The sequence below is a fragment of the Diadema antillarum genome, unplaced genomic scaffold (assembly GCF_040938485.1).
Source record: "Diadema antillarum isolate AM-2024a unplaced genomic scaffold, OU_Dant_1.0 seq00000079_RagTag, whole genome shotgun sequence".
NCBI lineage: Eukaryota > Metazoa > Echinodermata > Echinoidea > Diadematoida > Diadematidae > Diadema > Diadema antillarum.
Window position 1 is genome coordinate 3359076 of NW_027271172.1, and position 72089 is coordinate 3431164.

The 72089-nt window shown below is 36.8% G+C and overlaps 5 protein-coding genes across 5 annotated transcripts in view; 3 read left to right on the plus strand and 2 right to left on the minus strand.

Moving 5' to 3' along the window:
• Positions 1 to 7920: 7920 nt before the first annotated feature.
• LOC139726151 (peptidoglycan-recognition protein SB1-like) lies at positions 7921 to 10674 on the minus strand. The gene is made up of 3 exons (XM_071637231.1): positions 10588 to 10674; positions 9532 to 9640; positions 7921 to 8947 (listed from the first exon to the last, which is right to left on the minus strand). Exons 1-3 carry the CDS (start codon positions 10665 to 10667, stop codon positions 8813 to 8815), a joined length of 324 nt encoding a protein of 107 aa, XP_071493332.1. The 5' UTR covers positions 10668 to 10674; the 3' UTR covers positions 7921 to 8812.
• Positions 10675 to 11479: 805 nt separating this feature from the next.
• On the minus strand, positions 11480 to 17038 carry LOC139726099 (peptidoglycan-recognition protein LB-like). Its single transcript, XM_071637179.1, has 4 exons — positions 16781 to 17038; positions 12766 to 12796; positions 12101 to 12267; positions 11480 to 11638 (listed from the first exon to the last, which is right to left on the minus strand). The coding sequence occupies exons 1-4, from the start codon at positions 16895 to 16897 to the stop codon at positions 11480 to 11482; spliced, it is 474 nt and encodes a 157-aa protein (XP_071493280.1). The 5' UTR covers positions 16898 to 17038.
• Positions 17039 to 24927: 7889 nt separating this feature from the next.
• LOC139726100 (peptidoglycan-recognition protein SC2-like) lies at positions 24928 to 35559 on the plus strand. Its single transcript, XM_071637180.1, has 7 exons — positions 24928 to 25085; positions 29476 to 29506; positions 30478 to 30644; positions 32170 to 32305; positions 33380 to 33470; positions 34469 to 34577; positions 35476 to 35559. Exons 1-7 carry the CDS (start codon positions 24969 to 24971, stop codon positions 35557 to 35559), a joined length of 735 nt encoding a protein of 244 aa, XP_071493281.1. The 5' UTR covers positions 24928 to 24968.
• A 19625-nt stretch (positions 35560 to 55184) lies between these two features.
• LOC139726101 (peptidoglycan-recognition protein LB-like) lies at positions 55185 to 62249 on the plus strand. Its single transcript, XM_071637181.1, has 5 exons — positions 55185 to 55211; positions 56495 to 56664; positions 58455 to 58590; positions 60579 to 60647; positions 62239 to 62249. Exons 1-5 carry the CDS (start codon positions 55190 to 55192, stop codon positions 62247 to 62249), a joined length of 408 nt encoding a protein of 135 aa, XP_071493282.1. The 5' UTR covers positions 55185 to 55189.
• An 8065-nt stretch (positions 62250 to 70314) lies between these two features.
• Positions 70315 to 72089, plus strand: part of LOC139726173 (band 3 anion transport protein-like) — a 140643-nt gene continuing 138868 nt past the window's right edge. The window contains exon 1 of the mRNA XM_071637251.1: positions 70315 to 70511. Coding sequence (XP_071493352.1) covers positions 70446 to 70511 — 66 coding nt within the window. The 5' untranslated portion in view covers positions 70315 to 70445. The remainder of the gene's footprint in view (positions 70512 to 72089) is intronic.

Genomic DNA, 72089 nt, shown 5'->3' on the forward strand with positions numbered 1-72089 from the left:
CGCGAAGACTTCGCAACCTTAAACATCTCAATCTTTTGACAGTCTGACTACTCCTAGTGTGTGTCTGCTGTAACATGCCTTTATGTCTTCGTGAGATGATGCTCAGTTGATCGATGAAGAGTTGGAAAAGGAGAGCCACAGCATTTGCAGTGAAGTAGAGTGTTTGAAATCCGTTGTCAAATAATGAAGATTTGTCCTCTGATATCCGTGGTGTCTCATTTATGCTGTGAAGGATGATGGTAGATGTTTGAAGCATCGAGGGCCCAGTTCGTGAAGATGCTTGCCCTTTTTGTAAGTCACGAGTATTGCATTTACTCTGGCAACAACTAAAGCAGGTGTCGTGCCACCAAACTTCCAGAAAGGCTACATTTTGGCGGCCTGATCGTCTAACTAAAACTCAAAATTCATTGTAATGTTTCCTTTTATTTTAGGCCACCACATTTCCTTTTCGAGCCACAAAAATTTCAGATTTATAGATTTCAGTTGCCGGAACGTGCCACCAGGGAGAAAAAAGCAAGTTTAGTGTTGAGCCCTGACTAAGGATAAACTCCTAAACTGACTGACTGTATCTGGACTGCTGCTGTAGTGATTTGCAAATGTAAGTACACTATACTCACAGAGTGCAATCCCCTACCAAGGCTGTAAGGCCACTAATGCCAAAGAACTCTGGCACAAAGGTGGATCTGGATCAGGATCTGAATCCCCTCAAAAAACCTCACTTTTCCTTTTAGTACGACTAAAACAGACCTATCCTGAAAATGTCATCAAAATGTGTTTTTAAGTTTCTCAAAATAACATTGCTAGCAAGACAAACTAAAAAACCAATAATGACAAAAAAAATACAAAAACAAAAAACAAAAAACAAAATCAGCTCTTTCATGGAGGTAGTTATTATAACTTAACAATAATTGCAAACCTCCATGTGAAATGGGCCTTTGATGTTTAGAATGTGAAGATTCTGTCACATACATTATGTATACATATACTTTATTCTTATGTAAGAGAGTACAGTAGATTATTTTGGATTGGTTGAATTTTTATCTTTATCAATGAATGTCAAACTCGCACAAAGTGACAAGGAAGTTGGATCTTTTCATACCTCCGCGTAACAATTGCAAGAGGTATTCAAGCTTGTGTATCATTGGTTGGTCCACTGACCAGTCCATATCTCTCGACCTGTTTTAGGCTTTGCTTTTGTTGCTTTCGTCCAAAAAGCTCAGGAGGTTCTTTCATCATTATATTGGGACTGGCTCAAGGAATGGGGATATTGATCAAGAGGTAGATGCATGATGTTTGAGTGTGGAATAAATTCTACAATAGCCAGGATCAGAGGCTTATAGTCAAAATGTACACAGCCACTTTCTGTCAGTAGTTTGTGGGGGATGTTATTTCATATGCCTATATACATATGTTTCATATCTCTTTGTGGATGGGATGAGATTTGTAAGTTGAACAACAAGTCTGCCAAATATTTCAATTTCTTTGCTGTGTATTGCATAGTCTGTGCATGCAGTTTGTCTGTAATGGAGCATACCATTTCTATGGGCCTTTGATAAAATTAAGTCTCGAGGAATTGTATGTCTTATAAGTGTGTGCTGTCTTATGTATACTCGATTTTAAGAAGATTATGTTCCTGTGTTTGCCAGTGGCTTATATGATTAATTTTGATTAATTCACCCAGTCTATTCAAGCAATAAGTTGAATTCCATTTTTTTTTTTAGCCTTCCAGTCCTCTAGGAACCAAAAGACAAAATTGCTGAGCATATGAACTTTTCAAGTTTGAACCAAATTCTGATTTTTGCCTTATGTTTTGAATTGTTTTGTTTGTTTTTATTGTGCATCTGCATTTTTTATTTTTATTAGTATTGTTTTTTTATTTTTTTTTTCTCTGTTTTTTTTTTTTTGGGGGGGGGGTTTATGCAGAGGTTGGCAATCCTTATTTCATTTCATTTCATTTCATTTCATTTCATTTTATTTATTTCCACTTTCATAATTGGTTTACAAAATTTGCTTTAAAAAAACAAACATACAAACAAACAAACAGACAAACAAACAAATTAAAATGCATGGTGTCAAATATGATAGATGTATGGGTCTTGTTCAATACCCATAATTGGTTGATGGCTATCCAGAATTTTTAGCATGATTTGTAGAAATGCAGAAAACAAGGTAAAGTCTTCATTCATTCAACAGATTTATACAGGTGAATCTAAACCTTTTTTTTTTTTTTTGGTCTATGTATCACTGGACTGGTTTAAAAGCCTACACAGCCTTGCAGTAATTGGGCAAAAAAAAAAAGAAGTTAAAATGTGCCTCTTCATTTTACTTTGCTTTTTAGGTCATTGCTGTGTGATTTTTGTATTTTCTTTACATTTTGATATTATGTATTTTTGTAATTCCATAGGCAGGTGCCCATGACAAAAAGAGAGAGAGAAAAAAAAAATAATAATGTGGTATATTTACAAGGACACAACAATGAAATATTGCAGATTTCATGTTCTTCGTATGTACTTCCTACGTGTTTTCCTGCCTTCACATTATTTTCGCTGAAAGGGCTATAGCTGCTCAGATTAGATGGTAGTTCTGGTCTAGTGTAGTTTGAGAAAAGATGAAGTTTTCATCCAGACCAGATCTATGGTCTACACTAAAAGGTTCTTTGTGATTCAAGGTCCTCTGGCACACAAGCGAAAGCCCTTACATTTCAGCTGTATAATTTCTCATGCGTACGCCTCAAGAGAGTGCAGGAGGCATTATGTGTGGGTGCACGTCACGAGACCGACACCCACGAGTCATACCATCTACAAGTTATACAGCCCACCAGTCATACAGCCCATGAGTTCGACACTAAGCAAACAAGGCCCACAAGACCAACACATTAAACCCCGTGTTGTATCTGTCGAACTCGTGGGCTGTTTTTACCTATTGTCGGTCTCATGGGCTTTATTTGCCTAGCGTCGAACTCGTGGGCTGTATGACTCATAGGTGTCGGTCATGTGGGATTACCCCTTATGTGTTACTGTGTTTTTCTAAAATTCTAATTAACAATTAATATCCAATTTTAAAACTTCTCTTCCACGTAGGCCCCCAAAACAAACATGATGCAGTCAGCTGCTGCTGACCACGAAAGATTTATTCAAATCCATGAGATTTTTCGAATCATCTTATTTTGGGAAAAGAGAGTGGAATCTATGAGTTGTCTATTGATGATAAAATAGCCTGGCAACCATAATAAAGCATGCATTACAGAGAATCTACAAGAAATGTAGGATACATTGCACATTTTGTTATCGTGTGGGTAGTGAGGTTGTGTTCTCAGGGGAGTGTTCTTTTTCGGTTGTTGTCTTTTATCACAACAACCTTTGTAGCTGTTGCCAACTCTATATACAGAGTTTTAATATTAGCTTTTAATGCATGTCCTTAGATTTTATTTACTTTAACCCTAAATAGACTGGGCTATTTTGGTAGCTCGAAAGACTGGGGGGGGGCCTAAAGGGCCCCCCCTTAAGATCTCGGCCGTGGATCGCGCGATCACCGCGGAAATTTGTACAATGGTAGTGTGCGATGTAATCTACAAGATCGTATATTTAAATTTTCCAAAATAGTATTCTTTTATTTTATTTTGATTAATTATGCTAATTTATGCGAGAAATCAGACTCTTTGACCTAAATCAGTAAATAAAGCTCCAAAAGTGCTAATTTTTGGTCTAATTATTCTTTATGGCATTCTTAGCAAATGTACTTGAAAAAAAATTTGGTATCAAAATTAATTTCTTATTTATTTTATTGTTTTATGAATTTCTTATGTATTTCTTTGTTTTTTCGACCTTTTGTTTTTGTTGTTTTTTTTACAAAATTTGTGGCAGACACTTTTTGAAGCATAATACTCCTAAAATAAATTAATTTTAGCCATTGAGAGTAAAAATAAGCATATTTATATGAACCATGTGAAAAAATCAATTTGCATTGACTTTGTACACAAAATCACATTTTTTGAGCCATTTTTCGGCCTCACGCGCATGTACAAAAAGTTATGTAACTTCAGAAACCGTACCTCCGGGCGTCACAAATTTGGTGTCAAAATGTGCGGGAAACTCGAAAGAAAAAAGTCATAGAGCATCGCGGCAAGAGCATTGCGTGTTGCAGAGTAATCGCACGAAATGTCGGGGGGGGGGGGGCCTTTTTAGGCCCCCCCCCAGTCTTTTTAGGGTTAAACCAGTAAGGGGTGCATGTATCTTCACAAGTTTGAGTCATGCGTGTCTTCAGACTTTTTAGAACTATTTTAAATCCTAAGCTGGGAATTCTTTTGACCTCAGAGGGAACTTGACGAGACGGGGTTAACTATCAGTTTCTCCACCGTGTCGTACAGCTATAGGTTCATTTTGACCTGTTGAGGACGAGTCCCGAGTATACTCGGGCAGGAGTCTATATTGGAAATGCATGTTGTAGCAAAATCAGCCCATCCTCAACGTGTTAGTAATTGTATAAAGACATACAAGTGAGGTCATGTTTTTTGTAAGTAATTTCCTTAAGTGAGTAGTCGTGTATGCTGTCAAAGTCAAGTTGTACTCATTTCTTTTTTTTTAATGTTTTGATTTGTTACTTTTTTGTGAGGCTTTCTTGTATTAAAAGTCTCCTGCTGGTACTGTTTTAGTCATCAGCACTGGTGCCGGGACTCCACTCCTTTGCCAGTGTGACCAGTGCTTTGTAATTTGTACACTTCAATTTCCAAAAACACACCAAAGAAATGAGTAGGAACTGGGCAATATAATACACACAATCTGAAATGCTTTTGCAACTTGCTCAACCCCCTACCCTATCCCCCTATTCCAAATGTTGAATCATTGTGAAGTTTGGAATATTGGACAAATGGTAGTTCAGGTATCAATTTTTTAACCCATACAAGATTTTCTTGGGGGTGGGGGCAAATCATCTTTCTTATTTGTTTGTATTTTTTCCTCGTTTTTCGTTTTTGGTTCAGTGTATATGACTTTGTTATGGCCTAGATTGTGTCAGTTCACTCTTAAGAATTAGATTACATCAAGACAGTAACATCCCCTTTTCCCCCTATATGTACACACTGAAAAATACTGTCCCTTCGCCGTTCATGTTTGTTTAATAACACCGTTCAACTTAGCATGCACGACCATTTAGCTCAGATTTTTCATATTGAAGACATGAGTGAATGCATTTTTCTGCTGGTTTCCGTTGATTCATTCATTAAACATATCAAAATTTTAGCATAAGCGTATGAATTTAAAGAAAGAGTAATGTTCTTTGTAATGTTATAGAGATTATGTCTGGGGAATCTATATCCAAACATGCATGATGGGGTTGCAATTATTCTTGGAACTGTACTTTTACTTGTTTGTCAAGAAATTTATCTATACCTGCAAATGTGTGTAAGTGTACAAAGTGTTATTGTAAGGAAGCATCTTGACACACAGAAGAGAGATAATTGTAATATATGTATATGTTTGCGACTACTTCCCTTCTTATGCAAAGTCTGTATATGTCCCAGAAGAAATGTACAGTAACCATGGATACTAGTAAAGTTTAGTGCAAACATGTACATGCTAATCCCCCACTTTGTATTTAATTGACTAAAGCTATAACATCTTAATAAATTGATTATTTACTCTTTTACAAAGAGCTGTGCCGAATCCACTTCTTGTTCTGTGTGAGTTGATGGAACATACATTTTCACAAAATACCTTGCACAACACAATTATCAAATTCTTTCTCTCTTTTTTTCATATGAGATCAGTGAAAGTTTTGAGGAAAATCGGGAAGCAATCGATGCAAAAGTTATGAATTTTTACAGTTTTGGTGTTGGAACCGTAAATGAGGAGACTACTTGAGTTTATGACATATGTGTGGACACCAACTATTAAGAAAATATAAAGAAACTTCAACATGTTTTCACATTTCTAGCAAAATGAAAGAGCACTTGACTTACCGCTTTCAGAGAGCATGGGGAATAATTACTACCCTTACATATATCAGTATTAAATTGATGGAATGAGTCATTTCATGAAAAATGAATTTTTGTGGAATTCCCTTTATATTTTTTTTTATATTGTTGTCCACTCATGACATCATAACCTCTAGTAGTCTCCTCATCCAGCAGTTCCAACACCAAAACTTTAAAAATTCATAATTTTTGCATCGATTGTCTGATATTCCTCAAACTTTCACTGATGTGTTCCACTAATATTGCTGCTTTCACTCAATCCACATTTATCTTGGGTTTTGGTTTCCTTTAATTAGTTGCTTAGCTGGCCTATAACTGGACATAATTTTATTTTATTTTTTTTTTTTTGACGATACAAATGTATTGTTGGATTTGTATATGGCTGACATATATGTTTTCCAAACACATTCCTGGCAATAAGTTCAACACATATATACACATTAATACAGATGTATTCTTGGCTTTATTCAGATATATGCATACATACATACATACATACATACATAATACACACATATTTGTGTCTATACATGATTATATGTATTATATGTATACATACATAATATACATATATTGATGTCTATACATATACATTGTACATGTATTATATGTGTACATACATAATATACATATATTTATGTCTATACATATACATTGTACATATATTGTGTGTATACATACATAATTACGTGTGTATGCATGTTTTCGAAATATGCCAACACTATTAATACCTAGTTTGCTTTGAGCACTATTAGAATTTGAAAAACATGTTGATAGCTATTGCTGACGGCCAGCGGAGAGAAAAAAAAAGGGAAACACATTATACATAAATATGATTGCTCAATCTTGGTTTTTGCATTGATAAGCATGTTTATTTTTTATCTAATTGAACTACCTATCTATAACGACAGTACATGTATCCTAAACCAGTATAAAAAAAGTAGTACACTAATTTGCAAATAATTTATACAAAAATAACACCACTAGTATATCTAGTAGTAATCATGTGATTATGTTGTATAGCACTGGAAAGTGATTGGATGTGTAAAAGTGTACGTGTGTCTTCAAAAATGGCAGTTTTAATGCCTCTTGTCTTATTATTGTTTGAACTCCCTTGCTCACTGAACCTCCCGCGGCCATGATTCCTCTCGCAAATCTCAGGACCACCTGCTGACGCTCTTTACGCATGCGCGCGCAGGTGTACAATACATGTATTTCAGCCTAGTATGCAATGTCATCTCCACTACGTCAACAAATAGTCTAACCATGGACCACATGGAAATTTATTAGAGCCTCTTTACAAAAGGGGTCGGTTTTAAACAAAACCATCTTAACCAATGTGATAGGTCGTTGCATGTCCTTTAAGTCTTTGTTTCTTTGTTTTGTTTTTTGTTTTTGTTTACCCTGATTCAGTGATAAACCTGATATAACGAGGTGTGTAACTGACATGATCTAAAAGTCCTCGTTGAAAGACGTTTTCCTGTATTTCGTGCTTGCTTCAGAAAGTAGAGCCAGACGTTGCACGAAACCTGCGGAAGCCAAATGGTTAAATGTAGGTTTCCGAATCGGGGCACGTCCTTCGTCATTGTGTTGCAACCGATCTAACATGTTCGATTTTTTTTTTTTGATTTTTTTTTTTTGGGGGGGGGGTGGGGGGGGGGGTAAAGCGCTAAGGTTCGTCTGTTCTGTTGTTTGGTTGGTTGGTTTTGCAAATTAATCAAACAGCTCATAAAATCTTCTTTATCCATAAAGAAAGTCATCAAGTCTTGTCCATTGACAGCCCGTCTAATTCTGCGGTTATAGGCGATAAAGTTGATCAGTTGCCATTCTGTCCTGTTCGAAGCGAGGCTCGAAGGCGATTTTGGTAGTACAAATTGTACTAAGAGTCATCTGTTCTGCTTGTGTGTTTTTTTTAGTTGTTGTTCTGCATATTAGTTCAACAAGTTCAAGAACCCATAAAATCTTCTTTGACCGTAAAGAAGGTAATCAAGTCTGCTCCATTAAGAGCCCTTTTCTGGTTTTCAAGATATAAACGAAAAGGATGATCAGTTCCCGTTCTATCGTGTTCGAAGGTGTTTTTAGTAAAGTACTGAGATTCTTCTGTTCTGTTTGTTTATTTTGAAAATCAATTCAATAGCCAACAAAATCCTCTTTGAGATATTGTCTTAAGAAAGTCATAAAATATATTTCCATTAACTGCCCTCCTTTAATGTTGACGAAAGAGGCATTTAAAAAAAGGTTTATCATTTCGATTTTGTCAGACATTCGCAATAAACAAGATCAGGCATTCCGTAGGGCGCGTTGAATAGGATGGTTCATTTTGTTGAATGATAGTACAATTTATTAGCTGTCAACGTTTGGCTACATATTTACTGTTATTTATCATCATTGTCATCATTTCATTAACAGAATTATTCCTCTTGAACAAAAGAGAAGACTTGCTGCATATCCCGATCGAAGCTAATATTGCAGTCGACTCTATACTCAAGCTGGTCCTCTAAACTACTCAGAATGCAAAACAGAGAAGAATATAAAATCTATACATTCATTACAAGTTACACAGAAAACATTTTTATCGAGCCCGCCTGCCCGCAGGAAAAGATATGAATAGCAAAAACAAAACGAAATAAGAAATGAACTATATAATATAAATGATTATAATAGCTATAAAAAAAACGCAAGAGCTTTGGGCTTCTTTGGTTATCAAGTATTTGATTCACTCAATGTTATAGTGAATTCTCATTAGGTGCATGCTTATAGAACAGCTAACTAGTGTCAACTAAACATGCTGCTGGAAGCAGTACTTCTAGCTCATGTAGAGACCATAAAGTCGAGTAGAGTTTAAAAGGTTCTCATCTTGATAGGAATTTCATTCTCAGGAATTTCATTCTCTACAGATTGTTTGTTTTTCTCAGGGGCATGGACATCTTCAAGTTCGTTCCCTGTCTTCTTTGGCGGGAAGTGATCACCAGCTTGCTGTAAGAGTCAACAATGAGAAGAAAAAGGATGTCTGGTTACAGACCGTGAAAAATTGCATGGAGCACTCGTGTCGCACCTAGCCTTTTGCCAAGGCCCTATCGCTGTTTGGTTGTGAGCGAACGGGGGCGAACGAAGCAAGAACAGCCGAGTGCGAAATCATCGCGCTCGGCTGGGCTCGCTTCGCTCGTCCTTTATATAGCCATCAAACTGCGAGAGGGCCTTGTCAAAAAGACTGTAAGTCGCACCATAATGCCGTGCCATGCATTTGATATTTGCTATAGACAATCAACAGTCAACATATTATTGATGGTGGGGTGGTGTGGTATACCTAAGATTTCAGTTCGCTTCTCTTTTTGAGATTGCATAATGTGGTGGCTTTGGCAAGACTTTCGTGGAATATCTAAGGTTCGCTAAAAAGCTTTTTGATTTCATATCGGAGTACCGAAGTCTTATGAATTGTCACTGGTCCTTTGGTTCTTATTTTACTAAATTCAGAGTCAGTTGGGGTTTGCAGCTGGCGTTACCCTTTTAATCCTACATACCCAATGGCAATGTGGTTACCCTATATCAATCCTACATACCCAATGTGGCCAAGACCACATTTCCTCGAAGAGCGCCTCGCCCGGGCACGTCCGAAGAGGTGTTGCTTGACGGTGACCGTAGAGGGTGTAGTTTGCATCCAGTTTATTGCTGCGTTAGCAGAGAATAAGAAGAGCATGTCTTAGATTGTTTATGATGATGTCGATGACAACAATGCTAATCATCATCATCATCATGAGATCTATGATGACGATGATAATGATGATGATTATTGTGATCATTATAATGATAATGATAATAATATGATAATAATAATGATAATAATAATAATAACAATGATAAAAATAATAGCATGCTAATGATAGTAATGATTTTGATAATAATGATAATGTAACAAACAGAAAAACTGACCAGAAATGAAAATTATTTATTAGTGAAAAATTGAGCACAGAAAATGGGATTCCGAATCCCATTTCTTTGCTCAATTTTCCACTAATAATGATAACAATAAGAATGTTGATAACACGAATTATTATTTATCGGTGGATAATACAAAACTGATATTTGTTGTTTTGTTATCTAAGAGTACATTTATATAGCCACAATGTCATGATATCACAGGCGTCTCATTTGCATGCAAATCCGGGATTGAATAAACTATTCACAAACGGAAAATACCTGTATTACTCTACGCATCAGATAATTAAGAGTTCTGAAAATGGGAATGGGCGATTTTCAAATAGGATTTATAGTTACTCCATTATTTCAAAAGAATTCACACTGATTGGTGATGGAAATCAACGGAAGATCTTGATGCGTGACGTCATAGCCTCATCTCATTTGCATAATCATGTAAATGTGACCCATTGGACTGTTTTGTTATTACAATGTCATGTGGAATCTGAAAATTCAACGAACCTGTTCTTCTTTTGCAGGTTTTGATAAAGCTTTCTCTGTTGTTTGTCTGCACACCCTTTATTAAAGTCAATGAAGTAAAAAATTTCCTCAATTTACTGAAATTGATAATTGTCAACGAGAAAAAAATTAAACAAAGACAACAGAAAATACCCCCACCCCCCACCCCACTGCGTACTCACTTCTCGATTGCACATGATACGATAGACTGGAACGCACTGATCGCCTGTTTGTTGGGAAGTTTGGCCGTGTAGTTACCCATGATGGATATTCCTGTCACGTCAAAGTGAAATTTACAAGAGAAGATTTATTAGACAAAAAGTCATTTGTCATGCCTGCAAAATGTTATTTTGCGATAACTTTCGGATACAGACTCGATTAACGGTCCTCCCGACATGATCATGGTAGGTAATGAATAATGAACGGAAAAGAAAACATAATTCGCCATTCCTGCAGGGATCCGGTGTCGATATCAATGTGGAGTATAAAGTTTCCGCACAGTGATTTATAGAGATACATCAGGAAACAATCAGGACAGAAAAGTAATTACCATAGCAACGGCAGAATAGAACACAAAGTCACCGCATCTGTGTACATTGGCAAATTGGTGGAATTTTTTATTGGGAAATTATTCAATTCATCCAACCATATTCTACGGCTTTCCTGCTTGTGTTTTCCAACATAGTAAAGATCATATACTTGAACACACTATATACGGCACATGCAATAAGAGCCATCGATTAAGATACTTAACAATTTTGAGCCATTCATTTTTATCCCAACATGCAGATACATCGATACTTTGTACCTGAAGTCGATTCTTTAGTCATTTGGTTAAAAGATGAACTCAGTTGTTGTTGTTGTTGTTATTGTTGTTGTTTTAACCAAAGATATAATAACATTGAAACGTCAAATTCTAAAGGTCACGCAGCACCAAAAGGTAATAAAAATAGATAGCTATGCAGGAAATAAGTAATCAAATAGTGAAGAAAGTAAATGAATCATCTGTTCATTTGTATTCACTGCATCACTAGACATTCGATGTTATGCATAACCTTTATATTTTATAGTAATTTATTCATTTGTATGATACTTGCCTATTGATCTGAAGTTGTACCACGGAGCGTGACTGCCCACCGTGTCCCAACCTCGTCCCTCGTACACTCGGCCATCTTCGCCAACCAGAAAGGAGTAGGCGATGTCATCCCAGCCACGGTCATCCATGTGCAAATCCTTCAGCAGCAGAAAGCGAATGAGATAGGTAAATCAATATCTCGTCATCATCATCATCATCATCACCATCACCATCACCAGCATTATATCATCTTTGTCATCACGAAGTTCGCGTTTCTCATTGCAAAAGCGGAATATTCATTCATTCGTACGGCAAACATTTCTGGCTTCTTGGCAGAAAAAAAAAACAGAAAAAAAGAAAGAACATACGTTTTTATTCACTTCAGCCTTAGCGAATGAATTAATATCTGGAATACTCTCCGATCTCAAGCAGAAGCGCAATATGACTGCATATTCCAAAATTGTGTGGTAAATATTTTTGGCTTCTCGGCGGAAAAAAAAAGAGAGCATAATGTTCTTATTCACTTCAGGCATTGCGAATTAATTTAAGATTGGAATACATAGGCCTACACTCTCCGAACTTTTGTGTATGTGTGTATTTTCCTGTGGATTTCTTTATACCTGTATTTCTCTCATCATCTTACAGCAGTCATCCAGGTTGAAACACTCGTCCATGTAGGTGTGATGTAAGACGACGAATGGCACTGGAGTTTCCATGTCTAGGCGGGACTTTGGCGGTCTGGCTCCCCACACCCTACGGGGAACTATGATCGGACACGCCGTCCTCTCTGTCGATAGGTACAAGATAGTGGGGTTAGCGTGGAAGCGCGTGAGAGTGGGGATGGGGGGGGGGGTGAGATTCCATATAGATTTATCTTAATCCAATCACTTTATTTCCATCGAACAAAATGCAACATATGATACAACGTATCATACACGTAAAGAAGTAAAGAAATATAAGTTGTAAAGTATACAGAATTAATATAATGTAGGCCTATAGTACACGCTTGTTTAAGAGAAGTAATGCATACTTTGCAAAAATGCCATTTAAAAGTAAATAAAGCTATGGGAAAGACTAGACTGATCCGCTAAAAAACATAGCTCATTAAACACTCCTTCTCTCTCCCTTTATGCCTATGTCTATAACTGATCGGAAATCTATGTTATGATATAGAAAACGTGAATGAGTCTGAGTGCAACAGATACCCGCCTTTTCCACAAGAATTCGCTAGATGATAGATATAATCAATTTTATAGACAAATATTGAGGTAGGGTCGACACTCACCATCGGCACTTGAGGCATCCATCCTCATAAACTGTGTAAAACATAAGCGAACAAAGAGAGAAAAAAACAACACGTTGGCGTTCTGTTTTAAACACATGAGCCTGAATCCATTATCTTATTATAGGTTGATCGAAATAGATGCAGTAACGGAAGCTCAAGCAAACGATATTTTGATAAGCCGAAAACTAAATAACAAAACAAAATAAAAAAAACGGCGATGTCTTTAATATAACTTTACTCTCTAAAAAAAAATCGAGTGAAAATATTCACTCTTAAAGGAGTGAATACAAAAAAGAGTGAATTTAGAGTGAACTTGGAGTGCATACTCATTTTGGAGTGACCTCAAGGATCACTCGAAGATTTTGGAGTGATCCCTGACGTCACTCTAAAACGAGTGAAAATGAACATTTTCACTCAAAATTCTCTCCAATTTCACTCTGAATTCACTCTTTTTTTGTATTCACTCCTTTAAGAGTGAATATTTTTTAGAGAGTACCATGTCTTGAGGCGGCAGGTTAACCACGCGCGATATTAGACCCAATTCACGTGGAAAACAACGTCAACGTCAACAAAAACAACACGGCATTTGATGGGGGAAAAAGTTATCATAGCGTGTGAGTCACCTGACGTATTCCATTGGCCGCCTTGAACCACGTGGCTGTGACGCCGCTTATGCTCAAGTCATTGAAAATTAATTCAACTTCGTCTTCATTTTAACCACAGTAAAGTTAAAAACAAAACAAACAAAAAACATACGTGAAAGTTTCATCAAAACCGGACATGAAAAAAAAAGTTACGCAAGTCAAAAGAGTCACACATTGCTATCTTCCTGCATGACTTTACAGTACTTTTCATGAATAAGATTCAAGGAGATGCATGCTTTATCCTTCGCAAACAATTTTCAAATGGACTACAATAAATAAAGTGAAATCAAACAAGCAGGGTATACAATATTTCCATGAAGTCGGACAAAGAACATAAAAGCTGTGAAAAAGTTAATGTTTAATTATTGTTTTGCATGAATACTGATATAAGTTGCAATCATGTTCTATATGATATTTTCTAATTATGTTTGCAATATTCCATAATATGCACCATGTTCTACATGTTTGCAATAGTTATTCTACTGTTCCTCCTATCTTATAGTTGGATATCATGTACCATTTTATTTTGTGATATTCCATGTATTTTTTTTCATTGAGAAATATTACAATAGAATTTAAATGACATGAAGTCAAGAAGGCAAATTAATTGGGACACTGATTTAAACGCCATCTCTTTCTTCTCTTTACTTTCTCCTCCTACTACTCCTATTTCTCAAAATTTTCAATCTACAATACGTTTGATAACTTTCCCTGTTCCTCCAACCGTCTCCCCTCTCCCCCATCTCTCTCTCTCTCTCTCTCTCTCTCTCTCTCTCTCTCTCTCTCTCTTCTCTTTCTCTTTCTCTCACTCTTTCGTGTGACTTCCAGATTTTATGTCACATTTGATATTTATTTCCTCTAAAAGGTCTACTGTGTTGTTCGCTGCCATATTGTATTTAACACATGCACACTACGAGCGAACGAACGACAAAAATCTGACAATGATCCATTGCTATACGACGGTCAACTGCTCACTCGACCACGACGATTAAACAAAGCAAAAACAATCTTGACGCCATTTGCCACCTGCAATGACGTAATGGATACGCTCAAACAGGGAATTTCCCAGTTCGTGGTTTTTACTGTTGACGTTATATAATCCGTTTCCCCAAGGACGCTATTATAATACCCTTGCTTGCTTGGAGCCGCTGCGATTGTGCAAAGTAGCCTAGTCTTTATATTCAGCCAGTTTGCAATTGAAACTTTCCCTAAAGTTTTCACGCTCATTTTACAGGTTTACCGCATAGTCCACACAATCGTTTTAAAACCGTGAAGTTCCGCTTTTTAACATAGTTGGTGACAGGGCAATTTTGGGACTATAATAAAAAAAGGACGTGGCGAGTCACAAGATCCAACCAAAGTGTGTTTACAATCACAATATGCACTGACGGGGCATTTATTGTCACACTGCTTAATCACGATTACTAGTACACCGCTCCAAAAAGTCCCGTGGATTACAACGATCCATTTTTGGGAGAAAACAAAACTTAACCTTTGTACAATCCGGCACAAAAGAATACAAAACATCGTACTATTATGTTCACAAAATACTGCTGAAATCTCGCAATTGTTTGCAGCAAAGAGGAACTACACTCCTCTTATAACTGGATCCCTTACAGCTAGATATTAATTTTATCAAAATAATGAAGAGCAGAAGTTTAATATTAATTTTCTAGTTTCATGTTTCACAGAGGAAGGGAAACTGGGAAACACGGAAGTTACGAAATTCGAAATTCTTAATGAGATACTTATTCTTAGATAAATCCTTACTGAAATTCTTCAATACGGTCATTGAGGTAAAACACACGTACGCGCGCGCGCACACACACACATACACAAACTTCATATATCAGAGGTGTTCAAGTTTTTTTGTTTTTGTTTTTCACGTTAGCTTGGACTCATAATGTGAGCAACAAAATCTATACCAAATAAACGAGGTCTTCTCGATAGGACGTCAAACCAAAAAATACACATCAAGGCAGTTGCAAGTTCGCATGATACTGCACATAATAATAATACCAAAAGTTTGGTAAAACAGTTTTATTGCCAATTCTCAACACAAAAATCTGGGATGAGAAACCAATCGCACACCACAGCGTGTATACCTGATCAAAAAGAGGCATGTGAAAAGCAAGACTTTCACATTTATAAACATCAATGCGCTCCCCTCCATTTTTCAATTTTTTCCCCTAAACAATTAGTTATTGTGCTGAGTTGGGGAGCGCCGCTTATTATGTAACAATGTTTGTGTGACAGGAACTATCAGTGTGTGAGTATAGTATCATTATGATTGAACCTATTTTTCTTATTCAAATTCAAATTCTTATTCAAATTCTTCCATCGAGATTTTTTTTTTTTTTTTTGGTATTGCAACTGATTGACAAATTTGCCCTACATCGACGTAAATAATGCTTTATTTACGTCGATGTATATATAATAGGACAATTTGTTAATCACTTGCTATAATTTCTTCTTCTATATACGATATTGTTATAGTGTACTGCTATTACTACTCATTCTTCTCCTCCACCTCCTTCCTATCCTTCTCCAGCAGTCCTTCTTTTCTAATTCCCCTTCTCCTTTTTTCCTCTTCTTGATCGTATTCTTGGTTTTTCTCAATGCATATATTTTGAAGTAACTTCCGTAAAATGATTTATCATGATATTAAAACTGTGAGCAAAGGGGGGAAACGCCATTGTATAGCGTGTCTCAGCTCATATCTATATCTATATAACAAATTCAGGAAGAATTCATTCACTACGATAACAACTTTGTGGTTTTTGGTTTATTAAGAATAATTATAGTGATATCTCCTTATATTTTAGGCTTTATTGCAAAATGTTTGTATGGTAGGATGTTTTGTGATAAAACTGACCTACACACATGCATCAAAATTAATGTGATAACTCGAACATCTTTTAGATCACTGCTTCAAATGGCAAACAATGGTAATGCTTTTTAAATGCTATGTTATCATCGGTTACCAAATAGCCAAGCTTTTTGTTTATTGTTGGCAGCAGTTATATATGCAAATTCATAACACGTGTAATCATGTCACAGATGTGCATGTGTAATGAAAATTGTTGAAATTATAGGAATGCCCATGGTGTGTAGCACCTTGTTCTGTAACTTTTGATAATATCGCTGAAAATAAGGATGGTATTGTAAGGCAATGTCATTCAGATAATATAGATAATAAATCAAATCAGATCAAATCAAATCAAATCAATTTAAATCAAATCAAATCAAATCAAATCAAATCAAATCAAATCAACAACTAGAATCGATCAAATACAACGACTATTATAATAATCCAAACCGTTTGTTTAACAATAGGCACGGGTAAGAAGTAGACCCCTGTCCTATTATACCTTTCGCACCAGGTCGACGGCTTGCAGTTCTCCGCTGGGCCTGGCCTCGACCGAACCCCTCCACAAGGCGACAGCAAAAACTCCCCACAGCAGGGCTTGCCCTCTTTCGAAGAACATAGTGCTTGAAGCGAGACTCGAACTCGATAAGAAGTACCGAACAAATCGACAACTATTAATGCAGCTGCTTTTAACAGGTAGACTCACCTGTAGCAATCATGTGCTCAAACACCGTGCACATGTAGATTGAGTATACTTAACAGCACGTTCCGCTCTGCGATGAATGAGCAATGTATGATTATGGAGCGACTAAACATAATAGCTCCATGGTTAAAGTCCAGCTTACTCACCGTGACGAAAGTATAATTATAAGGAACCCCCCCCCCCCCCCCCCCACACACACACACACAACAGAAACTAGTGTGGCCATGTAAACACGTCCTAGTCTAGTTTCAGACCATTCAGATATTGGGTCACTATTTCCTACTTCCGCTATAGAAAATTAATGCACATGTGTTGTTTGTTTACATGATAATAATCATTATCTAGCAGATGAAACATGCACGTATTAAACAGTATGGTGTATTCTTTAATGTTCCGACACAATTATTGAGGTCATCTTTTAAATGGAATGAACAGTGACCAGAGAGACGGGGACATTTTTGTTGAAGTGTATTCTCGGGTATAGTGACGCACATTGATGCATTCTTGCTCAGAGGACGAGGAGACAGAACAAAATAAAACAAACTAGAAAATAATAAACAATATTAGATTTGAACGGAAGATATAATCATGAGGAACGGGAATCAGATTGATAAGGGTATGATAGTTTGAATATTTGTTATGTTTGATTGTATTTTGTTGGTCCCGTGTCAACAGTCCGGGTTTGATATCAGTGTTGAGAGAGAGAAACTACATTAGATGAAAGATAAACAGATAGAAATATGTAGAGATAAATAGAGGGATAGAGAAACGGGTGGAGTACAGTGGATAGATATAGATATAGATAGTAGAAAAATAAATGGATAGATAATAAGATATAGATATAGGGCCTAGATAGATAGATAGATAGATAGATAGATAGATATATAGATAGACAGACAGATAGATAAAATAGGAGATGTTGAAAGAGAAACATAATTGTAATTAGAAAGTACATGAAAGTTGATAGCCGTGAATCTATGAGCTGAAACAATAAGTCATCTCTTTCTTTCCGAGTGCCGAGTGGTAGTTTTTACGACCTTCATGGTCCCTAATTATAGATAATTGATGTGATTTAACACCTATGGTTCATCTTAACATAGTATCACTCTCATTTCCCCTTTATTGCCACTTCGGGCGCGAAAGTAAGCCAAGTGTGTATGATACATCAGCACGTACATTATGCTTTCTTGTAAAAATCTCTACGCGTGTCACACTGTCACCATAGAGCTATATACTATACACAGTGCATACAGGTAGTTCCATGCTGTCACTGAACAGTATATATACGCACAGGTATGGAATCGAATATAATGGCAAAGCACAAAACCAGTAAAGTGGTTCGGCCCATACCAAGGAGATCGGTCCCACAATTTTATGTCCTGGAAATTGCTATATACCATCCCATATTGGGGTCCGCCTGAAGTGGTAGCAAGGAACTATATACAGAAAGAATATGAAAGATTAGGCCTCTCCCGACGCTCATCTTTCCCTTAATCCAATGAAACGGTGTCGACTCGCCACAGCGAGTCATACTTACGAATAGATATTAAATGAATTACTATGAACAAGAAAATGAATGAATGACACACAGATTATCATACTAATAAATAAATGCATAATTATACCGACATGCAAAGGGTAAGTTTTATGTACCTACTACTGCATCTTCCCATTACTACTGCATGGGTGATATGCACATACTAATAATATGATACCAACATAATTGTACAGACATATTGTTCGACTGGCAGGCTTGACATTCGCGGTCGGGGCAACCAGAAATAGGCTTCGAGCCACATCCATTCTTTTAAGAAATGATTATGTTTTGTTGGCCCGATGGGGCCACTAAAGTCCGTGAGTGTGTACATTGTTTTATGTGTTTATATGCATCCAGAAAAATGGAGAATAATTCTCGGCTCAGTGCATTTCATCTTGTTTCTGGGACCAGGGTAGTCTAGCATGCGACGTATTTCAAATCTTATCCTTTGGCTATCATACATGTATTTCATTCGTTGGTTGCCAATCAATAGATGGCGCAATTCTAAGGAATACCTATAAAATTATGAAGGTACTCCAGATATGCTGGTTGGGTAGCAATCGATTATCATGACTTCACACATCTATATTTGCAGTTTTTTCTCTCTTTAGTCTCATAAATTGTTAGCAACCCTTGCGAAACAAACAAACAAACAAACAAACAAACAAACAAAAACAACAGCAAAACAGATAATGTAACGATGATCAATGTGAGATTCAGAAATTCTGGTCTCCGGGTACATGCAGGATTTCATTACTCGATAATATTCCAACTTTACCACACCGCATACAATGTAATAAGTTCAACATGACTAATGCTCCGATGTCTAATATTGAATGCACCAAGAGAAGAACTATACAGGTAAAAGAAATAAGCAGAGAGGTTGTTAATCAAACCATGTAGCAAACATGAAACCATTGAATGAATGCAACCAAGCATATCTTGCACATTAACAGAAAAGCACGCACGCACACAATACACACATGCACGATTCATCCTATAATCGTTAAGTGTAACAGTTTTATATATTCATTTGTTTATCTATTTCAATATTCTTTTAGCAGGGTAGCCCTTTCAGTTGGTTAACTGCTCTACCAAGGGGTCCTGCTCACATTATGTACAGATAAAATGTCATGATCATCAAAACAAATTTAAGTACAAACAATGAAATAGCTTACACTGCAAATCAAATAGAAGAAAGTATAGAAGTACACGTGTATAAGAAAAAAAAGAGGCAGTTGAGATTTAATTTCAATTTCGGTTTTCAATTCAATTCAATTCAATTTCGGTTTTATTAAAAAACACCAAATAAAAGTCCGAAGACTAACCATATTTGGTTTACATCAAACTTTACAGCTTTACAACAGGGAGACATAAAGAAAAGAAATAAAACAAACTGACGTTTTACACAACTGATTCATATGGACACCTCCCGAAAAAAAAAAATGATCTTCTCGTGCTGTATCAGTAATAATATGTTTCTTGTTGCTTCGAGAATGAAGTTATGAGACTCAGTCACTGTAGTTCTGCTAACGTTAGTTATTACGATTGGATGTTTCGTAAATTTGTTTTCAGTGTATATTTAGAAAGCTGACCCTGTATGTTGTAAACTAGTAAAGGTACAGTATATGCAATATAATCACATCATTACATGTGCACTGCATCGTTTAGGCCCTTTTATTGTTCGCTGAGTGTTTTTGTTCGCAGACCTGTGTGTATAGCGTGTGTGTGTGTGTGTGCGTGTGTGTGTGTGTGTGTGTGTGCTGTGTATGTGTGAGTGTACGAACTGTGCGCGTGCGTGTGAGTGTAAAAACTGCGCACTTTTACAGGGCAAACTTGCATCCATACTACGGGTGCAATTTTGCACCCTTGCAGGGTGAAATTAACGCACCTTTAACATCAGTAGAACAGGTGCAAATAAGTCATTAAGAAAGGACTGTATCTCGATTCTTCTCACCGTTATGAAAGATGCAAATATGCACCATTAACCCTAAAAGGGCCGGGGGGGGGGGTGAATCAACCACCCCCCGACATTTTCCGCGACCATTTTGCCACGCAAATTTTTTTGACCGCGCCGCTCGCTGACTTTTTACTTTCAAGTCTCGCACATCTTATGACACCATTTTCGCGAAAATCGGACATACCGTTACGACGCTTTACGACCTTTTATACATGCTTGTCAGACCGAAAATGGCTCAAAAACGTGATTTTGTGTACAAAGTCTATGCAAATAGAGTGTTCTCACCTCACTAAAAAAAAAGATGCGATTATTTTCATATTCAATGGCTGAAATCAGTTAATTTAAGCATGATTATGCTTAAAATAGGTTCTGTAATAAATTGTGTGGAAAAAAAACGAAAAAAAGGTCGAAAAACAAAGAAATACATAAGAAATTCATAAAACAATAGAGTACATAAGAAATTATCTCTGATACCAGATTTTTTTTTCAAGTACATTGTTAGGAATGCTACAAGGAATAATGTTATCAAAAATTAGGATGCCATTAGCTTTATTTTCTGAATTACGCATAATATACAATATAAAAAATGAAAAATTCAATTTTTTCTTTTATAATTTGGTAGATTACGCGACAAGTAATGTATGTGCCAAATTTCATGGCGATTGCGCGATCGACGGCCGAGATCTCGGGGCGGGGGGGGGGGGGATGGGGGGAGGGGAGGGGGTTTGAATGATCACATGTTAGTGTGATTTAGTAAGCGATATCTATCATTAGAAGTACACTCAACTCAACTTGTGAAACTGGAAACTATTAAGTCCTTGAAACGCTTCATTCCGGAAGTAATTGAGGAAAATCAATTTCCTCTTTTGGTATTAAGGGGGTAGATATAGATTCGATAGATTGATTTGATATGAAAAAAAGACGATTTATGAATATACGCACACACACACATGTACACACAAACAGTCATGTTCAAGGCATAATTTACCATTTGCAGATGAAACAAAAACTTAGCATTAGTGCTTCAAAATAGTTCTAAAATGTGGGCTAGGGATAGAAACAACCAAAGTAAAGTTTGAACCAGTACAATCAATGTTAAGTATTGTTAAATATACAAAAGGTGAAAAATAGTTATAACAAAAGTGTTTCTGGACTTAACCGTCTACAGTTATGGTTTATTGAGAAAAATACTGACATCTCCTTATATTATAGGCTTTATTGCGAAAATGTTATAATGGTAAGATGTTTTGTGATACAACAGACTTACACATACACTCAGCAAAAAAAAGAAAGTAAACGCTTTTTCAAGTTTATATTTCTCATAGAATATTTGGCTGAAAGCTAATGTATTATGTACCATATTAAAGGTAATTTAATTGGCTATCAGCCTGGTAGGTCAACAAAAAAAAAAGGAAACTTCACGCATGAGTGCACACTTTTGTTTTTCTCTTCCAGGGCACAAAAGTAAAAATTGCAAGATTGAACAAGTTGTCATTCATGCGTATGTGCTCTCCCATAGAACATTAAGAGCAAACAGCAAATTTCACACAAAACGAAACATGAATTAAGTTGCAAAAATAAACCTTTGATCTCTATGACATCTTTAAAGCCCAAATGATCAATGAAGGCTAAAAATAATGGAGGAAAATAAAGAATCTTATGTCAAATCTAAATTCAAATGAAATAAGAGAAGTGATAATTAACAGAAATGGTAGAAATTTGAGCTTTTTTTCAAATTAGGAAATTGTAAATATTGTTTGGTTCTTGAATTTGTCTCATGAATTCTGAAAACACTAGATTAGAGGAAATAAACAAAAACATTCTGCTCATTTAATCATCTGTGTGCTTATTATTCCCTATGTTATTTGAAGTTTGACTTGACAGGAAATTCTTATTTTCCCCCTTTTAGTTTCCCATTTTGCTTTTCTTAGAGGTTATACAGAGATAAAGACAAAGAAAACTTATTTTTGCTATTTCATTCATGTCTCTCATTGTGTTAAACTGGTCTTTTGTTGTGAATGTTATCGTGAAGGGTATTTGCAAATGAAAGAGAACATGTCAATTTTTAATTTTGTGCCTTGGAGGACAAAAACGAATGTGCTCACTCATGCGTAAAGTTTTCTTTTCAATCAACCTATGAGCTTAATAGCCAATTGAATTACCTTGAATATGGTATATAAAACATTGATTTTCATCAAAATCTTCTATCAAAAATATGATCTCGAAAAAGTGTTTACTTTCTTTTTTTGCTGAGTGTAGATATGCATCAAATGAGATATCTTGACATTTAAAATCACTGCTCCCATAACAGGACCTTTAACACCCGTCCGAAACAACTTCGTTGGCGAAAAGTTAGGCCTGTCTTCACCCTGTCAGAAAGCACACGTGAATTATCGTGCAAATTTAATAACAATAAAACTTTTGAAAATGGAGTAATACCTTAAGGCCCGGTCTCACTGCACTTACGGATGCAAAGAGGATGTAAAACGTTAAAAAAAAAATCTTGCCATCCGTTGGAAAACGCTGTACGCATCCGCTGTGTACTCATCGCATACGTGTTTCATACGCTCTATCCATCGAGCAATCCGTCCACTGTGATTTCATCCGCGCAAAAAGTTTTAAGCTGCTTAAAACGTTTAGAACGGATAAACTTTCCGCCGTGTAGGATGTAAATCCGCGACATACGAGCAACAAACGTTGTATGTCCGTTATCATCCCTTAAACGTCCGCTGTATCCTCTCTGCATCCTCTGGGCATCCTCGCAACTCACATCCGCTGCAGCTCAAAGACGTGGAAAGACGTGGAAAGACGTGGAACGTCTATACATCGTTAATAGCACGGAAATAGAAAGGATGTAGGCGTATGCATCTCGTATATAAAGTATTCAGAACGGACAAAGCGTTTGTTTCCGTTAGGCATACGTGATGCATCCGCTTCATCCGCTCTGCATCCGCTCTTTCCGCTATGCGTCCGTTTTGCAATTATCTCCGGTAACCCCTTCGGAGCTGTCATCCACTTCCATCCGCTTTCATCCGCTAGGCTTCCGATGAAAATCCGTTTAACATCACCGCTACATACTACCCACGTCCGTTCTTTTTCCGTTCTGTTTTCGCAAATTTTCGCCAATTTTGTCAATTTCTGGAGCGGATGAAAGCGGATGGAGCCATTCCCGAAATTTTGCTCGTCCGCTGTGTCCTTTCTGCATATGTTTTGTGACCATCGGCCGATGGGACCGGGCCTTTACTGGCAGCGTAGGGACCCTCTTACATGCAGGAAGGAAATACCAAATAACCATTACATGACCATTGTGTTTTCGAAAGTATGAAATACAAGAAAGGAATAACCTTGCATTTATGAAGATGAAAAAAAAAATCAGATTCAGTAAGTAATCATTGTGAGATGAAGACATCATCACCAGGGGCTCGTTTCATAAAACTTGTCATCATCAGTGACAACTGCCACATTTCTATGACAAATTTGCTCTCAGCCAATCAGATGCAAGGATTTCAGTAGCTTGTCACATCTATGACAACTTGTCACTGATGACAAGTTTTGTGAAACGGGCCCCAGGGATTACTTTTGCCTCCCCTCTCTTTCTCACCCTTTGTTTCATGAGTACATAATTATACCTTTCATTACGGCTTAACGCGTGCTATCGATTCTCCACAGAGAGCTCATTGTAACTACAATGTTGATTGACAACGCTTGTGTTTGATTCTGTTTTGCATTTCATTAAACACACACGCGCACACCCACACACACACACACACACACACACACACACACACACACACACACACAGACACACACACACATGCACACACACACATAAGGAAAAGCCCGGGAGATATACATTTTATGCATGTTGCAAGAAAGTTGCAATTAATTGCAACTCGACTTTCTTCCAACACCTCCTTAGTCGAATGAGACCGAGCATTTATTTACATGCATATTATGATTTATACACATAAATGGGCATACTTTTAGGCAGCGAAGGACATTGAGCTTATAAAGAAGAGGAATAAGGAATGGAAACATAGGAAACAAAGCGAAATTACATCTTACGCAAATTGATTCCATCGTCAATAAAAACATTCCTGTATCTATCCATCTATTAGAATCCAAATTTCATTTAATTCCATTTCATGTCACGACGCCAGTATCAAGCGAGGACATTAGTTGACACAGTGCCATATTAGTGGTTGCGTTTGCTAAACAAAACATAATACAAAATGTCGTGTGAAGTAATGTAATTAAACGTTCTGAATAAATGGTCTGAAAGTAGACTATAGGGAGTGCTTTGATTTTTGTTTTCTTTCCCCCGCTTCAGATCTATTCACCCTGAGTGAGTTGGCGCATTATCCTGGTGTTTTGTTGCAGTTTACCTTCCTTCCTGGCTCTATTTCTTTGGGTTGGTCTCATTCCCGACCGGTGTCCTGGCCAAGTCGGTCCACGACCAACTCTCAAATCACCACTTCGCTTCGCCAAACATGTTTCGTGTGCGACAAGTTTTCCTGCTTTGGGGAATCTTAGCGGCGGCCGCATGGACGAGTTCGACCGCTTCACCTGCGTTCGGCAGAGAACTGCGGCCTGTCGACCTGCGAAAGGTAAGGAATGAACGTTATGACTTTCCTGTCCCAATTGTTGCCAATGTACTATGTTTTTTTGTTTCCCGTAAAATTCAATAAAAGCAACCGGCAGCATTTCATTCTTTTTTGGAGTCAGACTTTGAGTGAGATTCAACCTCGATTACACGACAGATGAACGTCATCAAGGCATTAAAGAAATCAATGTTTTTGACTTCCCTGTCTCAATTATTGCCAATGTTCTTTATCATTCATCGTGTCTCTGTTTCTTGTTTCCTGTAAAATTCAAGAAAAGCAACCGACAGCATGTCATTCTTTTGTTGAAGTCAGACTTTATAGTCAGATTCAACCTCCATTACTGACAGACCAACGTCATCAGGGGATGATGAGTGGAGGAAATAAAAAGTGATACAGAAATATTCATAATGAAGTGATGATTATATTTCGATAGAAACATGTAAAGGTTCCATGTAATACCCTGACCGTTTCCTAACAGATACCTGCGGTTATATTCCTGCAGCATGTGTGGCCTGCACGTTTAAGTCACAAACAATCAGTTTATCGTCTATAATGTACTTTTTAAGACGTAATGATCCAAATATCTAGCTGCACAAAGAATATCTCCAAACTGAGATCAGCTCCCTACTAAAAATTATAAGCTGTTCTCTATATCTCTGATATTTCAAAACGTAGGTAATGAAAAGACAAGTGGAAATCAGTCGGTTTTAGATTGGAAGGCTGCAAGACATTGGATGAAATGGGCTAAAACAGCATGCATGAGTATACAAGGAGGAAAAAAAGGAGATGAAGAAGCAGAAGAAAAAGAAGAAGAAGAAGAAGAAGAAGAAGAAGAAGAAGAAGAAGAAGAAGAAGGATGTAGAATACACTAACAATTACCCACTCATCAAACTTAACCACCATACTTTGATGATGCAGTGGTGCTTCGCCACTGTCTATTCGCTTGTGTCGTATATGTTATAATAGTTTCAATGACAAGTACATCTTTAAGATAAATGATCTTCAAGTACTGGATCAAATGAATTACTGGAGAATTTAATCTAATCTAATTCAATAGTTGTAGTCGAATAATCACAACATACTGCTTGAGTTATCGCAAAGGATGCATAATTACAGCTTTTTCAATACACATGCAATATTCTTGTTCTTGGGTTTTGTAAGTTTGGGAAAAATCATATATAGGTATAGAAGCAGATGAAGAGGAGGAGGAAATCGTTAAAATAAAAATAGGAAAGAAGAAAGAGAAGAAATGGAGGGGGAGGAGAAGAATGTAGTAGTAGACGAAGACAGACTAACCCAAAAGATGTATTTAATCAAGACTACGATCTCGTGACATACTGATTTCTTAACACAAAAGATTTGATAAAATTAAGCGGCCCCACCTTCACCGAAGCGTGAAAAAGGAAGTGTAATTGTAAAAACGTGCAAACATTTCTTTTTTCTTCTTATTCTTCTTCAAACATGCCTCTTATTGTCCGAGAGGGATATGGTTGTGATTACTTTGTGCAACATTTTGGAGCGAGAAGTTCCAATTAAGCAGCTTTACCACCCTTTCCTTATGTATCTCAAACTGAATGAGTTGGCTGGCTGACTACTCAGACAATCTGAAGACAATTTCCGTAATCCTGTCATACGCAAATAACATACGTCGTATAACGAACGGTCTGCTCTTCGCAGTGGGTGTAAAGAGGACGTTTGTGGCCTCAATTTGGGAGGTTAGACGAAAACCAGAGGGGAACAACATGAACAGTAACAGTACACCCCGAACTGGCTTACTGCGATTAGGGAAATCCCCGCGTTCTCGGCTGACCATGACGTCACTGCAGATGATAGGTGGCGCTGTTTTGTTTTGTTTTGTTTTGTTTTATGTGCGCGAGCAAGCTTTGCAGCAGGTGCTTGAATTCCATGTCCGTGACTCGCAGACACTGGCGTATCTAGGGGAGGGGGCGAGGGGGGCACGTGCCCCGGCCGCCACTCCTTGGGGGCGCCAAAAACGAAAAAACGAAAAACAAAAACAAAAACGAAGAAGAAGAAGGAAAAAGAAAGAAAGAAAGAAAGAAAGAAAGAAAGAAAGAAAAAACAAAAAACCTCGCCCGGACAGGGGAGGGAGAATGGGGGGGGGGGGGCAGAAAACCAAATCAAAAAAGATAAAAACAAAACATGCTGATGACGCGGACAAAATGACAATGTTTATTGTGTTCACACAAGAATTCCATGTTTTGTAAGCTGAAATACAAACATTTTCGGCTTGCTCGCTGCGCTCGCTCGCCAAAATCTATTTAAAAAAAGAAGATAAGAACAAAACGTGATGATGACGCGGACAAAATGACAATGTCTATTGTGTTCACACATGTCATTCTATATTTAGTAGGCAAAATGTTACACGGAGCAGCGGCTGCAATTTCTTTCGTTCTGAAGCGATCGCCGATTGGATCAAAAGAGGGCGCCAACGGTTTCGAACGTGGGGGGGGGGGGGGGGGCGCAAAAAAACCCCAAATCAAACAAGATAAGAACAAAACGTAATGATGACGCGGAAATATACAAATTTCGGCTCACTCTCTCGTACTAATTTAGAGTATTTTTTCAAGTCCTCAGTTTGTTGGTATAAATTGTTATCTATAAGGCCGTCACTATATCTTGATTAGAATTGTAAGATTTAATAAGAAAAAAATGACAAGAATTTCATGTTTTGTAAACTGAAATGCAAAAATTTTCGGATCGCTCGCTGCGCTCGCTCGCCAAAATTTATCAAAAAAAAATAAGAACAAAACGTGATGATGACGCGGAAATATACAAATTTCGGCTCACTCTCGCGTATTAATTTAGAGTATTTTTTCAAGTCCTCAGTTTGTTGGTATAAATCGTTATCTATAAGGCCGTCACTATATCTTAATAAGAATTGTAAGATTTGATAACCAAAAAATGACAAGAATTCCATGTTTTGTAAGCGCTGAAATACAAACATTTTTGGTCGCTCGCTGCGCTCGCTCGCCAAAATTTATCAAAATTTATTACATTTAGATTACCTCAAAAGACCCTTTTTAAGTGCTTGAAAAAGTATATTATGTGGACTTTTTTTATATACCCTACCGAGATGGGGTTGGGGTTGAACACTTTTTCAGAAAATAGGGGCGCGATTTTTGCGCTTGCCCCGGGCGCCGTTTTCCGTAGATACGCCACTGCTCGCAGAACTATTAATTTTACAGTTTTGTGCCAGCTGGATGTGTTTTCAATCCACATGGAAAATGACAGCATGTGTGTGAGAAAGAAAGAAGTGGGAGCTGGGAGGGGTAGATAAAAGGAAAAATGAAGTACAAAGCAGATCGAAAGTACCGGAAAAAAACGTACCAGCTGCATGTGAGGGAGAAATTATGAGTAGAAAGAGGAAACATTGGTAACTTATTATGGCCTTGTATATGGCTTTATTTGTATACAATTATGACTGATATCTATGCAAAATATAGTATATTTTAAGCTTGAGAATGTCAAAACTTTGCTGTTTTATGTCCAGTTTCGGTGAATCATAATTGTACAAATCCATAATGCTTAGTATCACTTTATTCACTGCAGTCCATTAAATCTTGAACGTTAAGAGACAGGGATAGTTGCTTTACTGGTTATTGTTGCACTGGAATATTAATTTGATGCTTTAAATGTGACTTGTTCTTCAATTCTTTAAAGAATAGGAAATTTAGTGACAATATAATGTTCAGAGCGAATAGGGGAGTCTTGTGAAGATAAAAGCACACCATCATGACCAATATCACTCACATTCGGTTAGGAAACTTTCGCTGCATGCTCTATTTTTAAATCTTACCCCATGTATTTCTGCAATTTTACTCCAGAAATTGACGCTAAGATAAACACGAAGACAAAATTTACTCCAGTGATTTCTTTGCACGTGACTAATCATATGACCATTATACCACGTCAGGTGACTTACACGTGGTTACCTTTTCGTCACATGACTTGTCCAGCACGACGGAACATTATACAAGGTTTACTTTTATCAAATATTATGAACAGGTTCTGATATCTAACGTTACAATACGGTGTTTAAGCAAGGCACTTCCTGAGGCTATAGAATGAATAGAATAAAGTTTAAAATATTTCTTTTCCAGGGCCCAGAAAAAACACACACCCTGAAGTGATAGCAACTCTTGCGGGGATAGCAAATGGTAATGACAAGAATCCAGCTTCCTGATTGGCTGTTGCTATGATGGGAAGTTGACGTTCCAGCAGTAGTTGCTATCCTAACGTCATTTATGAAATGGGACCCATGCAGCTCTCGATAGACTTATCGTACTTTTGGCTCTCCTGCTCGATCAATGAACTGAAACCATTTTGACACCGATTTTTTTCCCTCTTTATTTCATTTGCTCACAACACACAGTTTCTGAGAATGGATATCAAACGAGTTAGTGGTGAGTATGATGGAGCAATCATGGAATCTTTCTCCTTATCTGTCTACCATCTATACAATATAGACCTATGTAATATGTATGATATATATAATATATGTCTGTGTGTGTATGTATATGAGCAGTATATTCAGCTGCCCCCCCCCCAACACAACACAACACAACACACACACACACACACACACACACACACACACACACACACACATACACACACACACACACACACATATACACACAAGTATCTGGGAAATACATTTACATACACTTATAAATACAGAAAATCAAAAAGAACTTACATTCACTAAACACCATGGAAACACAAACTCTGAATTTGCCAATCAATCAGAACCGAGTGTTGGGCCACCAGATTTCCCAGTCACTAGGATTTTAACATCAATCAATCAATCGATCAATCAATCAATCAATCAATCAATCAATCAATCAATCAATCAATCAATCAATCAATCAATTGATCGATCGATCAATCAATTAATCTATCTATTTATCTATCTGTGCATGTATGTTATATGTATGTATCTATTTGTCTATCTATCTACAGTATCTACCTGTTTATCTACTAGTTTATACCCACCTATCTATCTGTTTGTGTGTATAATTCACACTCTCTCCCTGGATTGTTAAAAATTAGTAAATGAAAAAGGAAATGATCGATTTGCAAGCAAACATTGCTCCAAAACTCTGTTACTAAAACGATTTATATACCTTGCGTATATGTTCTATGAGTATATTTCTTTGAAAACAACTCGCAACCCCTCCCCCCCCCCCAAAAAAAAAAAAATGCTTCCCATGATTTTGATAAACTGTGAATCGTAGTGAATCTTGATCTTTTGATATTTAAAAAAGTAAATAAATATATAAAACAACCCGACTTCGACTCGACCAGATTTTCGGTTTTCGGGGAAGGATGAAGAACAATGACGGTTTATCGGACGCAACTGTTTTTCACGCAGCGTCTACGGCGTGCCCGGAAATAGTCTCCCGCGGCCTGTGGGGCGCCAGACCGCCGAAGGCCCGCCAAGACATGGCGACTCCAGTCCCGTTCGTCATCTTACACCACACCTTCACATACGCGTGCTTCACTCTGCAGGACTGTAGCAAGCTGATGAGGTCGATACAGGTACAAGCGAGATACACGGGCAAGCGTACACACAATATGAAAATTAGGCCATTTTAAAAACCTAATATTTTTCTATAATGCGCACATTTCCGCATGTTAGTTTTCTATCTTTTAATCTGGTATATTTTGATCTTTCAAGTAAAGTACTCCGCTCAAGCGTGTTCCAGAGTGCTTTTAAACTATTTGCTGTTAAAATTGTCAGTTTTACACTGCATTTTGATTCGCTGCTACAATTCAAGGTACACAAATTCCTTGTTGCCTTCACATTGAAAGAGAGAGAGCGAATTGGAGTAGGGGCAAGTATTTCTAGATGTGAGAGCGCTAGTCCCGATTATTGATGCTCTCTTTTGTCAAAGCACATGGGTAACACCTGTAGTTGAACGCATAACTTCTCGGTGCCGAGCATGACTTCAAAGGAGCAGTAGTTGTCTGAGTCTCCTTCTCTAGTACCTCCCCGTATATATATATACAATATGTTCCCAAATTTTTTGCATTTTTTGCATTGACAACTATCAATAAGATTAAACTGTCTAAATGCTACTTCAGGGTTTTAAAACATAAGATATTTGCTATATTTTGCAGAAAACCCCATTCAATTTGGTTTAGTGGTTGCAGAGAAATGAGGATTGTTGTAAAGCATGTCATGGGTCTTATTCTTCCAAGTTTAGCACTTGCATGCTCTTGGAACTGCGTAACGTGTGAACACAATGGACAGAACTTGGAGGGAAGGGATTCCTGTCATGTTCTACAAAATTCCTCATTTCATCTTGACCACTGAAGAAAATCGGATGGGGTTTTCTGTAAGATGTGGGTAATAAGTTATAGTTTCATACCCTGAAATTATATTTGGATTGAATCACTATTTTCAAAGTTATCATTGCAAAGGTTCCCGTTGTAATTTCTTTGGGGGGACATACGGTATGTATATATATATATATATATATATATATATATATATATATATATATATATATATATGTATATATGTATATATATATATATATGAAATATATATAAATACATAATACATATAGATATATATCTTCATTTATTTATTTAGGTTTATATTCATATTCACATATGTATATGTATTTATGATAGTAGTGAATATATGATTTCTGTTGTATGTGAAATTGTTTGACATTGAGAATTAAGGAAATTCTTAAAGGTATTTTTTTAACGAAACAGGGTTGGGAGATTATATTCCTGTTACAAGAATAATCAAAGCGTGAACATTACGAATACAATCGAGTTTATTCACAATGACTTCTCTAAATATACAAACTTATGTTCGTGATTGTGGGACAAGGAATGGAGTATACCAGTGAACATTGTGACGAAAAACAAGTGAAGTTCCATCCGATAAGTGATGACGACGATGATGATGATGATTGTGATGATGATGACGATGATGGTGTGGATGATGATAATGATGATGATGATGATGATGAGATGATGATGATGATGATGATGATGATGTAGCAAGTGCGTGACTTTTGGCATCTTTTCTTTAATCCTGTGCTAGAATTTTCACATGGATGATCGTGGATGGAATGACATCGCCTACTCATTTCTGGTTGGCGAAGATGGCCGAGTGTACGAGGGACGAGGATGGGACACGGTGGGCAGTCATGCTCCTTGGTACAATTTCAGATCAATAGGCAAGTATATTATATATATATATATATATATGATAAAAAATTCAAAGCTGAAATCAAGTTCATGCGGTAATCACCAAGCAGTTTGTTTCAGTACACAAATTTTTGAGCGATTTGCTCTTTCTCAAGTGTTCTTTAGAACATTGACTTGAGAAGAAATGGATTGCTCGTAAATGTTTTTTTTTTTTAATGGAAATTACATGTTTTGGGGCTCAATCGGGTTGGATCATTTCTTAAAAGCTTACCCATCTATCCAATAATAATAGATGTATAATTACGCCATTAAAGTATCGTGTCATGGAAAGTCATCTTAGTGCCTCAAATTCGACATTAATCATGTTAGACTTAGTGATCTTATGATACGTGGTATTCGTGACCCGAACAGGTCACCAAATGAAAAGTTTGTGTCGAGCCTTTAAAAAAAGAAAAGAAAAGAAAATTAAAGTCGAGTCGACATTTCTTCCTCAGTAAATATCCATGATGTCTTCAGGACATATAACTGACTCGTACCTCAAAATTTCGTACGTTCCTCACCAGCAGCGTTTCTCATACGTGAACTGTAAAAACATTTTAGACACTCACAATATTCATCCATAAGCTCAGTGTGGAATTGTTTGCTTGCTTGTTTTTTACGAAAAATGAGTGGAAAGCAAAATCTGCGTGTTACTTGCAATTCTGAATCAAACAATGACTGACAAATCCAGGATTTATGATTATGTATCTGCATACTATACGGATAGAAAATAAATGACCTTCCACTTTCCAGAAATCAGCTGCATTAATAAGCATCTTCCTTGGGGATCTTCTTGCACATCATGCTGTATACTGACGCCAAAAGTCTGTATACTGGAAAGGGCTAAAAAGCAAGCTATAGGACATAATGCGATTACATGGACGAAGTACAGCGTATACGCGTATACCTTGATCATATACACCAAGTATATGGTATATCTCCTTATATCTGTTACGCGATTGTGTTAGTCGAAATTTATCTCAAAGTAGCATTTTGCCTCATGACAGCTCACTTTTTTTTTTTTTTTTGGTCTCAAAATCGTCTCTTTACATCTTTTGTGACAGGAATATCCATCATGGGTAACTTTACGGCTAAACTTCCCAACAAGAAGGCGATCAGTGCAGTCCAGTCTCTTATATCATGTGCTATAGACAAGTGAGTATAGGCCTATAATACAGCGAGTTTCTTTTTCTCCTCTTTATTTTACAGGGGGAAAATTTTCATTCCAGATTCAGTGAATAGAGCGAGACCAGAAAAGAATGAAAGTTTCATAAAAATAAGGAAAAGAGAAAAAAAAAGAAATTTGTTTGATGTTTTCCGTGCTTTTACACGCTTAATACACAAACAAGATGAGGTTATAGATGTTACCGCCTACATGTTTAGTTCATCTTGTTACAAGCATTTCATAACCCAAAACAAACCTATGGTGTAAATTATACCTTTAGCTCCCTCTTTTAAAGAGTCTTGTTTATAAGCACTGCAACTCTAGAATATTTGCTTGAGAAATACAATAATATTTATTTTATCAGTCCAGTGATAGCCTGAATAGAGTGCTCTATAAGGAAGGTCGGGTTACAATTACTTTGTTGAATTCCGAAGGTTCGTAATTCCGAAAATGACATAAGGTTTGTAATTCCGAAGATTCGTCAGTACGCACTTTGTTCTTTCTTTTTTTTTTCATTTTTGGATCAACGAACCGTCTTAGAGTAGAACTTCTTTTCACTTCGGATTAATGACATTTCGGAATGACGAACCTTCGGAATGACACCATAAATGTTCGGATTGACAACCCCTGTACTTCATTTTTGGATTAAAGAACATCATTCTATATATACGGTTGGAATTGTTTGTTTCGGAGCAACAAACCATCGGGATAACAAACCTTATTTTATTTTCGAATTAATGAACCTTCGGAATAACGAACATCACCCGGTGCGTGAACTGCCACTGCATCGACAGGGAATTTCAGTGGCTGGGGTGATGAGTTTGTAAAGCGCTTTGAGCCAAATAGAGTGGAGAAGGGTCGCTATATCAAGCACTAATTCCAAACAACATGTAGTAGTATGTTTACTGTTCCGTTACCATTATTGTCATAATCATTATCACCGTCATCATTATTCTCAATACATGCTCGCTGCACGCTCTCAACGCAGAAATAAGCTGAATGCAAACTACATCCTCTACGGTCACCGTCAAGCAACACCTGACAGGACGTGCCCAGGCGAGGCGCTCTTCAAGGAGATGCAGTCGTGGCCACATTGGGTATGTATGGATTAAGAAGGGCAAATAACAATCACAGCAGCAGGACAACGATATAAAGAAAATATAAAGAAATTTCCACAAAATGTCGTTTGTTTTATGAAAAGCACACATTCCCTCTGCTTGTCACTGACACAATTAGTCATGTTCAGGGTAATATTGGTAACCCTGCATTCTGAAAGAGTCAAGTCGAGTGCTTTTTCATTTTGCTTTTATAAAGAATAATGTGACATTAGATATGTTGAATTTTGTTTGTATTTTCTTTATATCGTTGTCCTGTGTAGTGATGACACAAACTGTTGTAGTCTTCTCATCAGGTGATGGCGGTACTGAAACTTAAAATAGAAAATCATAACATTTAAAGGATTGTCCGATTTTCCTCAAACTTTCATTGATGTGCACTATTAATATTGCTATACATTCACTTATTCACACTGTATATTTGGATGAACTTGTCCTTCAAAGTTTACCCTCACTCCGAGCTCATTTTAATGGATAAGGGAAAGTCACACCAACATAACACTGATAGTTCGTTTAACACGGATAGCAATGTAAAAAGCCTTGTTAGCAAGATTTTCTTCCGGGGAAAAATTATTTTATCAACATCATTCTTGGTCAGTAACCAGCAGAATATTATAGTGGAACCCCGCCTATGCATCAGTAGTTATAATAATTTGTTTTTTTGTTAGAATAAACAATCGATCATATATTTTCAGTAAAAAAAAAAGGTGGATTTTCCAAAATTAAACTATTTATATCTGAAATCGGTTGGAATCTGTTGGCGTACAAAATGATAAAATAGAATATCCATTTTTATAATACTTGAAACTCGATGCTGTGTGCTGGCGACTGTCCATGTTCTAACCCGGCATTAATTTTTCTCATCTACCGTTTCTCACAGCAAGCCGGTGATCATTTCCCGCCGATGAAGACAGAAAACGAACCCGATGATGTCTTCTTTGAAGAAAAGGAGGACAAGCCTTGATTGACTCCCCGTACATACACATTGCAGAAGAGGAGAGTTTGCAAAGACATGAAGAATCAGTTCTAATTAAACTTAATGATTTTTTTTTCACAGTCTACCAGTGAAAAACAAATTTCTGTGATCATGAATGAACAGGCAATAATCATATCATACCACTTTTTGCACAATAGGAATAAGAGTACGTTTATAATAAACAAACTCGGGATATTGCTTGGCTTTCGAAGAAGTCGTTTAATAGATACGTAAATGCACCGTATATAATCACATTTCTAGCATAAGTCTTCCTGAGGTACATGTAATTGTTATTGTATTTGCAATAATTGTTGAAATAATGATAAGACGCCACGAAAGCGCCTTACAGTCACAAATACAAGGCGCCACGAAGGCTCCATTGCACATTGACTGATTAGACGGATTCAGAGGCAATGGACAGATTTCTGTATGAAGGCGAGTCACGTTGCTGGTTGACGCATGACAGGTAAAAATCTGTCACGTGATCGCTCTAACACAATAGTAACAATCGGTATACAAGCAATTAGTCCCATGTATGGCCGTTGGGCAAACATCACGGCTTTGTATAGCGAGCTACAATGCCACCAACGGCTGGTATAGTCATGTGGTTCCATCAGAATTGATTTGAGTCCAGTACTATATACTTGAAAGAAATTATCAGAGTAAAACAAACTAGGCTGAACGTTTCCATGGAAACCTTTGTGCAAGCTTGTCCAATCGTTAAGCAGTCAGCTGTGAACAAACATTCCATTAAGGAAGAACAGTTATGTGTAAATGTATTATACAGTACTAATAATAAAGTTTACAATGCTTGATATGCACGGTTTATATACGCATTTACAAAATACTTTCAGATTCAATATGGCATTGCTTTTTTGAACTAGAAATCTCAAGAACTTCACGTGTTTTATCAGTACTGATATGTCTCTTGTTCCATCAATGAAGTGAGACTGTAGTTCTGCCAAAGTTAGTAATTATAATTCGATGTAATTAGATTTGTTTTCAATTCAATTCAATTCAATTCAAACTTTATTTCATTTTTCGAAAAGAACATAAACATTTTACTTTCTTTGGTAACAGAGAATAAGGTTGCATAATCAAAACAGAGTAAATTGAGAAAAATACAATTGTGGAACTTTGGGGTAACAGATTCGATGTCATGAAAATTGACTGACTGAAATGATAAAGACGATATAACAATACGCAAAACATCGAAAAATGGAGAGACCCACTAAAAAGACAAAGCTTGTAGAATGTGGGCCCCTCAGGGAATGTCAAATAGAAAAATGAACTAATGCAAAAAGGGAAAAAATGCTGGGAAAAAAGTCAGAAAAAAAATCTGGAATCCCACTAAGAAGACAGAGTAACAGACACACTTCCAAACGCGAATAAACATTAAACGATACTGGGACGACGAAACTAATAAAGGGAGACTAAAAGACAAGACAGAATGAGACAAGACTAACATAACAGGAAGACAGTACAACGGACAGAAAGGCAAAACAGATCCAGCGATCCTCGATAGAATTATATCGAAAAAATAATGGGATGCGTGAAAAGGATACGGAAATATAGCAAATAAGAGAAAAATAGATGCAGAAGTAATATAAATACAATCAAATCTACTCTGTAAGTGTCTCAGGACAACAGGGACGAGAAAATACGTGACAGTTATTATTTGTAATCCAAGTTCTTCGAAAAGGAATTGAAATAAACCAACAGGCTAATTCATTTCTGTGAGAAAATTCCAAAAGTTGGGGCAGTATAAATAAGTGTGTTCTTAGCAAAAATCGTTCGTAAAAGAGGTGAATGAAATTCACTGGAACGTCGAGTGGGATGCTCGTGGAATGATTGATTTCTTTGAAACATAGAATCGAAATGGACGGTAGTGAGTTGTTGCTGTACATGTACATAAATTGCCCCAAACATTGCCAAATTGAATAAAAACAAATCTTTAATTTTTAGCAGCTTATTAGAGCAAATAACAAATTTGAGTGGGAGGGTATGGAAGGATAACAGATGAAACGGAGAGCTTTCTTTTGTAGAAGGGACACTCTATCCAGTATAGGTTCTGGTGAGTGTTGCCCCAAACTAAAACACCATGATTAAGATAAGGCAATGCCAATGACGAATATAACATAAATTGTGATTTTTGAGGAATATACAGTTTCATTCTATTTATAACGCCTATATTACGCGAGATTGTGTTGCAAATATAATCAAACTTTGTCGTCAGCAGTAATTCCAAGGAATTTAAAATGTGAAACTCTTTCTAAATGAAAATCATCCAAAACTATAGCTGTACTCAAAATGTCAACAGTATTACTAAAAATCATATATTTGGTTTTTTGGGCATTCAATGATAATTTATTGGCTCTAACCCAATTTCAATCAATCAATCAATCAATCATAGTTTATTTCCAATCATCGAAAATCAAAAAACATAGTACAAAGTATACATGTAATGAAATATTGTTCAAACGTTTGCATAAGATTCATGTAATATATATACGAGACATATTATAGAACAACATATAACATGTACAATATTTAGGAAAACACTGTATAAATACTTCGTGGGCGAGCGGAAAATAAATTCGATTATGGAAAATAGTGATCCACTAAAAAGCATAGCTTGTCGGACGTGGATCGCTAGACAAATAATGAGTAAATTATATACTATTCTATAACAATATACATGTAATTATTTTGAGATACACCGGTTGGGAAAAAATATAGAATACCAATGCTAGTGCCCGGACACTGCTCACTGAACCACGTGTACCGGGAAAATATGACAAGGACAACACGTTCGTACACACATTCAATTACCCACACGTATACACTGTAAGACGCGAGACAGTACCGAGAGGAGAGAAGACGGTAACAATACAAGTCTACGAAGAACAAGAGACAGGAAAGGAAGAGGAGAGAAGAAAGAAGAGAAGTCTGCACACAGAACACACCAAGTGCTGCGACATCAGGACAAGTGAAGGCTCAAGCATAAATCAAAACAATTTAAATTATCTAAGATTATAAGTAGAAAGTAAATATTTTCTGAGTTTGTATTTAAATGTAACAAATTTGGGGGAATCTTTTAAACTATTATCTAAATTATTCCAAAGTCTGGGTCCGGTATAAAGAAATGTATTTTGGGCATGTGCGGTTCTCATTAATGGAAGATGAAATTCGTCGGATCGTCGCGTGGGATAGTTATGAACATGACTATTTCGATGAAATGAATCATGGAATATTTTAGGTAAAAAGTTACTGTTGTAATTAAACATAAACTGGCCAAGTTGAAACACATACAAATCATTTACTTTTAATATTTTATGGTCAGAAAACAAAGCATCTGTATGTTCTCGGGTATGTAAATTAAAAACAATTCTAAGCGCTTTCTTTTGCAGTAAAAGAAGTTTATCAAGTAACATCTGACATGTATTACCCCAAGCAAGAATCCCGTAGTTTAAATAAGGTAGTATCAAACTAGAATAAAGAGTTAATAATGCAGATGAAGGAAGATAATATTTTAATCTATTCATTACACCAATGTTACGTGATATAATTTTACATATGTTATCAATATGATCCCTCCATGAAAGCTTGTTATCGACACAAACGCCAAGAAATTTAAAGGAAGAAACTTCTTCTAAAGGAGTAGTATCAAATGTTATATTGCCTGGGAGGCTATTTAAAGAATTACTAAAAAGCATAACTTTTGTTTTTTTAATATTTAATGACAATTTATTTGCGTATATCCATTGTATAACCTTTTTCAGTTCTTCATTGACTGTTCTTATTAAAATGTTTGGGTCAGGGTGAGAAAAAAAAGGTTAGAGTCATCCGCGAATAATATGAATGATAGTTTTTCCGAGGATCTATGAAAATCATTAATATAAATAATGAATAACAATGGGCCTAATAAACTCCCTTGTGGAACACCAGATGCAATTGTTTTACTTTGAGAGTCAAAGCCGTTGACATGTACAAATTGGGATCTTTCTGATAGGTAACTCGTGAACCACTCCAAGGCCTTTCCACGTATTCCATAATGAGACAGTTTGGCGAGAAGTATTCCGTGGTTAATCGTGTCAAAGGCCTTGGAGAAGTCCAAGAAGATACCTATTGTGTGTGAAAGTGTGTCGAGTGCGTGTGTGACTTTGTCGATGAGGGCAAGTAGTGCGTGTGTTGTGCTGTGATTTTCCCTGAATCCAAATTGAAAGTTTGAGAATGTGTCGCAGGTTTTAAGAAAACGTACTGTCCTGATATAAACTATTCTTTCAAGAATCTTAGAAATAGAAGATAATAGAGATATGGGTCTATAGTTATTGACATCATCCTTCTCCCCTTTCTTGTAAATAGGAATTACTTTCGCAATTTTCATGCTATTTGGCACATGGCCAGTTGTAAGCGATGAATTGATAATGTGTACTAAGGGATCCACTATCTGAGAAATTATGTTTTTTATCAAATAGTTGTCAATTCCGTCATGGCCAGGACTTTTTCCTTCTTTCAAATTAGCAACAATCTTTATTATTTCTTCTTTATATGTTGGGTCAAAAAATATAGTTTTGGAGTTAGGTGTATCTAAAAAATCATTAAAAGATTTACTAGAAAGAGGAATATTTTGAGAAAAATTTTTCCCAATTGAAGAGAAAAAGTCATTGAAAATTTCCGCCATGCCAGCGGGAGTGTTGCTGGAGGCATTGCCCCACCGAATTTCAGAAATATTAGATGAATTATTAGATGTATTCATAGCATTCTTTAATGTTTTCCATGTGTTTTTAATATCATTTTTGTATTTACTTATCTGATTCACATAAAACATTTTCTTCTGCGTACGTAATAATTTGGTGAGTGTGTTTTTGTATGAAACATATTTTTTCTTATTTTTTTCAGTGGGATTACATCTATATTTATAAAACAAATTGTTTTTCCTGTTTATAGATCGTAATATAGACTGGGTTATCCACGGGAGTCTTGGAATTTGCTTATATCTATTTTTTATGTTACGCAGGGGAATATGGTTATCGATTTCGGAGGTAAGAGTAGATATGAAATAGTCATAAGACAAGTTGACATCGGTAGTGTTGTATACAGAAGACCAGTCGATTTCTTTTAAACTGTTTTGAAGACTTATAAGATTATCTGCAGTAATCTTACGACGCTTATAATAATTATTTTGTTTAATCAGTTTAATTGGTACCTGAGTAAATATAGGAAAATGGTCAGTGATGTCTGAGAGGACGATACCAGACTCAGGAAGTGGAAAAACATTACAAAAAATGTTGTCTATGAGGGTAGCCGATTGGCTGGCGACACGGGTAGGCTTGGAGATTAATGGTAAAAACGAAGCAGACATTAATGTTTCTATAAATTCTTTTGAACTGTTTTGGGAGTTACATTTCATGAGATCGATATTAAAATCGCCCATCAAAAATGTATCTTTATTAAGTATCATGGGATTTTGTACTAAATCCTGCAAAACAGTCAAAAAATCATTTAAATTCGAACGAGGGGGCCTGTAAATTACGCCAATCATAATGTTTTTTCCATGTGGATTTATCAATTCAATAAAAAGGGATTCAAGTACATCGCTCATAACACTAATCTCCTCATGTATAATATATTTAAATTTTTTCGAGATGTATAAACCAACTCCACCACCAACTCTCTCGCTTCTATTTCTAAATACAAATTCGAATCCGGGTAAAGAAAATAAATGACTGATATTAGAGTTCAGCCATGTTTCTGTTAACCCTATGATGGAGCAAGATTTATGATCTGGGTTTTCTAAGAGTAAGCGCAACTTATCAAAATTTTTGTTAATACTGCGTATGTTAAAGTGAGCTAACAAAAATTTTTCACCAACTGTATTCATGATCCGATTTTTATACTGATTTTCGGTCAAATAAACACACGATGGACTCTGGACTGGATCATTTGAGTCAAAGTTATATTCAAATTCTTGTGTTGAGGTATTGTATTTATCGGATATGTAATCTTCATATACACTGGAAATAATATTTACATGATCAGATTCAGAGTGCCTTACTGTGTTATAGAATTCATCACTATTCAAAGAATTAAAAGCAAAATTTGTTGCGTTAGCCATGGGTTAAAATATAAAACATTCGGGAATTAATAGCTGGCTTCCCGTCTGGTCCTAGCTCAGCAGCTACGTGGGGGTATGCAGACCTAAAAGAAGAAAGGAAACCGAAATTCGTACAGAGAAACATGAAACACACACAGAACAGGGAAACGAACATGAACACGAACACAGATGACACAGAATCAACATCGTTGCGGATGGTACACAAGGCCATGGCCTCGTGTACAATGCCTAACATGAACTTATTTAACAAGCAAGGACGTGTGCTACACGTACTAGGCAGTGGAGAGTGGAAGTGGACAGAGCTCCCACTGACAAGAAAAAAAAATGTAAACAATCAGCTATTTACCGATATACATTTGCTTGGCAGGAAAAGAAATCATCCATATCACTGAATTATTCTTCAAACATATCAAACATTTACATGTATATGCATATATAATTATCTCGGAATCAATAATCACTAGACACCTCCGGTCTCCTACGTCACAGAAATCCCAAAGGGGGGGGGGGGGCGGCAGTAGCCCATAGTCATTTCATACGTTTCGGAAAGTACAACAATCTCTGCTTTGTAATTTCCCTCATGGAAAACAAGAGCAAAGAGACAAACTAAGATGCAGCTAACTGAGACGCAACTTGGTATATTAAAATTAACCTAGGGATAAATACCAGTCGAACACCTCATAAGAGGTGAGCACCCTCTGAAAGGGTGAAACTTTGCAGCCCCATGTGCAAAAGATTGAACTGAGCAGCTTTGAATAGTAAGGCAACGACCAGCCAACCATAAATGAATAACAATGATGTGTTTTACGTAAGACTTCGTTGCCAAAATATATACCGTATGAAATATGTTGGGCACGTTGACTCTCACTTTTCGAATATTATTCACTTTTTGTAATTCAATATTGACTTTTTGAACAAGAAAATTAACATCATTGTGGGCAAAAAAAAAGACATTGGTATCGTCAACAAAATATATAAAGGAAAGTACTTCAGATGCCTGACAAAAAATCATTAATATAAACAACAAACAATAGTGGCCCTAATAAACTTCCCTGTGGAACGCCACGTTTTACTTCTCTTATTACTGAATAATTGTCTTTGATTGTAACAAATTGTCTTCTATTTCCTAAGTAACTCTTGAACCACTCCAAGGCTTTCCCACGTATTCCGTAATGTGATAACTTGTGGAGTAAAGTATCGTGATCAATTGTGTCGAAGGCCTTTGAGAAGTCCAAGAAAATACTAATTAAATGAGAACGACTATCAACTGCGTTAGCTACTTTATCAACGAAATATCGAAGAGCATGAGTTGTACTATGCTTCTCTCGAAAACCAAATTGAGAATTAGTAAAAATTTTGTGCAATTTCAAGAAATTTATAATTCTCTTTATGTGTGTACATTCAGAAAGCTGACGCTGTATATAATGTAATTACAACGTGATATATGTGTATTGCTTACATTCCTCGCTGAATATGTTTGTACGCAGACTTGTGTGTACAGTGTGTGTGCGCGTGTGAATGTACGTACTCTACGTGTGTGTGTGTTAAAATTGTGCACTTTTACAGGGCAAAATTGAATCCACACAATGGGTGCAATTTTGCACCTTGAAGGTTGAAATTAATGCACCTTGGAAATCATTTAAACAGGTGCAAATAGGTCCTTTTAAGGACTTATTTTATATAACCGTGCACCTTTATGAAAGGTGCAAATAGTGTGACATTGATTTTCACCTTTAAAGGTGCAACGTCGAACTTTTTTTTTCTTTTGCAGTGGACACACGAATAAGTTGGCTTGAATCGAAAACAGTTACGTGTTTTATCATCATTAGGCACATTATTCGTATGATGATCACTTGTTAGTGTGATTAAATAAGCGATAGCTATCTATCATCAGAAGTACACTCAACTGGTGAAACCGGAAACTGTTACAGAGTAAGTCCTTGAAACGCTTCATTCTAGAAGTTTTCCAGGAAAATCAATTTCCTCAAAGAGCCATTAGCACTTCCACAATGTGGTATTAAGGGGTAGAATAGATTCAATAGATAGATTTGATATATATTTAAAAAAATGACGATATATGAATACACACACACACACACACACATACATACAAACTCAGTTTGCATATGGATTCTATTTTTGTTCTGGGGTTGTTGTTTTGTTTTTGTTTTTGCTAGTTTTTATTTTGCCGTTATAACTTCACCACCAACTAACCATGATAATTGAGTGACAAATTCCACCGAATCAACGCTATTCTGACATGCCGGTTTTTTGTTTTTGTTTGTTTGTTTGTGTGTTTTTTGTTTTTTTTTTTTTTTAATACGCTTGCTGTATAGGAGATTGTAGGTTTTCGTTAAAAGGCGATACAACAATACATAAGCAAAGGGTGGTAAAGCCGCTTAATTGGAACTTCTCGCTACAAAATACCGCAAAAAAACCATAACGCGCGCATGCACACACACACACACACACACACACACACACACACACACATACACAAGTATGTTAACACCGAAACAACTTCATTGACGAAAAGTTCTATATCAGTTCCGATAATGTAGTCGAAAACCATTCCTGCGCAATTTGTGCGAAGTTCTCACGACGTATTGACCGATTCTGTGACGCGCTATGTGTATTTTTAGCATAGGCGCAGCCATACTGGGTGTATCATCCGACCCCCCCCCCCCGCACTCCCCCACCCCTCTCCCTACATTAGCACGCGCGCAGAATGAAAAACTGCTTTAGCCAATGGGCGTCTCGTACTGAGTGCGCGAATGCTTGCTAGTGCGCGAACCTTTGTTACAAGTGCGTGATAAACATGTTGCCCGGGGGTGGGGGAGAGCAGGGGGGGTCGGCTGATACACACCGATACACCCACTATGGCTGCGCCCTGTGCCGTAAAATGTCTGCTGCCCTCAACGAACCCGAATCGGTCAATATGTGTGTATCATTGCTGAAGTACAGCATGTTACGTACACGAAGAACACGCGACGGAAATGCGAACAATGCAAATTTTTCAATAATCACGGGAGAAAATGACTATACCCAAGGAGAGGTGGGAGCTGTCTTGAGTTGGAGTTTGTTTGTTTTTTCCTGTAGTTCTTCTTTCTTTTTCTCTGATTTCTCTATTGTGTGTGTGCCTGGAGTTTGTTTGTTTGCTTTTTCTTAGGACATATCTCCACTAGTAAAGCATTTTTTTGATTTTTTTTTTTCAGTTTCTCCAACACATAATCTCTAGTTTCAAATGTAATTTAGGCATACTTTAGATTCATTTTAAGTGCATTCTGCGATTTTGTGTATATTAAACATGTCTTTCTCTTTAGTGTTTGATTTCTTTTTTACTATATAGTTGTGAATAATTGTTTGATGTTTACATGTATGTTACGATTTTGATTGGTAGAAAACGTAGGTCACACATCCCCCAAACATGCGCTAAACGTTTGTGAGAATGTCTCAAAAGGTGCACGAACAGTTCACTGTTTGCGTTTACGTCTTAAAATGATCGGAAAAAACTTTCGCGAAACATATCACGCGAGACACTTTTCAAAGTTTCGGGGTCTGTTTGGGGTTTCACGAACATTTTGCAAACATCACGCGTGTCTTGCGAAGGTCTTGCGCATATGACAAGGCTTTAAAGACACTTTCGAGAACAAATCACGAGCAAATCACGACCAAGTGTGCGGAAAAGGTTCGCAAAAAAAAATCAAATTTTTTTTTGAAATTCTCGCCGAAGTAAAAACGACATTCGCGAACAATTGACGACGCTTCCGAACCCTCACGTTCGTTTGGCGATCTTTTGCAGACTAAAATACGAATGCTAGATTTTGCCATTCGCGTCCTTCGCAAATCGTTCGCGTGCTCCGTGAAATCACACCTTTATGCCGTATAGAGATTCTTTAGTACAAGCATTCTTTTCATATTCAGATTAACGAACCTTCGGAATAACGAACCTAATTTCGCTTTTGGATTCACGAACCTATAGAATAACGCCACAAAATAGTTTTCGGATTAATGGACATGCTTTAGGTATAAGGAGTTTCGATATAATGAACCTTCGGAAAAATGAACCTGATTTCCTTTACGGATTAACTAAGCTTCGGAATAGTGAACATAACCAATCGATACCCGAGGGTTACTTCACCCTGTCAGAAAGCACACGTGAAGTACCGTGCAAACAGAAATAAAGAAATAAAACTTTTGAAAATGGAGTAATACCTTACTGGCAGCATAAATAACCCCCTTTCTGAAAGGAAATACCAAATAAATAAAAAAATCTATGAAACCCAGCTATAAGCCCCAAGGGTTTTCCAAAATATGAAATACAAGAAAGCAATAACCTTGCATTTATCAAGATTTAAAAAAAAAAAGATTCAGTAAGTAATCATTATAAAAATACATACAAATAAATGAATTGAATTGAAATGGATTGAATTGAAATGAATTGAATTGTGCGATGAAGATATCATCACCAGGTTTTACGTTCGCCTCCCCTCTCTTTCCCACTCTTTGTTTCATGAATACACATGCCTTTCTGCTTAATGTGTGTCATCTCCACAGACAACTCATTGTACACCATATTGATTGACATTGCTTGTGTTTGATTCTGTTTTGCATTTCATGTAAACACACACACACACACACACACACACACACACACACACACACACACACACACAAGGAGAAGCCCGGGAGATATACATTTTGTGCATCTCTGGGGGTGTTGCAAGAAAGTTTCAATTAATTGCAACTCGACTTTCTTGCAAACACCCTTAGTCGAATAAGACCAGACCGAGCATTTATTTACATGCATATTATGATTTATACACATAAGTGGGCATACTTTTAGACAGCGAAGGACATTGAGCTTATAAAGAAGAGGAATAAGGAATGGAAATATAGGAAACAAAGCAAAATATTACATCTTACGCAAATTGATTCCATCGTCAATAAAGACATTTTTGTATCTATCCATCTATTAGAATCCAAATCTTATTTAATTCCATTTCATGTCACGACGCCAGTATCAAGCGAGGACATTTGACACAGTGCCAAATTAGTGGTTGCGTTTGCTTAACAAAACATAATACAAAATGTCGTGTGAAGTAATGTCATTAAACGTTCCGAATAAATGGTCTGAAAGTAGACTATAGGGAGTGCTTTGATTTTAGTTTTCTTTCCCCGCTTCAGATCTATTCACCCTGAGTGAGTTGGCGCATTATCCTGGTGTTTCGCTGCAATTTACCTTCGGTGTTTTGTTGCAGTTTACCTTGCTTCCTGGCTCTATTCCTTTGGGTGGGTCTCATTCCCGATCGGTATCCTGGCCAAGTCGGTCCACGACCAACTCTCAAATCACCACTTCGCTACGCAAACCATGTTTCGCGTACCAAAAGTTTTCCTGCTTTGGGGAATCCTAGCGGCGGTCGCATGGAGGAGTTCGACCGCTTCACCTGCGTTCGGCAGAGAACTGCGGCCTGTCGACCTGCGAAAGGTAAGGAATGAACGTTATGACTTCCCTGTCCCAATAACACAATTGTTGCGAATGTACTCTGTTTTTTTTGTTTCCCGTAAAATTCAATAAAAGCAACCGGCAGCATTTCATTCTTTTTTGGAGTCAGACTTTGAGTGCGATTCAACCTCGATTACACGACAGATGAACGTCATCAAGGCATTAAAGAAATCAATGTTTTGACTTCCCTGTCTCAATGTTGCCAATGTTCTTTGTTATCGTGTCTCTGTTTCTTGTTTCCTGTAAAACTCAAGAAAAGTAACCTGCAGCATTTCATTTTTTTTTTTTTAAGTCAGACTCTTAATAGTCAGATTCAGTCTCGATGACTGAGAGACCAACGTCATCATCAGGGGATTAAGTGGAGGAAATAACAATTAAGTAATGCGAAACATTCGTAATGAAGTATATTGATTATTAATTTCGATAGAAACCTGTAAAGGCGTCCATGTACTCTGACCGTTTTGACAGATACAGTACCTCCGGTTCTGCAGCGTGCGTGGCCTGCACGTTAAGTCACAAACAATCAGTTTATCGTCTATAATGTACTTTTTAAGACGTAATGATCCAAATATCTAGCTGCACAAAGAATATTTCCAAACTAAGATTAGCTCCCTACTAAAAAGTATAAGCTGCTCTCTATCTCTGCTATTGCAAAATGTATGTAATGAAAAGAAAAGTAGAAATCAGTTGATTGGATGACTGCAAGAATCATGAAATGAGCTAAAACAGCATGCATGAGTACAAGGAGAACAAAAAAGACGATGAAGAAGAAGGAGCAGAAGAAGAAGAAGAAGAAGAAGAAGAAGAAGAAGAATGAGGAAAAAGAAGAAGTAGTGGTAGTAGAAGAAGAAGAGGAGGAGATCTTTAAAATAGAAATAGGAAAGAAGAAAGAGAAGAAATGGAGGGGGAGGAGAAGAATGTAGTAGTAGACGAAGACAGACTAACCCAAAAGATGTATTTAATCAAGACTACGATCTCGTGACATACTGATTTCTTAACACAAAAGATTTGATAAAATTAAGCGGCCCCACCTTCACCAAAGCGTGAAAAGGGAAGTGTAATTGCAAAAACGTGCAAACGATTCTTTCTGGGGTATTTTTTCAAGCATACCTCTCATTGTCCGGGGGATATGGTTTGTGATTAGTCCTTTGTGTGACATTTTGTAGAGAGAAGTTCCAAAAGCAGCTTTACCACCCTTTGCTTATGTACTTTTGTATCGCATTTTCATGAAAACCTACAATCTCCTATGTACAGAAAGGGCATTTCTTTTTTAAATCCGGCATGCCGGCATAGCGTTGATTCGGTAAAATTTGTCACTCATTATCATGGTTAGCTGATGGTGAAGTTATAAAGCCAACGTAAAAAAAAAAAAAAAAAAAAGACAGGATCTATATGCAAACTGAGTTTGTGTGCGTGCGTGCGTGCGTGTATGTATATAAGTATGTATGTTCACCCAAATTCAAATTCAAATTCAAATTCAAGTTTATTCCGTTTCTCGACAGTAAAAAAATAACATAACATACATCACTCTTTCTTCAGTGATAAGAATCGTACCAAAAAAAAAACCAAACAAACAATCAAAGTGAGTTTAACAGAGTAAAACAGCACTTGTATACTTGCAGTAAAGATACATTACAATGCCTGAAGTAAATTAAAGTAAAGTTGAATATCAACGTACAGAAGGCGAAAAACGGAGGGACCCACTGAAAAGACGAAGCTTGTAGAGTGTGGGCCCCTTAGGAGAGAAAGAATCAGTGAAAATATTGGTAATAATTATCGGCATCAGGACAGCAACGAAAATGTCTGAAGCAACAACAGCGAAAATAGTTGTAACAGCAGAGAAAAAAAAAGTAGAGAGGAAAAAGTGTTTAAAAACATTGACAAAATAGAATTAGAAATGGAAGCCCATAAAGAGTCAGACAGAAAAGGAAGAAAAACACAAAATGACAACATTAACATATAAACGGACATAAAACGACACTGGGACATCGACGAGGCTATAGTTAAACGCAAAAGACAGACTACGACAGGAAGTAAGACTAGAACAACGGAGATAACGATACACGAGGGCTGGACGATGGAAAACAAAAACAAGACAGAGACAAGACCGGACGGAAAACAAAAACAAGACAGAGACAAGACCGGACGGAAAAAAAAAAAGTCCCTCATTATATAAGCGTATAGAGTGCAGATCCCGAAGAAAGATCCATCAACTGCATGACTAACTTAACCCAAAACTTTATTCACGAACTTGGCGGTGGTCAGCTAGTACGAGCGACAATGTGTAAACAACTATGCGGATTTTATGAAAGGGGTATCAAAATGAATAACGTGTAAAACTAATCCGATTCATGACAAATGTTATTGTAAAATCGCAAAAGATAGGCTTTTAATTTCCGTTTAAATGAATACAAAGAGGGAGCTGTTTTTATATCGTGGTTCAGAGAATTCCAATAGTTTGGACCAGTGTAGATAAATGAATTTTTCCCTAAAATTGTTCGGAAAAAAGGTAAATGAAATTCATTTGAACGTCGGGTGGGATAGGAGTGAAATGATTGGTTTTTAAGGAACATTGAATCAAAAATAGATGGAAGTGAACTGTTATTAAACATGTACATGAATTGACCTAAGTTGAGTAAAAACAACTCATTTATTTTTAGTAACTTATTAGAAGCAAACAGTAAATTTGTATGTGAACGTGTAGGAGAATGACAAATAATACGGAGGGCTTTTTTCTGCAGTAACAACACTCTATTCAAGAGGGTCTGATGAGTATTACCCCAAGCCAAAATTCCATAATTCAAATAAGGCAGTATCAAAGTGGAGTATAACATGAGTAATGACTTTTGAGGAATATAAAATTTCAATCTGTTCAAAACACCTATATTACGTGAAATAATTTTACAGATATGATCAATATGTGTTTTCCAAGACAGTTTATTGTCAACAATTATACCAAGAAATTTAAAATCTAGTACACTTTCTAAGTTAATATCATCTAAAACTATGTTAGAATTTAATACTTCGACAGTATTACTGAAAAGCATATATTTTGTTTTTTGAAGATTCAATGATAATTTATTAGCCCTGACCCAATTAGTAACTTTTAACAGTTCTGTGTTAACTTTTTGGACTAAAATATCAACATCGTTGTGAGCAAAAATAACAGTGGTATCATCTGCAAAATGAATAAAAGAAAGAATTTCAGAAACAGAAGAAAAGTCATTGATATATACTATGAATAACAACGGTCCTAAAAGACTTCCCTGAGGAACACCACACTTGACATCTCTTATAACTGAATTATTATCTTTAATAGTAACAAACTGTTTCCTATTACCTAAGTAACTCTTAAACCACTCCAAGGCCTTCCCACGTATTCCATAATGCGATAACTTATAAAGTAAAATGTTATGATTGATTGTATCGAAGGCCTTGGAGAAGTCCAAAAAAATACTAATTAAATGAGCGTGGTTGTCAATTGCGTTAACCACGTTATCAACGAAATGAAGAATTGCATGAATAGTGCTATGTTTTTCTCGAAATCCAAACTGAGACTTTGTAAAAATTTTATGCAAATTAAAAAAATTGATAATTCTAGTATAAATTATTTTTTCTAATACTTTAGACAATGAAGATAATAAAGAAATTGGGCGATAATTACTGATATCCAGTTTGTCACCCTTCTTATATATTGGTATTACTTTCGCCAATTTCATTTTATCAGGAAATATACCATGAGAAATTGATAAATTAAAGATATGAGTCAAAGGGTCTGCAATTGCAGATATGACTCCTTTAAGAATACAATTATCAATACCATCATAACCGGAACTGCGCTTATTTTTAACAGAAGAAACAATATCAATAATTTCATACCTATTCGTTGGAATAAAAAAAACAGAATTTGGGTTACATTGACCTAAAAATTCAGTAAAATTTTGTTTTGTGGCCGGGATATCTTGAGCAAGCGATTCACCTATCTGAGAAAAATAGGAGTTAAAAACATTGGCAATATCAACAGAATTGTTAATCAAATTATCATCCGATTTAATTTGATCAATCTCTACTTTTTTGCTCTGTTTATTCATCGCCCGGTTTAAAACTTTCCAGGTATTTTTAATATCAAACTGAAATTTTGATAACTGTCGTGAGTAATAATTTTTCTTCTCAAAACGTAAAATTCTGATTAGTGTATTTTTATAAGATGTGTATTTCCTTTTCGATTGATCAGTATTTTCCATTTTGTATTTATAATATAAACGATTTTTTCTGTTAATTGAGCGAAGAATTGATTTAGTTATCCACGGTAACCTAGGAGTCTTCTTATAATCCATTCTTTTCTTTTGTTTAGGAATTATATCATCCAAAAAACAATTCAAAATATTCATAAAATTGTCAAAAGACAAATTAACATCGTCATTGTCATATACTCGTGACCAATCTGCATTATCAAGAGCGGCATCAAGACTGGCCAACTTTTCAGGGGACACTCTACGTTTAAATAAAGGAAATGAAGATTTGGAGTCATTAACAAGCGTTCTCAAAGTAAAGGAAGTCATTATTGGAAAATGATCCGTTATATCTGAAAGAATTATAAAAGAGTCAGGGAGGGGTAAAACATTACAAAACATATTATCAATGAGAGTAGCCGAATGATCTGTAACCCGAGTCGGTTTGGAAATGAGGGGCAGAAAGGAAGAAGACAAAAGCGTTTCGAGAAACTCACTTGAAGAATGATCATTTCCTGATTTCAACAAATCAATGTTATAATCACCAAGTAAAAAACAGTCCTTGTTTCGAATTATTGGATTTTTTGCCAAATCTGCAATATAAGTAAAAAAATCTACAATATTTGAATTGGGAGGTCTATATATAATTCCAACTACCACATTCTTACATCCTGGAATACTAAGTTCAATGAAAAGAGATTCAACGGTACTATCCATTCTGCAGATATCGCTGTGAATAACACATTTAAAAGAACTTGAGACATAAAATGCAACGCCACCTCCACTCCTGTCAGATCTGTTATTAACATACATATTATATCCGTCGATAGCAAAAGAGTTTTCAGACGACGCGGTTAGCCAAGTTTCACTCAGACCAATGACAGAGCATGATTGAGTGTGATCAGATTCTAATAAAAACTGTAACTCATCAAAATGCTTATTTAAACTCCTTATGTTTAAATGCAGCAAAGAAAACGTGTCTTTAGAAAAACTATGATACATATCTTTACATTCATTAACAGTTATATAATTACATAGCGGGTTCTGAATTGAATCATCAAAATCATAAGTAAATTCAGGCTGCGAAATTATCATAGGGAGTTGCATGTGTAACTGGTACTCCATCAACTAAATCAGATTCGGATGTCTCATTTAACACTTAAAAAAAAACGCAATACAACAACTTCCTCATTTTCTGTCTGATGCGAAACATGAAACTGAAAACATATGCTGTTCATTTCATTATTTTGATTTTTGATGAATATTTCCCATTAGGGATCCAGCTAGTTTAATGAGAACTGTAGTTTCACTTGCTACTAACAATGCCATCATAGATATTTGTGTACATGACTGTGTTGTTTGGTATTTTGTGTCCACCTGGAGGTTGATTTTGCTGTTAGTTTCAGTTAAAGGTCTTGTTTACTTTTGGGAGAAGTGATTTTAAAAATGTTCAAGATATCACATTTGATGCATATGCGTAGGTCTGTTGTAGCACAAAACATGCCTGCCATATAAAATTTTTGTAATAAAGCCTAAAATATAAGGAGATACACTGTATAAGTATTTTTCTCAATAAACTGTAACTGTAGACGGTTTAGTCTGGAAACATTTTTATTATAACTATTGTTCACATTTTGAATATTTATCAATACTTAGCATCGATTTTATTGATTCAAATTTTTACAGTGGTTGTTTCTATCCCCAACTTATATTTTAGAATCTTAAAGCACTAATGCTAGGTTTTTGTTTCATCTGCAAATGGTAAATTATGCCTCCAATTCCCTAAAGAAGAAGACAACTGGCTATATAACTTACGTGCGTAATCCACGGGACTTTTTTTTTGCCGGGTGAAATCATGATTTAGAAATGTTACAAAACTTATGTCACTGTGTGCTTTGCCCGTTTAAAACACCTTTTTTCCCCTCATTTCCTGCCATTCACCGCAACCGTGTCATTTCTGTCCAATATTGCTTTATTAAATATAACCATAAAAATGGCAGAGTGACGTCATCAGGGTTTCCTTTGATGATTGTTTAACTATAAACCTTTATTCACGTGAAACTCCTACGATAAGCCTGCGGGGGAGTTGCGTCTGTTCGAGATTCAATCTCAGACTGAATGAGTTGGCTGGCTGACTATACAGACAATCTAAAGACAATTTCAGTAATCCTGTCATACGCAAATAGCATACGTCGTTTATATAAATAACGGTCTGCTCTTCGCAGTGGGTGCAAAGAGATGGCTTCAATGAGGGAGGTTAGACGAAAACCAGAGGGGAACAACATGAACAGTATACACCCCGAACTGGCTTACTGTGATTAGGGAAATCCCCGCGTTCTCGGCTGACCATGACGTCACTGCAGATGATAGGTGGCGCTGTTTTATTTTGATTTGTTTTGTTTTGTCATGTGTGCGCGAGCAAGCTTTGCAGCAGGTGCTTGTATTCCATGTCCGTGACTCGCAGAACTACTGTATTAGTTTTACAGTTTTGTGCCAGCTGGATGTGTTTTCAATCCACATGGAGAATGACAGCGTGTGTGTGTGTGTGAAAGAAAGAAATGGGAGCTGGGAGGGGTAGATAAAAGGAAAAATGAAATACAAAGCAGATCGAAAGTACAGGAGAAGAAACGTAACAGCTGTGAGGGAGAAATAATGAGTAGAAAGAGGAAACATTGATAACTTATTATGGCCTTATGACTTTATTTGTATACAATTATGACTGATACCCATCTATGCAAAATATGATACATTTGAAGCTTGAGAATGTCAAAACTTTGCTGTTTTATGTTCAGTTTCGGTGAATCATAATTGTATACAAATCCATAATTATGCTTAGTATCACTTTATTCACTGCAGTTCATTAAATCTAGAACGCGAAAGAGACAGGGATAGTTGCTTTGCTGGTTAACGTTGCACTAGGATATTAATTTGATGCTTTTGATGTGACTTGTTCTCCAATTCTTATAAAAACAGAAATTTAGTGAAAATATATGTTCAGAGCGAATGGGGGAGTCTTATGAATTATAAAAGCACATCATTATGACCAATATCATCCACATTCGTGTAGTAAACTTTCACTGCATGCTCTATTTGTCTTTTTTTCTTTAAATCTTAGTGCGATTTTACTCCATAAAATTTATTGATGACGTTATGGTGAATACGGAGATAAGATTCGCTCCAGTGATTTCTTTGCACGTGACTGATCATATGACCATTATACTACTGCAGGTGTCTTACACGTGATTACCTTTTCGTCACATGACTTGAACAGCACGATGGATCATATTAGCATGACGTTTCTTCTTTTTTTTCCAAATACTGTATTATGAACAGGTTCTAATGTCTGACGTGTGTAAGCAACGCACTTCCTGAGGTTGTAGGATAAATAAAATAAAGTTTAAAAATACTTCACTTCCAGGGCCCCATTTAAAAACAAAACACTCCCCCCCCCCCAAAAAAAAAAAAAAAAAAAAAACCAACAACAACAACAACAACAACAACAACAAAACCTGAGGTGATAGCAACTCTTGCTGGGACAGCAAATGGTAATAACAAGAATCCAGCTTCCTGATTGGCTGTTGCTATGGGAAGTTGACATTTCAGCAGCAGTTGCTATCCTAACATCATTTATGAAATGGGACCCAGCTCTCGATAGACTCATCGTACTTTTGGCTCTCCTGCTCGATCAATGAACTGAAACCATTTTGACACCGATTTATTTTCCTTTTTATTTCATTTTGTCACTACACACAGTTTCTGAGAATGGATATCAAACGAGTTAGTGGTGAGTATGATGGAGATGGAGCAATCATGAAATCTCTCTTCTTATCTGTCTACCCTCTATACAATATAGACCTATATATGTATAATATAATAATAATAATATAATAATAACAATAATAATAATAATAATAATTGACAGTGCTTATGTAGCGATTAACACAAAGTGATAATGTCCCTATGCGCTCAAAAAATGAAAAGATTATACAAAAACATACAATTCCAATTACAGTGGTGGTACTAAGCTTGCTTTATATTTGCTTACACTGTAAACAAGTGCGTTTTCAAGGTGGGCTTGAATCTATTACATCAGTGATTTGTCTATATATATGTTTGTGTGTGTATGTATATGAGCAGTATATTCAGCTGCCCCCCCCCCCCCACACAACACAACACAACACAACACAACACAACACACACACACACACACACACACACACACACACACACACACACACACACGAGTATACACACAAGTATTGGGGAAATACATTTAGGCTTATAAATAAAGAAAATAAAAGAGAATTTGCATTCACTGAACACCATGGAAAAACTCTGAATTTATCAACCCAGAACCGAGTGTTGGGCCACCAGATTTCCCAGTCACTAGGAGTTTCACATGAATGAATGAATGAATAAATGAATGAATGAACGAATGAATGAATGAATGAATGACTGTATGATTAATGACTGAATGAATGAATGAATCAATCAATCAACCACAACAAATTAATTAATTAATTAATTAATTAATCAATCAATCAATCAATCAATCAACCAACCAATCTATCAATCAATCAATCAATCAATCAATCAATCAATCAAGCAAGCAAGCAAGCAAGCTATCAGTCTGTCTGTCTGTCTGTCTATCTAGGCCTATCAACAGTACCTATCTATTTGTTTATCAATACCCACCTTTCTGTTGATGCCTTTACCTTTGCAATAGTATCTATCTGTTTATGTCTATAGTTTATACTCTATCCCTAAATTGTAAAAAATTAGTAAATAAAAAAGAAAAAATGATCGATTTGTAAGCAAACATTGCAGCAAAACTCTGTAACTAAAACGATTTATACACCTTGCGTTATGTTATTTTTCTTTGGACACAACCCCCATCCCCTCCCCCTCCCCCCCCCCCCTTAAAAAAAGAGAAAATGCTTCTCATAATTTTGATTAACTGTGAATTGAAATGAATCCATCGATTAGGGGAAAATGACCCGATTTCGATTCGACCAACTTTTCGGGGGAGGATGAAGAGCAGTAATGACGCAAATGCTTTTCACACAGCGTCTGATACGGCGTGCCCGGATATAGTCTCCCGCAGCCTGTGGGGCGCCAGACCGCCGAAGGCCCGCCAAGACATGGCCACTCCAGTCCCGTTCGTCATCTTACACCACACCTTCACATACGCGTGCTTCACTCTGCAGGACTGTAGCAAGCTGATGAGGTCGATACAGGTACAAGCGAGATATTGTATACGGGCATCCACTCACAAATTTATCTATTCATATATATATATATATTTATATCTATACTTATACGTATATGGAAATGCATTTATGATATTAGTGAATGTATAATTTTCGTTGTGTGTGAAATTGGTTGGCACTGAGAATTGCGGAAATTTTTAAAGGTATATACAATTTTTGTCTCGCCCACCGGAGGTGAAGGCGAGACTAAGGGATCCAAATGGCGTCCGTCCGTCGTCCGTCCGTCGTCCGTCCGTCGTCCGTCCGTCGTCCGTCACAAATGTTAAAGTTTACCTGCAAGACTCTCTTATGATGCATAACTTGGCAACTGTTAAAGCAATGGCAGCCACACTTGGGTGATAGAAGCACTAGGGGTATCTTTATGTTACTGGAGTATGGTGTTGTCGGAGGTCATGTGATGATGTCAAAGGTCATTTGAGGTCATATATTAAAGAGTATGTGCAAGACTCTCTTTTCTATGTTAAAGTTTACCTGCAAGACTCTCTTTTGACAAATAACTTCACATAAGTTGCTTGGATTACAACCTAACTTGGATCATAGATGCACTGGGGGTACCTTCATGTTATGGTGCCGTTGGAGGTCACAGGATAAGGTCAAAGGTCATTTGAGGTCATACGTTAAAGTTTACTTGCAAGACTCTCTTATCACACGTAACTCGACACATGTTGCTACAAAGGCAATCAATCTTGGGTAATGGATGCACTTGGGGTACCTTCATGTTATGGTGCCGTAAGAGGTCACATGATAAGGTCAAAGGTCATTTGAGGTCATATGTTATAGTTTACTTGCAAGACTCTTGTCACACGTAACTCAGCACATGTTGCTACAATGGCAATCAAACCTGGGTGATGGTAGATGTCTCTTGGGAAGTTGAAGATAACCACAAGGTCAAAGGTTACAGACAGGGGCCAACAAACTTTTAGGGCCCAATGTTAAGTTTTTAGGGCGCATTTCGTTTATGGCTCATAACTTTTGATCCCTTTGTCCATTTGTGACCAAACTTGGATGGAAGATGTCCCTTGGGGAGGTGAAGGTCGTCACAAGGTCAAAGGTCGCAGACAGGGGTCAACAAACTTTTAGGACCCAATGTTATGTTCTTAGGGCGCGTTTTGATTGTGGCTCATAACTTTTGATCCCTATGTCCGTTTGTGACCAAACTTGGATGGTAGATGTCCCTTGGGGAGTTAAAGGTCATCACAAGGTCAAAGGTCACAGAAAAGGGTCAACAAATTTTTAGGGCCCAATGTTAAGTTTTTATGGCGCGTTTCGAGTATGGCTCATTACTTTTGATCCCTTTGTCCGTTTGTGACCAAACTTGGATGGTAAATGTCCCTTAGGGTGTTGAAGGTCACCACAAGGTCAAAGGTCATAAGCAGGTCAATTAACTTCTGGGAGTTATAAAAAATATTAATTCCTTGTGCGCGAATGGGCGAGACACAATTTGGCGATTGCCTTGTTTTTTAACGAAACAGAGTTGGGAGATTTAATTCCTGTTACATGAATCGATAATAAACAAAGTGTGAACAGTACAAAAATAAGTTCATTTACAATGACTTCGCTAAATATACAAACTTATGTTCTGGATTGGAGGACCTTGCCAACAAACATTGTGACAAATAAAAGGGAACTTGCATACGATAATGATGCCAATGATGACGATGATGATGATGATGATGATGACGTGGATGATGATAATGAGGTTGATGATGTCACATGTGCGTGACTTCAGAAGCATCTTTTCTTAAACCCTGTGCTAGAATTTTCACATGGATGATCGTGGCTGGAATGACATTGGCTACTCATTTCTGGTTGGCGAAGATGGTCGAGTGTACGAGGGACGAGGGTGGGACACGGTGGGCGCTCATGCTCCGTGGTACAATTTCAGATCAATAGGCAAGTATAATCATGGTAGATAGATAGATAGATAGATAGATAGACAGATAGATAGATAGATATAGATAGATAGGTAGATAGAAAGATAGATATATAGATACATAGATAGATAGATAGATTGGTATACACTTAGATAGATAGATGGATGGATAGATAGATAAATAGATGGATAGGTAGATAGATAGATAGATAGATAGAAAGGCTCGACATTAGCGGTTCCCCGGGGCCACAAAAATTAGATGTTGTGCCACAATTTCTTTTTATTTAATACAAATTAGGCCCTGCATGTTTTGGGGCCCAGTCGGGCTGGATCATTTTTTTAAAGCTTACCAATCTATCCAATTATACTAGTAATAGATCTTTTTTACGTCATTAAAATCTAGTGTCATGGAAGTTCATCTCAAAATTTCGTATGTTCCTCACGTGCCCAGCATTGTTTCTGATATGTGAACTGTACAAATATTTTAGATACTCGCAATAAAATTCATCCATAAGCTCAGTGTGAATTTGTTTGCTTGCTTGTTTTTACGAAAACGAGTGGAAAGCATATCTGCGTCTTATTTGCAATTCTGAATCAAACAATGACTGACGAATCAATTGGATTCATGATTATGTTTCTGCATGCTGTAACTGTAAAATATTTTAGATATTCACAATAAAATTCATCCATAAGCTCAGTGTGAATTTGTTTGCTTGCTTGTTTTTACGAAAACGAGTGGAAAGCATATCTGCGTCTTACTTGCAATTCTGAATCAAACAATGACTGTCGAATCAATTGGATTCATGATTATGTTTCTGCATGCTGTACAGATAGAAAAATTAATGACCTTCCAGAAATCAGATGCATTAACTTTTGACCTTTGACCCTGTAAAAGGTGGAATAGTGAGGGCAGCATTATCAAAAGGTTTAGGTGTATAGATTTGACTATGACACATTTACATACCAAATTTGAAAAAAAAAAAAAAAGTCGGTCGAGAAACTAGGCCGGCGTCGCATACACAAGCAGACCCTGTTAAATTTACCTTTTCATGTATAAAGACGGAACAAGCGAGGGCGCCATCACCAAAAACAATATAGGCATCTTCATTTCATTATAATGCACCTTTTTGCCTAATTTGAAGAAAATCTGATAAGAAATGTGGCTGATAGAGCACACACACGAAATGTGCATTGGCCTCCAAGTCAACACTGAGGGCGCCGTCACCACAAACTGTTGTTTCCTTCATGTAGAATGACCACCCATACATCTCCTTAGCAAGTCTGAATAAAATCCATTGAGTAACAATCAAGTTATTGCATAAATAAGCACTTTTGCAAATTTTGACATGATCAGGGTGACCTTTGACCCTGTAAAACGTGGAACAGTGAGGGCAGCATTATCAATAGGTATAGGTGTATAGATTTGACTGATACATTTACATACCAAATTCGAAAAAAAAAAAAAAAAATCGGTCGAGAAATAAGGCCAGCGTCGCACACACAAGCAGACCCTGTTAAATTTACCTTTTCATGTATAAAGACGGAACAAGCGAGGGCGCCATCACCAAAACAATAGGCTTCCTCGTCTTACCATACCCTCAAGATAGACATGCCAAATTTAAAGAAAATCTCCGCGACGGACGCCAACGCAGCGGACGCGGCGCAACGAGGCCAAATCCATAGTATCCTCCGAACTCTGTTCGGGGGATACAATAAGCATCTTCCATGAGGATCTTTCTTCCAAATCATGCTGTATACTGAAGCCCAAAGTCTGTATTATATACTGGAAAGGGCTAACAAGCAAGCTACGACATAAGCCCATAATACAATTAATTGCATGAACGAAATACTTCGTATACCTTAATCATAATACATCAAGTGCGGTACTGTTATTTCTCCTTGTATCCGTTTCGTGATTGTGTATCCGAAATTTATCTCAAAGTAGCATTTTGCCTCATGACAGCTGACTTTTTGTTTCAAAATCTTCTCTTTACACCTTTTCTGACAGGAATATCCATCATGGGTAACTTTACGGTCAAACTTCCCAACAAGAAGGCGATCACCTCTTTATTTTACAGTGGGGGGGGGGGGGGATTTCATTCCGGCTTCAGTGAACAGAGCGGGACCAGAAAAGAAGGAAAGTTTCGTAGGAATACGTAAAAGAGCGAAAAAGTAATGAAATTTATTTAATGTTTCCCGTGCTTTAACACGCTTAATACACAAACAAGGTGAGGTTATAGATGTTACCGCTTATATGTTTAGTTCATCTTTTTATTAAGCATTTGATAACAAAAAAATAAACCTATGGTATAGATTAAATCTTCAGAACCCTCTTTTAAAGAGTCTTCTTTGATAGCACTGCAAGTCTGGAATATTTGCTTGAGCTGTAATGTAACAGAAATCAATCTAAGTATTATGGAGGTTGCGAACCATTTTTTTGATGGGGGGGGGGGGGGCGCAATGCTAAATATCACATGTTTGCTGATATAGGTGTTTGATCTTTTTCTTGCTTTTTTTAAATAAATGGTCACCCTATATATATACTATGACAATGAGATAGGTGCGATGCCGTGATCTAGAGGATAAAACACGGCTCTTTCAAAAGAACTTATACCTATGGACCTGAATTCACAAAGGTGGTACAGAAACCATGGTTTAAACCATGGATAATTTGTATGGAGCGCCAAATGTCGCATGGCCTATTTCGTTACGAAATCAATCATTTTAGTCGACGAAATGACAACATTTCATCCACAAAATTATTATTTCGTCAACGAAATGGTCATTTTGTCGACGAAATGACTGATTTCGTAACGAAATAGGCCATGTGACACTCCATGCAAATTGTCCATGGTTTCAACCATGGTTTCAATAATTGTACCACCTTTGTGAATTCGGGCCACAGGTTTCGAGTTCTGCAATAATGTGAGTACCGTACAGTGGTATAGCCTGAATAGAGTGCTCTACAAGGGAGGTCGGGTTACACTTTTGTTAAGGTTCGTTATTTGCAAAGGATCGTAAGTCCGAAAATGAATAAGGTTCGCTATAGACTACTATCGTGGATCGTGAATCCGAAAACATTCCGACGATTCGTCAGTGCGCGTTTTTTTTTTGTTTTTTTGTTTTTTTTTTCATTTTTAGATTGAAACGAACCATCTGAATATTGAACTCCATTTCTCTTCGGATTAATGACATGTCGGATTAACGAACCTTATTTTCATGTGATTTTAGTTTTGGCTTCGGGAAACTTCGGAATAACAAACCTTTCGTGATAACACCAAAAATGTTAGGATTTAAAAAAAAAACAACAAAACTGTACTTCATTTTTTGATTGAAGAACTTATCATGGTATACGGATGGCATTGTGTGTTTCGGTATAACGAACCTCTGGGATAACAAATATTCTTTCATTTCGGATTAATGAGCCTTTGGAATACCGAACATCACCCAGTGTGGGCATGTGAACTGCATGCAATTGACGGAGATTTCAGTTCAGTGGCTGGAGGGGTGATCGTATGTTGCAAAGTAATTAAAACCAGACAGCGTAGCGAAGCGTCCCGATATGTCGAGCACAAATTTTAACGCTATTTTTTCTTATGGTTACTGTTCTGTCTTCATTATCGTCATCATTATTCTCATTACATGCTCTTTTCACGCTCTCAACGCAGAAATAAGCTGAATGCAAACTACACCCTCTACGGTCATCGTCAAGTCACACCTTTCACGGAATGTCCAGGCGAGGCGCTCTTCAAGGAGATCCAGTCGTGGCCACATTGGGTATGTTCAGTATTAAGAAGGACAAGTAACAATCACAACACGATGACATAAAGAAAATATAAAAAAATTTCCATAAAATGCGATTTGTTTTATGAAAAGCACACATTCTCTTTGCTTGTGACTGACACATGTTTATAAAATAGGGTAATTTGTTGTTTTTCCCCCTACTTTCTGCTAGAGGTAAGTCAAGTATAAGTCATCTGCTATCTAGAATAATGTTACCTTATGTTGATTCTGTATACATTCTGTATGGTTAATATACATTCTTTATCGTGTAGTATGTAAGAGACACAAGCTGTTGAAGTCTTCTAATCCAGCGATTGGGGGCACTGAAACCTAAAAAAAAAAGGTCACACCTTTTTAACGGATGGTCCGATTTTCTTCAAACATTCATTGATGTGCTCTGTTGCTGCAGTTACTCAATTCACAGATATATTTGGGTGAATCTGTCCTTCAAAGTTTACCCTCGTCTCAAGTTAACTGTAAGGAATAAGGGAATCTCACACCAACATAGCATTGGTGATTCGTTTAACGCGGATATAAATTTAGGGGGGGGGGGAAACGCCTCGTAAGCCGAATTTACATTCTTTAGGGGAAAGATTGTTTCAGGCTCGACGGTCTTATCAACATTATTCCAGAGGGGCCCGTTGCATAAAAGTTACAATTATGGTAACTTTACCATCCAGTGGTAACTACCATGGCAACAATACTCAACAGCCAATCAAAATCAAGAATTCCATGAAAGTTACCACTGGATGGCAAAGTTACCATAATTGTAACTTTTATGCAACGGGCCCCTGGTTAGTAACCAATAGAATATTGGAGTGGAACCCCGCCCTTACACAATCATGTACATTAGTAAATACAGCAGATTGGATCAAATTGCAAAATAGTACAAATTTGTCAAACATTGATAATTTCAGTAAAGGTGGCATTTCCAAACCCAAAATAGTAAATTTATTTCTAAAATCGGTTGGAATCTGCTGGCGTAAAAATAATGTTCTTTTTCATACACTGTAGTAAATGAAACTCGACGCTGTTGCGGACAACTTAACATGTTTTAACCAAATATTTTTCATCAATCTTTCTCACAGAAAGCCAGTGATCACTTTCCGCCGAAGAAGACAGAAAACGAACCCGATGATGTCTTCTTTGAAGAAAAGGAGGACAAGCCTTGATTGACTCCCCGTACATACACATCGCGGAAGAGGAGAGTTTGCAAAGACACGAAGAATCAGTTTTAAATTAAACTTTATGATTTCTTTTTCACAGTCTACCCGTGGTAAAAAAAAAAAAAAAAAAATCTGTCTTCAGGAATGAACAGGCACTAATCACTCATATCATAAATGATTATACCATCTGTATAAAAGGAAATAGAGTATATAAACGTTTGTAATAAATAAACTCAGAAGATCACTTGCTCTCGCAGAGGTCGCTTAAAGGGACATTCCAGACGATTTTCATACTTTCACATCATATAGTACATAAATCGACAACTCCATGTACAGATGTGTGGAATTTATTGTGGTTCTTGAGCAGAGAAATAATACTTTGAAAAACCTTAAACAAATTAAACTGAACAAGGATGATGACATAGGAGGTTCACATATTTCAGAAATGTAGCACTGTAATTCCATTACAATACTGCTTGCTTGCGAGTTCACCTGTGTATAATCTATGCATGCCTTCTTCTTTTGCTCTGCTTCCTTGAGCCCCAACTCATGCATTCTTATGGTGACTCTGCCATGTCATCATCCTTGTTCATTGCAGTTTGTTCTAAATTTTTTAATTCTTCATCCCAATTATCACAAATTCTGAAACTCTGTCCTCTGTATAACTAATTTATAGTTGTTCAAATGTTGTTTATCTGAAAATCATCTGGAGGTCTCCTATAATAGATACACAAATGCTCAGTATCATATTTCTAGCACAATAGTCTCCTTGAGGTACATGTAAATATTATAATATTTCTAAAATAATATTGTTGAAATAATAATATGGCGCCACGAAAGCGCCTTACAATCACAAATACAAGGCGCCACGAAGGCGCCATTGCACATTGATTGATTGCACGGATTCAGAGGCAATCATGGCAATGGACAGATTTCTGTATGAAGGCGAGTCACGTTGCTAGTTGACGCACGGCAGGTAAAAATCTGTCACATGATCGCCCTAACACAATAGTAACAATCGATATACAAGCAATTAGTCCCATGTATGACCATTGGGCAAACATCGCGGTTTTGTATAGCGAGCTGCAATGCCATCGACGGCTGATATAGTCATGTGGTTCCATCAGAATTGATTTGAGTCCAGTACTCAGTGTATACTTGAAAGAAATTATCAGAGTAAAACAAACTAGGCTGAACGTTTCCATGGAAACCTTTGTGCAAGCTTGTCCAATCGTTAAGCGGTCAGCTGTGAACAAACATTCCATTAAGGAAGAGCATGAGTTATGTGTAAATGTATTATATACAGTACTAATAACGGAGTCTACAATGCTTGATATGCACGGTTTATATACGCATATACAAACAACTTTCAGATTCAATAATCGTTGTTCTTTTGGAACAAGAAATCTCAACATCCAACCATGTTTTCTTTTCGTGTTTAGTTCATTGTCAGTTTAAGTTCTTATCCACTCCCCTACTCTCGCAATCTATCAGACTGTCTTTCTCTTTGCATACTGTACACTGTAATATACGTCTGCACTTTCGATTGAATTATGAACCATTTTTCGTGCAAGGTATAAGAAATGTAATTTTACCGCAAAACTTTATCAGCTGTGATGAGTGATAATCAAAATAAAGCATAAACAGCAACAATTTGATATAAAATTGATAGTCAAAATTGATAGCTAATTCCAAACTGTAGGAATAAAGAAGTAAAGGTTGACTATAAAAAGACATGGAATATGAATGAATGGGAAAAGAGAGAGAGAGAGAGATGGTCGAGAGAGAAGGTTATAGCCAGAGAAGAGGAGAACTAATTTGATGTAAGGAGACCGTTCTCATATAAGATATTATTTAGATGATATGTTAAGTGTACATGTTTTCTTATGCCTATGTATTTCATATAATGCGACACGTTGTTGAATTGTTTTACTTCTGGTATGTGCATAGAGTGCAGAAATAAATCTGAACTGAATTGAACTGAAAAACCCGAGTATTTTGACTGGTGTGAATTTTACAATAGTATTGCAAATATACTGATGTAAACTATTTTCCATCATCTTTCACTTCACGTTGAAGCTTGTATGATTATATAGCCCGTTTGTGTTCCAAGGATTTATAGGACGGTATGTACAACACTATGGGGGTTTCTATGCCAATTAGCACTCGAAGCACATAAGGGTAAAGTAAAACAAACTTGTCAGTTGCATTCATACTAGACACGAAAAGGAGAGTTATGAAGTTGTAGAATCTTTATATTCCATGTTTCATGATAACATGACGCCAGTCGTAATCACGGTTTTTAGGGACAGTTCGTTATTCAAAGGTTTGTTGCTCCAAAAATGAAATAAGATTCGTTCATCCAAAAATGAGGGGGGGGGGGGGGAGAAAAAAAGTTTGTTATTCCGAAAGTTCAGTAACCCGAAAACGAAATAAGGTTATAATTCCTATGGTTCGTTAGTTCTCACCTTCTTTTCGCTTTCGGAACAATGATCCTTCGGAATGACTAACCTTTTTTTCTTTTTCTTCATCTGCGGAGAAATGAACCTTCGGAAGGACGGACATCAATCGCAACCACATATGCCGATAACCGAGGTGATGATGATGATTGCCTCGTCAATCTCCCACATGCCTATGATATATCAGATGCCTATAATTAGATAATTGAAGTTGAGTGCAAAGCAAATAAAAAAAAAACCACACAGCTTACCCTTTTCTTCCTCGCTGTCAAATCATACACGTATTTTTCTTCCGAATTTATATCAATTCAAACTTTCCACGCACCCTCGGCGAACCTGTACTTAAGAATAACAATGTCGATTTTGTGTGCGTGTGTGTGTGTGTGTGTGTGTGTGTGTGTGTGTGTTTGTGTGCTGATTGAACGTGACTAAAGGGTGTTTTTTCTGATAATTTTTTTCTTAAAATGTGATAAATACAGACAGGTAATACTAACTGACAACTTGTTCAGAGTACTCAATCTAATGTTTAAGTGCGTTTATGCATGAATTTTCGATTTGTTCAGTTCGGTAGTTCCGTCATATTTTTGACATCCGATGTTCACTTTGTTGAGAAAACAGAACGAGGCGTTATTTACACTTGAAAAGTTACATCATAAGTTCACACCAGCTTTTAGCTCCCTTTCCCAAAATTCTCTCGACAGGAATTTGATAGATAATGTTATGCTCTCATTAAAGAAAAACAACAAAATCACACCTCATGTGATAAGACTGTATAAAGGATAGAGATATACAATTATTATTGGCTGAGTGATGTCTTTAATGATTACAAGTTTATATTGAGATTTATCAAGTTTGAATGATGGGCCCTATAATATTTTGAATATCCATATCCCCTGACAGAGAAGTATGCATTTTTAAATAGATGTGATACTATACTCAACAGATCTATTGGTTTTCGTCCAAAATGTTATTGAATGATGTATAATGTTACCCGTTCAAATGAAACCTGGTTTGCTTCTTTGTCATCATTGCAAAGTGTACATTGCTTTTCTCATTTATATTCATTCGCACATATCATTTTGTATTATACTTTATGATTTTTTTTACACTTTACAAATATATAGATTGTCTAATGTATACTTCCTAGTATGCAAACGTTTTTGTTGGATAGACATAGAGTATAACCGAAGTGAATTAGATAAAATCAAATTTAACCAAATTGAATTAAATTGAATTAAATTGTTTATTTACTCAGGTTATATGGCAGAAAACGAGAGAATATGACTGAGTACAAAAAGAACGATACTCCTTCAACTTTGAACTTTGAACTTTATTTCTTTCACCCCTTCCGGAGTATGAGAAATGTAACATATTTACAATATTGTACAGCATTAAACAATCACAAAATGGCAGTTTTATAAAACGCAAAAGATGAGATACTACAAACAACAAGGATATTACAAACATTAAATAATATAAATATACATCGAGGTTAAAAAGGTATAAACTTTTTACAAGAATTAAGAGCTAAATTTCTGTAATACTACTGTAACAAACTTGGCAAGTTTAAACAGATAGTTCGGCTTGGATGAAGAATATTGTCTCACAAGGCATGTAAGCACCTCAAACCGTATCTCCCTTTTGATATAAAAAAGAAAAGAAAAGAAAACTCGTACGTCTTATTCTCACCAAGTAACACTTCTACTGCTGTGAAAGTGATGTGTTGTTTGAAAGTTCGCGTGATGATGTAACTGAGGAAGTTTACGTTAGCACCATCAAGAGTATGTCTATGAGTTCTTTATGATGTCTGGATCCAACACCTTGAGCATGGAGTCTTTAATGGCTTGAGGAACAGCAACAATCAAGTCAACGCATCAAGGTTTGTGGATGTGGCAGAGAAAATTAAAAACTTCCTTCAGAATGGCGTACAGCAACTTTTGTTCTTGTTTTTCGGGATTGGCTAATTGTTTTCTCCGTGGGTGGCTCGTCGCAAGCAGCGTAAGCCACGCCCCTTTCAAACACGCGGTTATTTGCACTCGACAGAGGAAAATGCGGGCATCATAATACACACACGATCATGAACGAAGATCATAGGTATTTCGAGGACTGTATACTGGACTTCACACACGTGGTATGGATCGTCGGTGACGAACCTAGCAACAAACACTCGCTGGCCATCTATGGTGTAGTCTATGGATTTCTTGAGTGGATACCTCTATTCCTTGAATATCGTTCTGAAGCACAAGTTTGACTGTAAGTATCAACAGTCTTGTTGAGGAGGGATAAGTTACGAACTCTTAGCCAATGTATAAAGCAGTTACAATAAACTGAAGGATAGTTTTGGGATTAGAGGTCAGATTTCACGGATAACTGTGTAACAGTGCAACGCTTGACTTACCTTCATACACAACAGTATCTCAGGCAGGATTACGGATCCTTTTGTAATCACATTGTTTTGACGAATAGAGCATCGTAATTTGTTGCGTATTATCTCCACCGTCTCATGAAATCCGTTATCGACACACCCACTGTACAAATAGGAGAAATTCGTTGAATGAACTAAGATTGCAACATGCAAGGCAAGGATTAGCTTGCCTTTTTAACCCTGGGGCGCTCCTTGTACAAAGTTATGCAACGCTTCGCGTTGGGGCTGGTCGCAGTTATCCTTTTATAGATTTACAAGTAGCAATGATTTTGATCGTGGCATTTCAAAAAGTAAAGAAATAATGATACACGACTTCCTAGCTCTATACACTCACGCAAGAGCATTTTTTTCGCCACTTTCTTGAGGCAGTAAATTAGTCCTTGCAGTGCTATTGTAGACAGATTCTTTTGAATGATAGTTAGGAAACTCTTCCTTTATTGAGTTTTAATACCAAGTCATCCATTTATCGAGCACGGTTTGAAAAGTGAGGGATATTGTGTTTGACCTTTGTCAATACAAGTGAATGGGACTGAGGTCTTAGCTTGGTGAGGCCAATTAAGAAACAGGAGTTGTTGTTGAACTTTATGTGACCCAGATTCAAGGAATGGTCATTTGGACATTGGGGGAAAAGGGCGGGGGGTAGGAGAAGAAACAAAGGTTTATGTTGGGCTGTGGGTCTCAGGGGCAGATCCAGGAATTGTTTTTTCTCATTTTTTTTCTTTTTATTTTCTTTGTTTTTAACGAAAATTAAAGGGGGGGGGGGCGTGCGCCGGTTGCGCCCCCCTCTGGATCCGCCACTGGGTCTAAAGAATTCCTGACTACGTAGGCCCTAGGTACCGTCTTGTCTGCCTGGTTTTCATCAAGTTGCAATTGTCCATTAGGGACTTTCGAAGCAGTGTGGGTCAACACATCACGTACGACGTAGTGTGTAGTGGAAATAGAGAGATGAGAAAGAAAGAGCCAATTAGGTATGCTGTGCTAATAATGCAATAAGTATTCGACCACATGGTGTTAGACTCTCCATTCAAGCTGAGATCAGTGAGAGGGGTCAGTACAGTCCACTGGTGGTGCATGACGTTTCACAGATCAAGGAACAGAGACTGTCTTACGTAGCTTTGAAAATGCTTGAATTTTCATCAAGATTTTCTCATGTAATTCCATTCAGATGGGTAGGGAAGAGGGAAAAACAGGACACATCTATTGCAGATCCGCATGCTTTGTAATATTTTTGGTGAGAAGATGGCAACATTTGTTTCAGACAAGTTGAGTAAACATAATTTATCAAAGCAGAACAAAAGCTTGAAAACAGATTTCGTCTTCCACTTGTGTTCATCTGACAAAATATTACACAATGCAACATACAATTGTAGGGAAATGACCAGAAAGATAATAATCAGTATAAAAATAAGCAAAGAAAATATGATTCCATCCCTATGGAATCCCATTGTCTTTGCCCATGTTTCATTTATGAAATATTTTGATGTTAAAATCCTTTGAATTGCACCCTTTGCTCTTCGTTGAAATTAGAAAAAAATGAAGAAAAACTTTGTAAGTATTAAGAGGTAGTCATGATCTATATGATTCTAATCTAAAGAACACAAATAAAATTCATGTGCAGCTGTTAAACTAGAAATTGTTTCTCCCACTCTTATTCTTATCTTTCCATTATGTTTTTATTCTTCTTTTTACTTTTCAGGTAAACCTTGAGCATTAGAGAGGATGTTGTGTGTTCTGCATCTTTCTGAAGGATTTCAGCAATCTGTATGATCAACATTGTTGCAGAGTTGATGATCCAGGGAATTTCTGGAAAACAAGGCATTTGAGTTTACATTGACACATTTCTCCAGCCATTGGATACCACTGAAATATCAACACCTCCCAAGGGTGCAAAGGGATGCTTCTATGGAACAATTGAGGAATATTTGATTGATTAAAAACTATTGTCTGTCTTGGATTTTTATAATGTGGAATTATACATCACTCAGCCGAGCTAGCTTTGTGACCGACTAAGAGAAAAGAGCCGGGAGGACACAAATTACATCATGGACCCCAGATCCAGCAATAGGAGACGCTACTCCAGCTATGAGGCACGCAGTTACCATGGAAACGTGAGTAATGTCCATACACATTCACAGTGGTAAAAACCATTATGAAGAGCTCACAATGCATTCTTCTTGTGCAACAAATACATCAGGGGTAATGTGTTCCATTCTATGGTAGACATTAGATAGTGAATATGAACAGAGCATTATCTTGCAGTACTGCATAATTTGGTGTGTATTTAATAAAGTACATTTTGTGTGTAGTTGGCTTTTGGATAGAAACTTCATAAAATCCCACCATAGAATGTCAAGCTTATAAAGTTCAAATCCTCTGGGATATTCATGAACTTTACAAAGTGTGCATGAAAAATATATTTGCTGTTTACAGGAGTCAGCGAGTATTTTGTGGTATGATGAACAAAAGATCAAATTTAGTCTTTTTTACAGACTGTGCTGTGATTTCGGTTTTTATGTAGTCTAGACAGAAACATTTTCCCCCCTCCATGTTGTTAGGGTTTGTAATTCCAGCATATTACACAGCAGTGACTTTCAAATACCGAGATCACACTTTGAAGCTCATTAGAAATACTGTGTGATAAGATTTAGAATGGTCAGTTAAAATGAAAAAAAAAAGAAGAAATACCTCTGTTGTTACTTTGCATCACATGTTGGTAGAACTCCATAACTCGTGTGCAATAATCCATTTCAGACTAACACAAATCAATATTCTGTCATTGTCCTAACTGTTAGTAAGTTGAGATAAAAACCAATTCAAATAGGAACAAAGCAAACAGACCTGAATGAGTACTTTGACCCCTGCAAGGGAGAACTCCGAGGCACTGTGAACCATTTGTCTGGTATCATGGCTCAAGTCTGTATGAAGTGGTAGGCCTATGTTGATATCATGTACAGCACTTAGGATAATTAACAGATGCTCATGGAGCCAAAAAGGAAAGACGGAGGGGGGGGGGGGTGGAATAGGCAAGGAAGGAGGCTAAAGAAGAAGAAAAAGAAGAGAAAATAGAAGGAGGGATGGAAAATAAGAGAAATGAAAAGAAAGGGGCTAGAGATAGAGAGGGAGCGAGAGACAATAAGGAATATAAGCAACCACTACGTGGCATATCTTTATCACTATCATCATGTGAGTAGCATCATTATAATGATTGTCAAATCAACATGTTGACATTACTTAAGGCAATATTGACCAATGCTAACTCTTTTCTTTGACCTGACAAGAACAGCAAGGCAAGTTAAAGGGGATGGCTAGTAACTGATCAGTGGGAATCAGTGAGAATGCTGGGGGATGATTGTTCCAATCCACGTGGGATTCATTTAAGAGTACATATCTATTGTTGTGTGAAAATTATTTGCTTCAGAATGGTCTCATATTCAAGTAATGTGCAGTTCAATGTTTCCAGGTTAGCATGCCTGTACAGTGTCGGGGCGATAGTTTATAATCAGGGAGGTGTTTTGTCTCACCTCCCTGTTATAATGTACTCCCACAAGGATTGGAACAATCCCCTGCAGCATTCCCACTGATTCCCACTAGCCATCCCCTTTAAAGGTAGGGGATACCTTTTACAAACCTCCCAAAATGCAGCAAAATATTAAATATGAACCTCGGGGGACTTGTTTAGGCCACTG

Excerpts from the sequence above, each read along its gene's own strand:
- LOC139726151 (XM_071637231.1), bottom strand. The coding sequence starts at position 10,667 with ATGGGTAACTACACGGCCAAACTTCCCAACAAACAGGCGATCAGTGCG. Across the intron at positions 9,641-10,587 it reads GTATCATGTGCAATCGAGAA|CAATAAACTGGATGCAAACT; the intron begins GTGAGTACGCAG and ends CTGCTAACGCAG. Across the intron at positions 8,948-9,531 it reads TGTGGTCTTGGCCACATTGG|CAAGCTGGTGATCACTTCCC; the intron begins GTATGTAGGATT and ends TGACTCTTACAG.
- LOC139726099 (XM_071637179.1), bottom strand. The coding sequence starts at position 16,897 with ATGTTCTTCGAAAGAGGGCAAGCCCTGCTGTGGGGAGTTTTTGCTGTC. Across the intron at positions 12,797-16,780 it reads CCGTCGACCTGGTGCGAAAG|TTTATGAGGATGGATGCCTC; the intron begins GTATAATAGGAC and ends TGTTTTACACAG. Across the intron at positions 12,268-12,765 it reads GGATGCCTCAAGTGCCGATG|AGAGGACGGCGTGTCCGATC; the intron begins GTGAGTGTCGAC and ends ACCTATCGACAG.
- LOC139726100 (XM_071637180.1), top strand. The coding sequence starts at position 24,969 with ATGTTTCGTGTGCGACAAGTTTTCCTGCTTTGGGGAATCTTAGCGGCG. Across the intron at positions 29,507-30,477 it reads GGATATCAAACGAGTTAGTG|CGTCTACGGCGTGCCCGGAA; the intron begins GTGAGTATGATG and ends TTTTTCACGCAG. Across the intron at positions 33,471-34,468 it reads ATATCATGTGCTATAGACAA|AAATAAGCTGAATGCAAACT; the intron begins GTGAGTATAGGC and ends CTCTCAACGCAG.
- LOC139726101 (XM_071637181.1), top strand. The coding sequence starts at position 55,190 with ATGGATATCAAACGAGTTAGTG. Across the intron at positions 56,665-58,454 it reads AGCTGATGAGGTCGATACAG|AATTTTCACATGGATGATCG; the intron begins GTACAAGCGAGA and ends ACCCTGTGCTAG. Across the intron at positions 58,591-60,578 it reads GTACAATTTCAGATCAATAG|GAATATCCATCATGGGTAAC; the intron begins GCAAGTATAATC and ends CTTTTCTGACAG.